Source organism: Nuphar pumila, chromosome 15 (assembly GCF_984573655.1).
Source record: "Nuphar pumila chromosome 15, dmNupPumi1.hap1.1, whole genome shotgun sequence".
NCBI classification, from domain to species: domain Eukaryota; kingdom Viridiplantae; phylum Streptophyta; class Magnoliopsida; order Nymphaeales; family Nymphaeaceae; genus Nuphar; species Nuphar pumila.
The window spans coordinates 5,845,803-5,917,891 of record NC_143263.1 but is presented as its reverse complement, the minus strand read 5'-3'; the positions used below and the strand labels follow the sequence as shown (position 1 = coordinate 5,917,891).

At 37.4% G+C, this 72,089-nt stretch overlaps 4 protein-coding genes across 9 annotated transcripts in view; 3 read left to right on the top strand and 1 right to left on the bottom strand.

Annotated features, from left to right (window-relative positions):
• Positions 1–9,616, top strand: part of LOC149814266 (uncharacterized) — a 15,431-nt gene extending 5,815 nt beyond the window's left edge. Inside the window, exons 3-9 of one of the 6 annotated variants that reach the window (XR_016427960.1) lie at positions 4,491–4,759; positions 4,976–5,177; positions 5,340–5,462; positions 5,667–5,769; positions 5,880–5,998; positions 8,351–8,512; positions 9,345–9,443. Coding sequence is in view for 4 of the 6 variants with exons in the window: in XM_089989387.1 (XP_089845513.1) it covers positions 4,491–4,759; positions 4,976–5,177; positions 5,337–5,462; positions 5,667–5,785; positions 5,880–5,998; positions 9,345–9,414 (905 nt within the window). In the remaining 2 variants the exon portion in view is untranslated. Of the gene's footprint in view, positions 1–4,490; positions 4,760–4,975; positions 5,178–5,336; positions 5,463–5,666; positions 5,786–5,879; positions 5,999–8,350; positions 8,513–9,344 lie in introns of those variants that run through there. The other 5 variants (XR_016427959.1, XM_089989388.1, XM_089989389.1 and 2 more) reach the window with 5 other exon arrangements.
• Positions 9,617–26,454: 16,838 nt separating this feature from the next.
• Positions 26,455–38,369, top strand: LOC149814265 (nucleobase-ascorbate transporter 2-like). The gene is made up of 14 exons (XM_089989223.1): positions 26,455–26,545; positions 27,048–27,145; positions 28,310–28,486; positions 28,597–28,697; positions 31,893–31,968; positions 32,450–32,509; positions 33,021–33,205; positions 33,375–33,471; positions 34,441–34,527; positions 35,484–35,542; positions 35,656–35,747; positions 35,925–36,002; positions 37,413–37,573; positions 37,945–38,369. The coding sequence occupies exons 1-14, from the start codon at positions 26,455–26,457 to the stop codon at positions 38,155–38,157; spliced, it is 1,575 nt and encodes a 524-aa protein (XP_089845349.1). The 3' UTR covers positions 38,158–38,369.
• Positions 38,370–41,630: 3,261 nt separating this feature from the next.
• LOC149814264 (O-fucosyltransferase 8-like) lies at positions 41,631–52,715 on the bottom strand. The gene is made up of 9 exons (XM_089989090.1): positions 52,629–52,715; positions 52,449–52,548; positions 52,246–52,316; positions 45,224–45,312; positions 43,953–44,073; positions 43,711–43,854; positions 43,178–43,509; positions 42,515–42,755; positions 41,631–42,121 (listed from the first exon to the last, which is right to left on the bottom strand). Exons 3-9 carry the CDS (start codon positions 52,285–52,287, stop codon positions 41,816–41,818), a joined length of 1,275 nt encoding a protein of 424 aa, XP_089845216.1. The 5' UTR covers positions 52,288–52,316; positions 52,449–52,548; positions 52,629–52,715; the 3' UTR covers positions 41,631–41,815.
• Positions 52,716–72,008: 19,293 nt separating this feature from the next.
• Positions 72,009–72,089, top strand: part of LOC149814263 (putative serine/threonine-protein kinase PBL21) — a 6,296-nt gene continuing 6,215 nt past the window's right edge. The window contains exon 1 of the mRNA XM_089989912.1: positions 72,009–72,089. This exon is cut by the window's right edge and continues 103 nt beyond it. Within this exon, the coding sequence (XP_089846038.1) occupies positions 72,009–72,089 (81 nt within the window).

Below are 72,089 nucleotides of genomic sequence, written 5' to 3'. Positions count from 1 at the left end.
ATAAGTAGGGTTCTAGCGGTTTTCATAGTATGTTATGTTTTTTTTCCACTAGCCTATTTTATAGAGGAGTTCTAGGGAATGACTTTTGATGGCAAATACCATTTTGTTTCAAATAATTTTGAAATTCATTTGATAAATATTCTTCACCTGAATTCGATCTAAGAATGAAAATGTTGCTTTGAAATTGATTTTTGATTTTTATGTGAAATTCGGTCTGGTTCATTGTGAGAAAGAATGACTTATTGTGCTTCCTTTATAGTAATACCGTTTATGGATATCTGAACTCAAGCAGCCATAAAAATTAGAAAGAAGAGGAAGCAACAAGAGAGGGAAGAACTATAAACTTCATTAGTTTGGAAAAGAAGACACAATCATCTAGAGGGGCGTCCCCACATCCTACACTAAAAGACAAAAATTGTTGACTCTAACGTAATATTACATAAACAAGGATACCCCTAATAAGAATGCAATATACAAGTAAATACTCAAAGAAAAGGGGCAACACACAATTAGTAATACAATATTGTACATAACTTTCAACACTCTCCCTCAAACTTAGGGTGATGTGATGGAGTCATCCCAAGTTCGCAAAGGAAAGTGTTAAAATGAGACAAAGCAAAACTCTTTGTAAACATATTTGCAATCTAATCATGTGAGCTCACATGCTCTAAAGCAACTCCATCCTCATAGGCTTTCCTGGTATAGTGATGATCTATCTCCATGTGCTTGGTTGTTTTGTGAAACTCTGGATTTTATGCTATATGAATAGCACTCATATTGTCACAATACAAAGAAGTCCTGACAACAATAAGAACACCCAACTCACCCAATAGTCACCTTAACTAAACAATCTCAGTTGTGACTTGAGGGATATTGAATTTTCTACCAGGATAAGAGCCAAAAGTAATAGAACCGACTTTTGAAACATACATAGATAAACCATTTGCAGTGCGAAAAACACCATTGCAGGGTTGACAATTGGTTAATATAGACTCATGGGCTATCATGTGGCAAGAAGCTCCCGAGTATATTAACCAACCAGAGGAGTAACTTAAGATACCTGTAAGGGCAGTACCAGATGAAGAAGCAAGAGTAGTTGAAGAAGCGACTATGATTGATTGAGCAAGAAGTTGCAATTGTTGAATGTATTATTGCATCTTCTCCAATAACTGAATTTGACTATCACTGGAGTGGTTTATGAACCTCTCTAAAGATGAGATAACACTCTGAGTACTACTGTCAGCAAGACTATCATTGGGCTTAGCACCCTTTCCATTTGATGCAACTATAAGGGACCTCTTTTCTTCCTTAGTGACGAGCATGAATTCTTCGTGCGGCCATGTTCCTTACAACAATGACATTGAAGAGAACTCATGTCACCTCTACCCCCAGTCTTGCCACCTTCTTTGCCACAAACTATTGAGGAACCGCCATAACACTGTCACTGGATGAATAGGTCCCAAGAGACTTTAACTTGTTCTCTTCTGCAATCAACTTAGCTAAAACATGAGTAATTGAGAGCAATAGAGGACAATGCAAGATGACACTCCTCACACCGTCAATCTCAAGTCTAAGTGCTATAAGAAACTCAATAAGTCTGATTGTCTCCTTATGTTGATCAAGTAGCCCCATACAAGTCTGACATATGGTACACTTTTCACATTTGGTTTGACCTTCCATGAGTGCAATTACAACCCAAACTCTTTGCATGACAGAGTAAAACTTTTCAACCGACTTGTTTCTTTAACATATAGCCTTCAATTCTTGCACGAGTTGGTATTGTCTAGCCCAATTTTCTTGCTTGTAGACTTGTTTAAGATACACCCACATTTCTTTAGCCTCCTGAAATTTGAGAGGTTCACAACTATCCTTTGTTTCACTGAACCTAATATACAAGTATTTACTCGTGCATTGTTCACTATCTATTCTTCTAACAATTTCTCATAATCGACGTCAACAAACTTTGGTTTGGCTTTGGTCCTGTTCAAATAGCCACCAAGCCTCTTTCTAACAATTACAATTGTTATGAAATCAACCTAATATGCATAATTTGTCCCATTCAACTTCATTAGGACAATTTAAATTCCTTCTTTCTCTATACCAAGGTTACCAAAAACGTTATAGTACGCTTCCCCGAAACATGTTTCGAAAGCTCGAAATGCATTGCTTCCAAAACAAGCGGGGAAGCGACTATTTTAAATGGGAAGCACACTTTCCATTATTGTTAATGTGTGCTTCCCATTTCTCTTTCCACTCACTTTTCACTTGCTTCCCAATATCAGGAAGTGAATTTTCTTTTTTGGGGGGGTTTAGAGCCTTTAACAATTTTTTTCTCAATATCGCGGAAACTCGATTCTTATTCGCTTCCCACTTGAATCCTAGGCCGTTTCCTCTTTGCTTTTGGTTTGCTTCTTAGGTCTCTTTCGAGACAATTCCCGGTTCACTTCTAAGTCAGCCTGCGCTTTTCACTTCTTAAAATTTTAGAAGTGCCTTGCTTCCCACTTTCGCTTCTCGAATCGCTTTCTGCTCCTGCTTCGTCGATTGGCAACTCTGCTCCATACCTCACACAACCCCAAACTATAATATAGGTTGCACACATAACACCAATACAGCAAAACAACAGCAAATATGCTGAATGAAGACAACTATACAACCCAAAAGATCAAGCCAATATGAACCGACGAGTCAAGTATAAACTGTCTACACACAAAAGAGACTGCAATGTGAAAGGGATGCAATCTCACAAACTGAAACATAGTCAAGACCCTTAATCAGATTACCACAACTGGCAGCCAAGTGTAATCTCCAAACAAGATTAACTAAATACATGATCAGCAAGGCCAAACACATCACTGATACACACTCAAAACCAGTTATGAATATCAAACTTCATAAATATTGGCACCCAATATCAATGTTGAACTCAAATTCACAAGCAACTGATTATCCCATGCAAGCCATACTTGCAAGAATCAATATAACCACCAAAATACCATCAAACTTTCCAAAAGATTCAAGATTATAAAAGTGTATCGTAACCCATATCGGCTGGACACAAAATAAGATATGTATTGTATCACATCGTAAAAAATCATATTTTTAATAGAAAACCTCCAAAAATTCCAAAACAATAGGAAAAATCTAAAAAATTCATAACACAAGAAACAATGATAAATAAAACCATAATATCACATATCAAGCAATTATTAGCTGCATAAGACATTGGACATTCAATAATCAAGATAATATGCTATGAAGGGTATGCATATCTTATAAGAAAAATGTAAATCGTGAAATAATAAACAACAAAACTAAGCTAACAAGTCATAAGATTCATAATAGTGCATGTTTACATAAACAAAAACAAAATTCCAAAGTGTTTCTCAGTACCTAAAAATTTTAAGTAACCAATTTTGTTTTTAGTTCAAACAAAAATGAAGACTTCTTCTTGCAAAAAATCAATCTCAAGTTCTTTAGGAGTGAACACAAATTCACCCTAAGGAGTCTTATATGTTAAAAAAAAAGAGTTAGTGTAACATAAACTGCACGAATTGTGTATCGTAAGATACACATTGTATTGGGGTGTATCGTATGTTGTAGGGTGTATCATACGATCCACCTGATACAGGTACGTTACACACCCGTATCGAGATGCAGGTGTATATCGTATTAATTTACCCAAAGTAACGATACCTATCACGGTATGATACTTCAAACACTGAAAAGATTAGTGTCCACAACTTTCTAACATCAAAACGATAGCAAGGCAATCGACCAACACCTCAAGGCTCAAACTACCATCAATCTGATCAGGTTTTCAAGATTTCTGAAATCTGGTCAGATTCCTTCTCACGGCAGAAAATATACAGAAAAATCCTTTAAAATCCAGAACCGCACCAAATTGACTAGGGTTTGATTCCAAAGACTTCTAAAATCAAACCCTAGTGAACCCCCAAATCAGATCGAAGAACAGATCACCTGACCATATGGTCGTTCTTCCTCTGATGACATCAACACAGATGAGAATCCCACAACCAGAATGAAGCAACAGTCCCTCTGAGATGATCGAATGCCTCTTCTCTTCAGTTATGGCTCTGATACCATATCCGAACTCAAACAGCCGTGGAAATTAGGGAGAACAAGAGCCAACAAAAGAGGGAAGAACTAGAAACTTCAATAGCTTGAAAAAGAAGAAATATACAACCATATAGAGGGGCGTCACCTCATCCTACACTACACGACAAAAACCGTTGGCTCTAACATAATATTACATGGATAAGAATACCCCTAATAAGAATGTAATATACAAGTAAATCCACAAAGAAAGGGGCAGCACACAATTAGTAATACAGTATTGTACATAACTCTAAACAAGGGACACCTCTGACATGAGCTCGTCTCTTAAGAGTACTAATTTATGTTTTGTTTATTTTATGTTTATGGCTTTTAATGAAGGGATTTCTTTTTTTCCCTGCCTCATGGTTTGGTAGAGGCATACCAGTACAGGACACCTCCTGGGTCTGTTAGGATCATGACCCCAAGCAAGACGGAAACTGCACAGCTGGTCCCACAAGCTGAAGAACTGAAGTCTGATGTTGATTCACATGTGGACTCCAGTACTGCTAGAGAACTTGAAGCAGATCAAAACACTGAAGCCACCGGAAGGCCTGGAGAAGAAGACGCATTAAAAGAGAATGTTGATCCATTGGAAATATTTCTTCCTACACCACCTACAGCCAAGTGCTCAGCAGAGCTGCAGGTAAGTGTAAGATTGGATGGATTTATGCCAGGATATGTGCTATTTGATTGCTTGGTTGCAATTCTCTTTCTTTCTTTTGTGATGTAAATGTTATCCTTTCCAGGAAAGTTCTTTGAATGGCATTTTCACTTGAATTTTTAGTTTCTTAACTTCAATCTTTGAAGGGGATCCAGTGTTTGTTACCATCTGACAAAGTAAAATGAATGTTTTCTGCAGGCCAAAATCATTAAGTTTCTTGGTCTTATGAGCAGTGGCAGAAGCTTCAATGAAGATTTGCGCAATTCAAAAGGTTATAGGAACCCCAACTTTTTGCAGCATGCAGTGCGGTACCAAGAAATAGATCCGCTTGGTACCTGCTTCAGCAAAGACGTGTTTGACCCTTATGGGTATGACAAAAGCGACTATTATGACGAAATAGGTCATTGACAGTTCCTCTAGCTGCCCACTGGAGAATGTCTGTAAACTTTATTTTGTAGAATCCATGTTTGTTATTGCTTTGTTTGTGTTGTGAGAGATGTAGGGACAGTTAGCTCTCATATCTGAAATTGGGTTTTCCCATGTTCTCTATGTCGAAAAGAAGCTGAAATGAAACGTGAGATGGAAAGGAAAGAACAGGAGAAAAGGAAGAACCAGAAAATTGAGTTTACTCAAGGTGGCATACTGCCTACACCAGTGGTTCCAGCACCAAAGCCACAAGTGACAGGTGATGGAAGGATGCCATGATAACTAGGATCATGTACTTTGGATACTTTTGGTGTCTTATTGTTGGCTATTGCACCTCTTCAGCTTGTATTGTGCCATTTCATACATTTTAATATTTGAGGATTTGGAGATCTTCTTTTTCATGTTAGGCAACATCTATCTTCAAGCTCCTATTGCTCATTATTTCCTTTCTTGTTGCCTTCAGCACCAATCCTAAGTGCTTCAGCTGTTGCTGTAAATTTGCCCTCACTGCATCCAGCTCCTACCACTGGTGATGCATTGCAAAAGGATGCTAGGCAGAACAAAAGGTCAAAATGGGACAAGGTTTTTATGTTCTGAAAACCTCCCAAAGTTTTTATTTGCTCAGGATATTATTCTATGACAGCTTGGTCAATGCATGTTGTCTTCTGTTTTTCAGGTGGACGGTGATAGGAAGGTTCCCATGCCTGCTGGTGGACAGGATCCTATATCAACAGTTGGTGCACATGCGGCATTGCTGTCTGCTGCAAATGCTGGTGCTGGATATACTGCTTTTGCGTAAGTTCTCTATTTTGTATGCATCTTACTTTTATCTACCAGAATTCTACTTAAATTAGACAACTCATAAAATAAGCCTCATATCATTCCAGGATGCAATTAGTAATCAGTACTTGTTGGCAGCACTAGCATAGTCAACAATGGCATTGGTTACTGGAAAACTAGGCTTCATATTTTTTACTTGTTGGCTATTAATTTTGGGACCTGAATGGAAGCATTTTAGTTTAGCATTCAGCACCTTAATATATATCACTGCGGGTTAATTCCCATTGAATCTTCCGTGGTGTCAACAACTTTTCTGGAAACATGAGAGTTCCTGTACAATTTAATATTAGGGATAATTATTTGAATTCAAAAGTTTATCTCTCTCTCTATCTGTGATGTCTGCATGATGAATCATTTCTGCTCACTGCCTGCCCTTACTGTTAAATTGCACATATACTATGTCACCTGGGTACGGGTACGGGTATGGGTACATGTATGGGTACGGGTGCGGGTACAGGTATGGAGTGTACAACATGACAATTCCAAAAAATATGGATACGGCAACACGGCTAAATATATACTGAAAAATATATATTATATATCTAAAATATACTGAAAATATATATTATATATCTAAAATATATATTATATATTGAAAATATAATACATAATATAATATAATATAATATAATATAGGACATGGAAAATGCTGTGTCCAGGTACCAGTACCCGTGTTGACACGGGTACGGCACTCAAAGTGCAATGTCGCAGTAACATCGTACATATATAGGTGTATAATATGATTGTATATGCATATATACATATAAATATGTATATATATTTTTCTTGTGCTTGTAATACATAAACCCATTAGGGGTAATTTTGTCATTTTTTGTGTAATAGGCTGTGCCCATTAGGGGCACTTTAGTATTTTTACATTTTACTTTCTTTGTTTTTCTATTTTTGTCTTCTTATTTCTTGCTAGGGACATAATGGTCCTTAGCCATTAGAGTCGTTGGGACCTCCCCAATGGCTATAAAACCTCCCCAACGGCTATATTTATAGCCGTTGGGGTGTTTCCCAATGGCTCTAAGTGGCCTCTCTTCTCTATATAAAGTGGAATAATCCTCTTCTTGTATTATGCTTGTTTCAAGCTCTCATTGGAATACAAATATATATTTTTTATGCTCTTTGTGTTGCCCATTAGTGGCATTGTGCTTGTGTTTGCATCTTGACTCATAAGTGGTTCTTGGTGGTGTTCCTACTTGTGTATTTTGTAAGCACCTAAGAGGCATTTCTTTGTATTTCCTGTATTACACTTACTACACACCTTCTTGCTTCACATTCTTTTTGTCATTCTGAACCAACTTTGACAATGATGCATCTAGTAAACTAGATAACTGATTTGTGGACTGGCGCCTTTTTTATAACAGTTCTGATAAATCATATGCCATTAACTACTCTTGAGGAATATACACATAAGTTTGCATTACTTGACAGCATCTCAACTATTTGTTACTGTGGATTTTTGGTTGCCTATTCTAAATTCACATCTTTCTCAATCTCGGATAAATAAGTTTGCTAGTAGGTCTTGGCCAAGTTGGATATGCAGATGAATTCAGAGGGACGTGTTTCTTTATTTAGTATTGAATTTCATATAAATGGCTTGTGACATTTGTTGAGTGAATTCCTGATATCTTGAAGGGCTAAAGGTCACACAGTTTGATAGTTGGTACGGATTTCTCTCTTTGAACAAGGACTGTGAGTCAAAGGGATATTTATGCAGTGTCCACCACACCAAGTCTCCGTGCTTAACTGAAATAAGTAGTGAATAGTTTCAATGTTTTTTTGATAGGCGAACAGTTGCATTGTTTAATGAACAAATCTCATCATCAAATGATGAGAATGTGAGTGTTGATGCAGAAACTCGTAATGAAGAAGCATCTTCATTAGTACAAAAACAGAGACTAGAGTTGAGCCTCTTGCAATCTGCACCTTAACTATAGTCAATGGCAGAGAGACGAAAACATTATACTAATTATCAAACTTGTATAATGTTTTTCTCACTTCATCGATTTATTTAGTCTTCAGCACAAGCGAATATTGTTTTCCCTTTGAACTTGTTTTGGAGAATTCTCTTAGATCTTGTATATTGTCTAATGCAAGATACTAAAGAACTAACCATTATAATAACCATGGCTGGGAAACATCTTTCTCTAGATTTTATCATTTCTTTTCTTATTGTCTGATTCAGTAATTCTTGAGCGTTGACCTTTATGTATGAAAATTGTGGATCAGCTTCCAACCATGCGAGTTGACATCCTTCACATTAATCTGACCATTTCAATCATTCATCTTCGTTTGCAGATACTGTGTTTGAAACTAGGGTCTGCTTTTGCCTAGGCCGACCGCCTCTTTTTTCTCTTGTGAAAAGAGAACTACCTAATTTTAAGTTTGAGCCAGGAACTGGGTTTTAATGCATTGGTTCAAGACTTTGTGCTACCATTGAGGATACTTGCGGTGTATATGGTAAGGTAGTTTCAGCTAGGGCTGCACAACGAGCCAAGCTAGCTCGAGCTCGGCTTGGGCTCGACTCGTTTAAGCCCAGCTCAGATTCGTCCAAGTAAATAAACAAGCGGAGCTTGAACACAAGCTTAAGCTCGTTAAATATAAACGAGCCGAGCTTGGATATGTTTGCATTTTTTTGGACAAAAAACAAAAGCCAAGGTTTCATCCAAGTGGTTTGTATGTTAGACGTTTGTGTGAGAGGTGGTGTTTCGAATCCCGCTTTTCCCATTTTCATTGAAAATATTTTTTTTCAAAAAATCAACTCGGCTCCAACCAAGCCTGGCCAGACTCTAGCTAAACTCAGAGCCGAGTTTGTACTCATTCTGTTCAAGCTCGGCTCAGCTCAACCCGAGCTTGAACATGCCTTTTTCTGAACGAGTCGAGCTTCTTGAGCTTAAGCTGGGCTTGAGCTCTGCTCGAGCCCGGCTCTTGTGCACCCCTAGTTTCAGCTACCCATCAACCTGTTATAGAGACACACCATTTAGGGTCCGGTTCTTAAGGGGCACGACACAGTTTGTGGACATGCCCACAACACTTCATGACATCTTCAACAATATTTTAATAGTGTTAATATTACTTTAATATGTTTAATATTAAATGGATTTTTATATAGTAAAATATCAAAAATGTATTATTTTATCAATTAAAAAACGCAAAATCTTTCATGTCTAATTTTCAAAAAAATTGTTTATTTGTGTCTCAAACTCATACAAGTTCGCATCAGTGTCCTTGTGACATAGTTGCCAACTTGGTTATTACCAACCTTCTCATTTGTTATCGTTCCTGTTTGCAGGCAACAGAAAAGAAAAGAAGCCGCAGAGAAAAGATCAAGCGAGAAAGTTGGAAAAGATATTGGGAAGTAGGTGTAACTTTTGAAAGATTTTTTTTTAGCTGGGGAGGGAGGGAGGTTGTATAATTTCAGTTCAGAAGGTACCTTTTGTACTTGCTCATGGTCTTGAAAGAGTGTTAAAATCCCCTCCACCTTTTTCCATTCTGATCTTTATTTGTAACGTATATTTATCCAGAATATAAAATGCTTATAAATCTTCAAACGTTTTGCTCCCACAGGCACTGGTGTTTATGAGTGGAGACTCGTACAATCTAAGAAGTCTCACTCTTTTTAGATTTTGTGCTCTTTGATTTGTTCCTCTCTCCGTACTGCATTCTAATGAGACCCATTTTAAGTCTGTGATTTATGCTTGGTTGTTGCACAGTTACCAGAAGCTTTTTGCTACATGGGGAAATTCATTTCTCCAGACTCTCTCTTCTCGGAAGTGGGAAACTCTTCACTTCCCCGAAAGGAAGGGAAGCTGTGGGAAACTGGTTTCCAAAATATGAGAAAATCAATTCCCTTTAGTGAGAGTCTGCTTCCTTTTTTATTCCCAAGTGGATTCTCTTATGTTTCCTTAATGTTTCCCTCTCTCTTCTTGTTACTTTTTCACTAGCGTCTCCTTCATTTCATACATTTTTCATATTAAAAACTTATAATTCTTTTATAGCAGGCTTGAATGTTGGTTTTATATCTATTTATATTTGTATTTTTGTCATTTCTTATTTGCTTTTGCCTGCGCTTCATATTGCTTTCTATTTATTTCTTTTCCATTTTTCAGTTGCTTGCATAAATGCACAACCATATCTTGCTTCCCGCTTTATAACACTTCCGGTTTCCGCTTAATGTGTTGCTTCTTGTATTCATATAGTTTCCTGGTAACTACGGGCTTTGTTAAAGTTGACCTGCTCCAGTTGTTCGATGAATTCTATCGTAATGCCAGGCTGCCTAAATCATACCATGTGGCAGTCATTTCTTTGATTCCTAAAAGGCAAGGGGTGTCAGACATATCCAATTTCAGGCCGATTTCGGTGATGGGCGCTTTGTATCGCATTATATCTAAGGTGTTGGCTAACCGGTTGCATGCTGTCATTGATCAACTTGTCTCTCCGCATCAAGGGGCTTTTATTTCAGGTCGAAGTGTGCAAGGGTCATTTATTTGTGCAACTGAGCTTCTTCACTCTTTACAGTCGACTGAAACACCGTACTTCTTATTAAAATTGGATTTTCACAAGGCTTATGATAGTCTGACATGAGATTTCTGTTTGAATCTCTAACAAATATGGGGTTCGACAACTGGTTTATTGCATGGGTTAAGGAGCTGGTCACGAAATCAGTGTCGTCGGTGTGCATCAACGGACTGAGAGGGGAAAAATTCAAGTTGGCTAGAGGCGTGCGACAGGGTTGTCCCCTAGCCCCCATCCTCTTTAATATCGCGACAGAGGGTTTACCTATTCTCATGAAAAGGGCAGAACAAACAGGCTTCTTGAATTCGTTGGGCATTCCTGGTTTTGTTGGTCACACAATTCAATATACAGATGATACTATAATATTTGGTCATGCGAATGTTAATCAAATGTCTAGGTTGTGCTTCATTATTAAAATATTCGCTGCAATTTCTGGCCTTCGCCTGAACGAGAGTAAGTGCGCTCTGGTCTTATTCAATGCTGACCCCCCCTCCAATCAGCTGTTGCAAGGATCTTTAACTGCCCGATATCCGACCTTCATGTTAATTTCTTGGGTTTATCATTGCACTCACTGCAACCGTCGAGAACTTCGTCTTGGACGTCTACTATAGAGCGGGTGCAAGAGAGATTGCAGTCTTGGAAGACCCGATATTTATCTTTTGCGGGATGATTGACGCTCATTCGTCATGTTTTGGCCAGATTACCAGATTTTCGTATAAGCATGTCCATTATTTCGATGACAGTAGAACGAACGATTAACCGTTTGCTTTCGCACTTTCTTTGGTCTGGGAATGCGTCTCACAAAAAGTACACGCTTGTTTCTTGACAGCAGATAGTTCTCTCGAGGCAGCGAGGCGGCTTGGAGATTCCGACTCTGAGAAAGAGGAGCATCGTTTTAGTCTTGAAGTGGGCATGGGTCGCTTCCACATCTCCGTCTTCTTGGGCTACGTTTGTTAGGAAAAAATATGGTAGTTTACCTGACTCCCTTCTTTCGACGCCCAGTTCAGTGTGTCATTCATCCCTCTAGTTGGAGTGGCGGAAAATACTTCGCTCCTTCAGGGACAGGGATCTTAGTCCTGGCCATGGCCGCTCGTGGTTTCACTGGGCCATGGCGAGCGGAGATAGGTTCTCCATTAAGCAAGTTTATTATTCCTTGTTGCCATCCAGAATGGATTGGTTTTCCATTGATTGTGTATGGGGTAAGGGGCCCGCTCTAAGGGCAAAAGCGTTGGCGTGGTTAGTGGCTCTGGATCATGTTCAAACCCAGATTAATGTCAGGAAATGGAGGCTTCAATTTTCAAGCATGTGTGTTCTTTGCGAGAAGGCGGTAGAGGACACAACTCACCTATTTTGGTTTTGCCCGATAGTTTTAGACCTATTCTTTCAAACTTGGGGTGCACCGCCTGTTCAAACCTGTTCGAGTTCTGTTATTCGGGACCTCTTGTTTGGTCCCATGAGTTTACGAAACAAAAAAAAAGGGAGATTATTGTGGCGGGTATGGTTGTTTTCAGCATGGTGGGTGATATGGACCGAAAGAAACGATATCTTTTTCAGGGGCATCAAATTCAATTTTGGAAGGCTACGTCAGCGGGTTATGTTTGACGTGTATCTGACTCTTAAATTACATAGTAGAGATGGGGTTTGGATCTACTTGTGCTCTGAACTGTGCACAGTCACCATCTAGATGGTAGCTGTCTTACTCTTATGATGTTCCTCTCTCATCCAATATTAGGTTGGATGTATTTTGGTAATGTTTGAATGATAAATGCTCTCTCTCTCTCTATATATATATATATGGTTGTAAGTGCCATGTGAGGCCTGACATATCTGATCTACATCTATCCGGAACCTTGCCTTTTAAGAGGATACCCAGTCACCCCACAAGACACCAGGATATCATATCCTTTGCATATAATTATAAAGGTTTACTAACTTTTTGTATTTGAAGCGTCAATCAATGCAAGCAAACCCTAGAATCTCTTGAAGTCAGACCCCACCTCTCACTCACCCACTGACATTCCGTCGCTTGCTTCATTACTCATTCCTTTCAAGTAGACCTGATATGAGAGAGAGAGAGAGAGAGAGCTTGTTATCGAGTGTTGACGTTTGCTTTTTTGGTGCATCAAACTAGAAGCCTTTTTGCTTCTATGAAATCTTTCATTTTACTGGTCAAAAGCGCTCCATAGTTGCCTTTTAAAAAAAGATTAATTTACAAAAAAAAAAACACTTAAACTTATTTCAGTTATTGCATCTAGCCCTATGCTTTTGTAAGTTCTAATTTATAAAGGCAATATTTCAAAGACACTTGGTCCTAAAATCAATCGGTTGAACTTTGTGCTGTAAAAAAGAACTTAAAATGTGTCCTCATTGTCGATTGTTTAACAACAAACTAAAAGATGACATAAGATTAGTTGTTAAAAAATTTGTCATCTTATACTCGGCCAATTATTTGGAATGTATTGACATAAAGTAGTCGGTTAAATGTAATAACTTAAAATTTGGGTGTCTTTCTGTAAATTATTCAAACAAAAAAAGTCACTGAATAGGATAAGAAATAAGCTACGCGGATTGCATTTTGTTATTTTTATATTGTTTTAGAAAAAGCAAAATATCTTTGCACCATGCTACTGGATCAGCTTTAATAAGTGATAAGATTTTACCCTTTCAATGCTGAATTTTCTGGATCAGCTTTAATAAGTGATAAGATTTTAGCCTTTCAATGCTGAATTTTCTGGATCAGCTTTAATAAGTGATAAGATTTTAGCCTTTCAATGCTGAATTTTCTGGACCGCTTCATTTAGGGGAGGGTAGGTAAAAAAAATCAATAATCTATGGGATGTATAAAAAAGGATTACATATGAGCTTGGCGCATGAGGAACAAGCCTATGCATTAAGCATGCTTCTGCGTGTAATTGGATAAATGTATTCCCCCACCCTCTGTTTTTTTTTTTTTGTGGATTTGCATTTGTTCTTAGGTTGATACCAAGATGGTAATGCTGAGCTTGTAGCCAAATAGCATATTCGACCAATCGGATGTTGGCTAAACAGTTTTGAATTTGGATTCAGAGTCGGGACGGTGAAAACTCAATACTAAATCTGCTTTTTTTTACACGTACATGGATTTGGATCTCTCTCAAATCCATAAATTTGTAGGGTTCGGTACCAAAAAATAGAAATCATATTAGCATCCCATTATAATTGGATATAGTTTTGGCTTACCAAAAATTCAACTAAAAAGAGTTTGGATTCGGTAGGATATCGGATAAGACAGGCATCCAGCTTGTAAAACCCTTGAGACCCTTATTGTTCCATTGAGTATACCAAGGGATGCCCCCAAAGTCATAACGTTCCCGTAAGTGTAATTACTCCACAAGAAAATGGACATTTACCATTCCACATTATTTCAATTCGAGTTGTCCGGGGCAATAAGTAAACCATGAAATGCAATCATTTTTTTTTAATATGACTAGGAACTCTCACCAAGGACTGGGACACTTAATGGGCCCAAGCCCTTACTTAGCCCACCAGAGTCTGTGAATGAGATGAGCTTCACGTGAAAAGTGAAAAAAATGAATTCTGATATGTTGTATTAAGAAAAAAACACAAGGGCTTATATCTACACATTTTAGAGAGATCCCATATTTGGTGGGATTTAGAGATGACAAAAAAAAAAGATAATTTAGTTACAACAAACAAAATGTCGACTTCTTTCAATCTGATCCATCTGACCTTATCCCCTTTCTTTGATAAGTTTCCAGACTTAGCCATCTAACTGACCATTTGGTTGTTATCCACCATTTTACTGTTACCATTTTACCTTTATCCTCTTATCAGGGTAAGTCATGATACACCAAACTCCTCAAACAGCTTCCGTGATTGTCGACATTTATTGTTAATATCCCCCATCAAGTTGGAGCATGGGATTCACCATGCCTAACTTGCTGACCAAATATTTGAATTGATCATTTCCAACGGCTTTGGTCAAGATGTCTGCTCTATGATGTTTGCTTAAAACTAATTTGGTGTATAAAAACACCATTTTGAATTTTTTTTCTCTAATAAAATGACAGTCAAGCTCGATATGTTTGGTCCACGCTCTAAAAAAAAACTGGGTTAACTGCAATGTGTAAGGTTGACTGATTATCATAATATAAATGAGTTGGTTGTGGATGAAGGAAACTAAGGTCAATAAGCAAATATTTTAACCATGTGATTTCACTGGTTGCAACTATCATTGATCGATATTATGTTTTTGCTGAAGAACGGGATATGGTGGTTCTGGTGAATGGGCAACTGGCCCAATATGAATCTAAATAACAGGAAATTTGAAGGGTACTTTTTTAACTTAATAAGATACCTTGCTCGGGGGTCTTTTTAGATATCTCAAGAGTCTCACGGCTGTCTCCCAATGGAGCTATCGAGGTTCGTGCATGAATTGACTCAAAATATTTACTTAGCAAGTAATACCAGGTCAATTTATGGTAAGATACATGAGTCATCCCATTAGCCTTTTATAGGAAATGGGATCTTTGATAACCACTCCACTGTGATCCAACTTTCAGTCTCTGCTCCATAAAAACTTCACTAGGACGTGATCCTTCATTTAACTGGACCACTGCAATCTCGAAGAAATATTTGAGTTTTTCTAAGTTTTTGATACGAAAGCGTTGGTGGAGAAATTTTTTCAGTTTTTCAACCATCATGTCATCATACCTGGTGACATTGATATCATCAACGTAGACCAAAACAAAGGTACACTTGTCTCCATTTATCCGAGAGAATAGAGAGTAGTATTGACATCAAGTTGATGTAAGGGCATATCAAGGATGGCTGCAAGAGCAAGAAGGCATCACATGGTAACCAATACTTAATCTTGTATACCCATTTCGAACCGATCAACCTTTTTCCTTCAGGTGATTGGGTAAGTGTCCATGTGTTGTTCTTCTCTAAGGCTTTAATCTTAGTTTTTTTCCACTTGTCATCTCCCATGGCCATATGAAAATCTTGTGGCTCATCGTTGGATGAGTTGGAGACAAGCACTACAAGAAAATTGTTAATTAGCGACGGAAAAAATCTGTCGCTAATTAGCGACAGATTAGCTAGAGATAGAATCTGTCGCTAATTCGCGACGGATTAGCGAGGAAACAAATTTTATCGCTAATCTGTCGCTACTTAGCGACGGATTAGCGACTAAATTTTTTGTCGCTACTTTTTATTACAAGAACACCATTTTAGCGATGGATTTAGAGAGGGAACTCTATCGTCGCTAATTAGCAACGGCGTAGCGACAGAATATAGTCCGTCGCGTTTTTTGTATTTTGATTTAGCGACGGCGTAGCGACGGAATGTTTCTGTCGCTAAGCCGTCGCTAAATGTCGCGTAAATCCCTAATCCCATCCCTCTTTCTCTTTTTCCCGTTTTGCTGTATTGCTCCCGCCCGCCGCCCTCTCCCGCCCGCCGCCCTCTCCCTCCCGCCGCCCGACGATCCTCGCTGCCGACCTCCCTGCTTGGCTAGCGAATGCGCCAGGGACCCCGAGCACCGGCGACCCGCCGCCGATCTCTTCCTCCTCTCTGCTGTTCCTCCCTGTGGCTGCTGCCGGGAGGTGTTGTCTCCCCTTCGCCGGCGACTCGCAACCGGCGTCCTCAGCCGCCGACGACCGACGATCCTCCCTGCAGCCACCTCTTCGCCTCCGCTCTGAGTTCCGGCGACCCAGTGGCCCCCGAGCTTCGCTCCAGGTCTCCCCCTCTCTGCTGTCGACTGCGCCGGCCACCGGCGACCTCGCCAGCCGCCGCTCCCCGTGCTTTCCGGCATGGGGGGTCGACCCCCTGCGTTTCCAGCAGGGGGGGTCGACCCCCTGCCGGAAAGGCATGGGGGGTCGACCCCCTGCCGGAAACGCAGGGGGTCGACCCCCCCTGCCGTAAAGGCATGGCAGGGGGTCAACCCCCCATGCCGGAACTGCCTTTCCGGCAGGGGGTTTAACCCCCTTCCCTGCCGGAAAGGCAGGGGCTTTAACCCCCTGCCGTGCTTTCAAACTAACAAATTGAAAACAAACTAACAAATTGAAAACAAATTGTTGTATTTGAAAATCATGTTGATTTGAATAAAAAAAATTAATACTTTTATGTTGTGCTAAAATCAGATCGTAATTATTAGAAATAATTACTGCTGTTGAAATAAAAAGAATAACAACGGTACTACAATTCAAGCTGCTGAAATTTGAAACGACTGTAGTTATGAAGAACCACACTGCTAAAATATAATAGACTATTGTGATTGAACCCAACAGTTGTAAAATTAATAAAATCGTAGCAAAAGATTTATTGTTTTGAGTTTAATCAACAACTATAATGACTAAATTATAAAAAAAAAATTTGTTAAATTAGCATCTTCTAGTTAGATTTGACTTAACATATATACTATTTTTCTTTTCTCTTCTTTCAATTAGTTAGAGTTGTTTTAATTTGTTTTAATTTTTTTAGTTAGTGTTTCATCTTGTTTCATGATTAGTTAGTTTGTTACTTAATTTGTTTTGTTTTTGTGCAGATTTTTCAACGGAACCAACTCGTGCTCGGCCACCTGTGGTAAGTAAATGACAAAAACAATGCAAATCGGGTAAATACCCGTGGTGAGTAAGTGATGCAAACGTATCACATGTTATTTAATTTATTGAATGCAGCACTTTATTGTTCACACACTCACTTAGTTGTTGATATCTAGGACTGCTTTGTTGGAGTTCGGAGATCATGCTGAGCATGATTTTAATGTAGAAATATGGAAGTGTTCTTATTTTTGGAGTACGGAGTCCATGCTAAGCATGGTAGTAGTTAGTGAGATATTGAAGTGTGTTTGCTGCAGGTACATGTTTGCCATTTACTTGATATGAATGATTATGATGTATTGCAATGTTTGATGTAATTGTATCCATGCTTGCATGTAGTTAATTTCAATTTGATTTTGACTTCCATGTAAAATTTTATAATAAAAGCATGCTTCAAATGATTGTATCGTGTCATTAATAGTTTGCACATGAAAATATTAAGTTATCAATGCATGCATCAAAATTCTTGTTATTGTTTGACATAGTATATTGCATGATAAATTTGATATTTTCTTCATCGTAGCATTCTGATTATTTTTTTCTTAATTCGTTAGGATACTATTCGTAACATCATACGACAGAATGACTGCAAACCGTGAATGGATGTACCGTAGGATAGTGGACAATGAGTTATCACATGAATATATGGATGGTGTCGATAGTTTTATTGAATTTGCAACAGCGAGTGTCAGTACAGTAGATCCCACAGGTCGGATTAGGTGTCCCTGCAAGATTTGTAAGAATAATCGATTTGTAGAACCTCATGGCGTTAGACATCACCTATACATGAAGGGTTTTGTGAGTGATTATCAGAACTGGATGTTTCATGGAGAAGAATTTAGAAACGATTTTGATGCACGGGTGAATGTGGTGCACGATAATCCATATACGAATTTGATATTTGATGCTGCAGGAACAGAACTGGGTTCTGCTATGAGTTCTAGTGATGTAAGAACTGCCGTAGATGAAGAATCACCAAACGATGCAGCTAGTAGATTTTATGATTTACTTAAAGATGCTGATGAGCCACTTTGGAACGGTTGTGAGAGTCACACTATCTTGTCTGCAGTTCTTCAACTAATGAATTTGAAGTCCGAGTATAATTTGAGTCAATCATGTTTTGACCGTTTGTGCATGATTGTGAAGAGTATGTTGCCTAAAGATGAGAAATTGCCACAAAATTTCTATCGTGATTTGAATTAGTGCAATACTTGATGTCAATGATTTGAATTATTTGAATGCATTGCAATGCTTGATGTGAATGACTTGAATGCATTGTAATACTTGATGTGAATTATTTGAATGTATTGTATGACATATGTTATTTGTTAGAATATGGTTCATGGAGGTTATAGTGGTCGCTCATCCAGTAGTAGCCAGACTCAACCTTCATCTTCACGGGCTCCTGTGATAGGTATATCATATAACTAATTAGATGCTTGATTAGTTCAAATGCACATTCTGAGAATTTCTAATGTATTTTTTTTACAGATGATGTTGCGCCTGTACACGACCCACCTACACCAGTTGATCGCACAAGTCAACAACCAACACAGGAAACAGGGTCTTCTCAGGCTGGCACAAGAAGACTCATTCGAATAGTGTATATCGATAATCGACCGTAAGTATTTTGTTTTCAATTATTGCATATCTTTTAAATATTTTATATTGATATTTACTGTGTAACAATTCATGTGCAGCACGAGGTTTGAGCCACAAGAAGTAGTACGGGAGATTAGGAATTCACTTCTTCAACATCTACCAGGACCAGTTGCTCAATGGAAAGAGTACCCAAAGGAGGTGTTAGACAGATTGTGGTCCTCATTCATAGTATACAGTTGTTCCTCATAGTTAATGTGTTTCATATTTAATTTATTTAAGCAATGTCTACTAACTTTCTGAAAATATTTATAGGCTTCGAATCGCTTTGCAACTACGGTGGAAGAAAATGATGCAAGGAAGGTGTGGCAGAAGGTGGCTGCCAATCGATTTGCAGACATGCTGCACACTATGAAGACTGCAGCAAAAAAACATCTGGCGTAGTAGATGATCCATTACTGTGGAAGGGCCATGGTCCTATTACTATCAAGAAAGATTACTGGGATGAAATGTGCGATATGTGGGCGGGAGATGCATTTAAAAATCGCTCTGCGAAGGCTTCACAAAATCGATCGAAGATGCCCGAAGCCCATCTACACACAGGTGGATCTAAGACATTTGGGAGCCACCTAAAGAAAATGGTAACTCATTAATATATAATATTAATTTTATAAGTATTGTTGCAATTTTTTGTACTAAATCTTTTGTCATTTAACTTCGCAGGAAGCAGAAAAAGGAGGCAGTGTACCATATAAGGATGTGTTTGTAGAAACACATAAACGGAAGACCACATCTGAGCATGGTAGAATCACATATAGAGTTTTTCTAAATGCCTTAGAACACATATGAACATGCTATAATCACATATTCATTTTTTTTACTGCCTTAGCACACATATGAGCATGATAGAATCACATATAAAGTTGTTTTGCCTGCCTTAGAGCACATATGAGCATGCTATATTCACATATTCAATTTTTTTACTGCCTTAGCACACATACGAGCATGATCGAATCACATATATAGTTTTTTGCCTGCCTTAAAGCACATCTGAGCATGGTAGAATCACATATAGAGTTTTTTTATATGCCTTAGAACACATATGAACATGCTATAATCACATATTCAATTTTTTGACTGCCTTAGCACACATATGAGCATGATAGAATCACACATATATATATATATATATATATATATATATATATATATATATATATATAAAACTTTTTGTCTGCCTTAGAGCACATATGAGCATGATAGAATCACATATAAAGTTTTTTTGATTGCATTAGAACACATATGAGCATGCTATAATCACATATTCAGTTTTTTGACTGCCTAAGAACACATATGAGCATATTATAATCACATATTCTGTTTTTTGACTGCCTTAGCACACATATGAGCATGCTATAATAACATATAGAGTTTTTTAACTGCCTTAGAACACATATGAACATGTTATATATCATTTATGATAGAATCACATATAAAATTTTTGGTTTTGCCTGCCTTAGAGCACATATGAGCATGCTATATTCACATATTCAATTTTTTTACTGCCTTAACACACATACGAGCATGATCGAATCACATATATAGTTTTTTGCCTTCCTTAAAGCACATCTGAGCATGGTAGAATCACATATAGAGTTTTTTTAGATGCCTTAGAACACATATGAACATGCTATAATCACATATTCAATTTTTTGACTGCCTTAGCACACATATGAGCATGATAGAATCACATATAGAGTTTTTTTATTGCCTTAGATCACACATGAGCACATGATAGAATCACATATAGTGTGTAATTTATTTCATTATATTTTGTTTATCAATACTGACTGTTCTTTTCTTGTGTAGGCTGCTAGCGATAATCAGAGTAGTGGAGCTGAAGGGACAGATAAAGACAATGAACAAGAAGACGCACAAAATCTTGGCGATGATTAGAGGACTGTGTTGAAGAAGTTCTATTTTTTTTATTTTTCCTAATTGTAATTGTTGAATTGTAAATAATTAAACTTCTTAATTTTAAGGTGGAACGATTAATTATTATAGATACTTGTTATATGAATTTTGTTGTGTGGTTTGTTTTTTATTTACAGGAAATATAAATTGTACAGGAAATAGAAATTGTACAGTTCTCGGTAATTAATTTTTAAATAAATTTTTTTTTATTTTTTTTCGTGTTTGCGACGGATTAGCGACGGATGATTCCGTCGCTAATCATATTAATCTAGCGACGGCTTAGCGACGGAACCATCCGTCGCTATTCATATTAATCTAGCGACGGAATTAAATCCGTCGCCAAGCCGTGGTCGCCGTTTAGTACCGGCGGATTGACGACGGAATATAGCGCTCGTTATTCCGTCGCAATTAGCGACGGACCTGGCGACGGAATTATTCCGTCGCTAGTTAGCGTCGAAATATTCGCGACGTAAGCATACTGTCGCCGCGTTGTCGCTAATCCGTCGCTAACATGGTTAGCGATGGATTAGCGACGGATTAGCGACGGATTAGCGACGAAATGTGGTCGTCGCTAATCTACTGCTTTGTTGTAGTGAAGGAAAGCAAGACGTTCTTTCAAAATCTTAGAGAATAAGAGGTGGTGACACAAGGGATAACTAGTTTTATTTGTCTTGGATGATGTGGCGTAGGCATAGAGGTAAGTATAGGAACATTGATAATCTTCAAGATATGTGAGTTTGGTTCTATTTCAGGTGGATCTTTGAATTTGGTTTTTGTCTTGAGAAGTGAAAGGATTTGGTTCACTATTTTGGATGACTTCGCTCTCAGATGGATTTTGACTAGGTAAACCGGGGAGTCCCTTGGGTTTGATTCTTTCTTATTTGGGTTATCTTGAACTTTTAACTCATTGTTTTTTAGAATATGTTTTGGTGCAACATGTTATTGAGGAGACCGATTCAAGCATGATTGAAAGAAAAAAAAATATCTTTGTGAAAAATCACATCACAACTAACAAAAATAGAATTGTTTTTAAGATAAAAAACTTGGTATCCCTTTTGTCCAAAAGGATATCCAACAAAACACACTTACGAGAACGATAATTAAATTTATGTTTGTAATGAATATTATGAGCATAACATAAGCACCCAAAAACTCTTAGATGCTTATAGTTAGGCTTTGAATTATAAAGCATGTCATGAAAATTCTTATTGTTCAAAATTTTGGAAGGAAAGCCTCTTTATTAAGGCAGCACTGAGAACACATTCTCCCCAAAACTTTATAGGCAAATTTGCTTGAAATCGCAAGCCGCTTGCAATTTCTAGCAAATGTATATGTTTTCTCTCAACTACATAATTTTTATTGTGGTATAGCCACACAACTATAATGGTGGTTAATGACATTTTCATGCAAATAAATTTGGACCTCATAAGAAAAAAATTTGGTCACATTGTTAGGTCTAATAATTTTAACAACTCCTTGAAAATGGGTTTTAATCATGGTAATAAAACTTTATAAAAAACCTTTAGCTTGAGACTTAAACATCATCAAGTATCGTCCACAACGGTTAAAAAATAATGAGCTCCACATATAGACAACATGGAATATCCTCTCTAAATGTCTATATGAATCAAGTCAAAGGGGGCATGAGGTAATCTTTTCCAGAAAATGGCAACCGTGCTTGACAAGCACTCAAACAAATATCACAATGGCAATCATCAAAGGAAATAAAATTAAATGTTTGAGGCAAAAGTTTCAATCTACAGAAATTGGCCTGAATGCCAACACCAAAGATTAAAAGGAAGAGCAAGAATGGTGGTCATGGCTGAAACTTTATTTTCTTCTACTTTATTTAACTTCATATCAAGAAAATATATGCCAACATGCACTCTACCCACTCCAATAGTCTTCCTGTATCGAAAGTCTTAAATTTCACAATAAGAAAGAAATAAAACATTATATTTTCAATGATTTAATGAGTTTATTGACTAAGATCAAATTAAACTTGAATGAGGAAACAACCAATATGTGATCACGATGAATTTTTAAAGTGATATGATCCCATGTGGGTTATTGGAGAAAATGACCTGTCAAGAAGCTTGACAGGTTTGAGATATTCACACAGTTTGAATGTGGTAAGTAAATCAATAGAAGAGCACATGTGGTCTTGTAACTCTAGTGTCTAATATAAAAAAATTTGAAAGAGAAGGCCTAGGAATTTTACATGTCATATTGGCCATTGATTGAGATTTACTTGCAGAGATCAACGCAATCAATTCATGATGCTGGTCATACTGAATGATGGTACCGCATTACCTGAAGTGCTTCCACCTTCTGATTGGATTTGGGCAACATTGACAGATCTTTTGAGAAATTCATGAATGAAATAACAATGATCCTTGGTATGTCCCACTTTATTGCAATGATCACACTGGCCTCTCTCGCTGATTTTTTTCCTTTGGCACGTCCATCTCGGAATTGATATCGAGGTAGACGATTTTTAGTGTCCACTGTAGCGGTCATGTTGTGCTCCAAGTTTGGTGAATGCAAATTTCTTTGTCTTTCTTCTTGAAGGAGCAAATTATAAGCTTTGTTCACCATAGGCATGGGTTAATTTCATGATCAATATTTGACTACGGACAACAAACAACATATGTTTCAGCGTTATTGATGATGCATTTTAGACAAAGTCGTTGTTGCTCCATAGTCATATGTAGGCAGGCAGTGTGATCTGAGTAAAGAATTCGTCCCAAAGGGTTTTCATTTTTTGTGTAATATGCCGAAATTGACATGTTTTCTTGATGTATAGTGACTATGGACCTCTGGATCTCAAATATTAGAAGTCCATTTTTTTGAGAGAATCGTTCTCTCAGGTCACTCTAAACGATGGCAGCTGTTTCAATGTATATCACACTCTCGAAAAAATCCAATTGCACTGCCTCTAAGTATGTGTTTTTCTTGTTAAAATTTTCAGTCTCTAATGTATTCAATTGTGTATATGGCTGTCAAATAGTTGTCAAGCTATGCACTGTCTCTTCTATACTCTCTTAGTCTTTGATCAAGTTTCCCGGTATGGTGTCCCAAGTTATCCTTTTTTCTTGCTATGCTACTTTTTTCCAAATCAACCTTAACATGCATTCATTGTTTAATGTGGAAGAATGGCAGGGTTCCTTAATTGGGAAGCAAACAATCTAACTTTTTTTTTCATGAAGGAAGGGAAACCACCCTTGGGACCTAGTCGCGCTGGCTCTTACTTATGATCGCCTTTCTAATGGTGTAAACCCGTGACGCGCCCCTTGCCCAACTTTGGTTGAGCAAGAGCTTATCCCTTGCCCTCATTAATGCAAAGGGTTTGACACACATAAGAGTGAAGCCCTAACTACCAGTCTAGTGACCGAGCCCCCCTCCACTACACCAAACCACTTGGGGCACAAACAATTTAACTTTTTACCATGAATATCACCATCTTTTGCATTGCCAAGTTGAAACTGTTGGATATTTCACATTCAATTTAGAAAAAAAAAAATCTCAAGGGGTCAGTCTAAGTTGTTGGAGCTTATAGATAGAAAGGTGTCTCTCTATCTCAAGTTCTAATTCGAGTTTGTTCCCATGTGGGTGTCCTCTTTTGCAAGGTGAAGCAAGAGCCCTAGGGTGAGCGGGTGCCTAAAGAAGGTAGGTAAGCAGGTTAACAACAATGCAGTCAAACCTCCGATCTAAATTTTTAAGTGTGGGTTCTCTGTGTAATAAAGAAAAAACTGAAAACGAAAAACATATGACCTGCATTAAAGATTAAGAAACATATTTAGAAATTATTTCAGAGTGTTTTTTTATTTTAAAAAGCTATCGAAATTATGAAATTGTAATGTACCCATGAAGGTCCTACTGTTTTTATTTTATTTTTATCCCTCGTCCCTATCCTTTCAACAGCACAAGGGGAAAATGGTTTTTACAGCATGAGGGGAGGATGGCAGGTTGGTTATTTTATGTAAAACGATGACCAAATTACTCCCATATTACGAAGTGCCCTGGTAAAAAAGAGACGTTGGAGACTCTGCTCTTTAACCTTTTCAGGTGCAGCTGAGTCAGCGGAGTTAAACACACGGTGAATGAGCAATGCACAATTTTCACCAAAATGACGAAAATGCCCCATCAAACAAACTGCCTTTTTTTGTATATTTTTTGCCTTCTAAAACCAAACCAAAGAAAACATCCTTCATCTTCCATTCCAAGGACTTTCTAAAACTAATGACTCCAAATAGTCTCCCAAGATGAGATGATCTCTTCTTTTTCATCTTCTCATAAAAATTAAAGTTACATTGGCTACCTTGTTTTCAATCATAAATTTCATGGGACTTGGATGATGGGCACCAATAGGTTGATCCAAGTCCACTCTTAGGCTCTGTGACCCTACCAACTTGGTTTGAACCGACTAAGTTGACTGGGTCTAATGCCACATTTAGTTCTGCAGAGAGATCACAAAGAGTGAAACAAAGCAATTGGAAAGCATATGGTATTTTGGTCATTGAAAATACAAGCCCGTTAAAGAACACTCTGCACATATGTTTTTAATTGAAAAATAGGTTCCTGTTTCTTATAGAAACCATTGAACATTGCATTTAGTTTTATTCACTCAATTCCTGGTTTCAATTCACCTGCTCCTTTCCCCAAATAAAAAAATGGGACAGAATTCAATTTTTTGCTTCTTGGAGTGGCAAGCTAGCAAAAAAATGGCTGTACATCTTCACTCCTGAAGAACGTTGCCACTCACTACTATCCTTCACCAACTGTTTCCAAAACAAAAAAAAATCCCCACTAGTAGATAAGATCAATATTGCCGTCTAAATCTATTGGACGCAATTCCTTATCAAAACTTTCTTTTCCCCAAGGAAAAACTCAAATGACTTATAAGACTACTACCCAACTTGCCCAGAAAAGGCATAATCAGTGTTGGCTGCAAGGCCATTGTATCTCCTAAGAAATCTACCAATATGCATCGATGGTGATATTTCACTGTTACAGAGCCAGTTCTTTGTAGATTCAATGAGTTGGATGATCGTTGGATATTATCATAAACACCATTATCTATAATCAAATTATAACTGATGCTTTACTAGTAACTTAAACAAATGAAACTAAGATGTAACTATGATCTTCTTAATATGATCAGGTCAATTAATCCGGTTCACCATTATGGCAAGTTAGGATGTAAAGGATTTGTAGGTCATTTTGGGAAAGATGCAGGTCACAGCACACTATTTCTCTCACTATTAAATAACATGTGTGATGATATTTTAATAGTCCGGAGCCGCAACGGTCAATTTAAGGGGTATTTCTGTCCTTAAAAAAAGAAATGAAACATTGGTAATTCCCCATTCAAAATAAGATAGGTGAAATTGATAAATAGGCAAGCTGAAGTTGTGAGTGGGCGTCAAATGCATTTCTCTTTCGTAGTCATCCCATGTGAATCCACGACCTTTTGCTTCCTTTTCCACCACCATCTCCTTTTCCTTGCTATGCCATCTTTTACCTACGTTCAATAATTCTTTGCTGCTTTTCCTTTTGTTCCCTATTTGCGTTGCTTTGTGTTTTGTTTTGGTGTGATTCTGATGCTGGTTTCCTTCTAGCTGATGCAAATTCTGTGTATTCCTGCTTCTAGCACCAATCTTCCTGGTTAGCTACTTCTGTACAACAGACTTTTGAGTTGCAGGTGCTCTTTTCATGGCTGCTCCAAAACCTGAAGACATAATTCATCCTCCCATGGAGCAACTGCAAGGCCTTGAATATTGTATAGACTCGAATCCAAGTTGGGGTATGCCACTTTTCTTTGGTTTGGCTTTTTAATCACCAGCACCACCATCATAATGTCCTGAACTCCAAAAGCTTTTAATATGCCACTTTTCTTTGGTTTGGGTTTTTAATCACCAGCACCACCATCATAATGTTCTGAACTCCAAAAGCTTTGAATATTGCACAAAGGGAAACTTTTCTAACTTTTACCACTACAATCATCAACCATAATAGTGATACTCTGCAATGTTCATAGTTTGGTTCTTCATACATTCATCACAGGTTGTTGCTGTAAATTTATATTATTCAGGTTACTCCCAACTCAAGTTGGGTATTTGCGTTGACAGTAAATTGGACTGTTTCCATTTTTTTTTTCACAATGTTCACCACCATCATCCTCATACATACATCATAGATTTTAACTATAATGTTATATCATTAAGAATTATCACCACCACCATCATTATCAAGAAGACCAGCATCAAATCAGAAAAAGCTAACATGGGTAATGGTGTTTGTGACAGGGGAGGCTATTGCCTTGGGTTTCCAACACTATATTTTGGCGTTGGGGACAGCAGTTATGATCCCATCATTTTTGGTGCCTTTGATGGGCGGAACTGATGTAAATCATCTCCCTTAGCTATTCCATTCTGCAACTCTTTCGGTAGTTTCTATATCTGCAAAATAATAGCAGCCGTCTTATCTTTATTACAAATGTTTGATTTCCTTGGATGGTTCCATGTACCACAAAACCCAGTTTCTGATGGAAATATGAAATTAGTAACTTCTGTTTCAGTGGGCTATCTTGGGAAACGTGAAAATCAGCTGAAATATTGATAAACTTTACACTGGAACTTCTTAGGAAGTGAACAAATACTATTTTTCCCATTTCTGGTTTTGGTGGTCCTGAATATCTCTTTCCATATTTAGCATGCTATGTATGTATGTGAATGCGGACTTGTTCATATGTTTTTTTGAAGCTACAAGCATTTTTATGTATTCTGGTGTTGTTCCTCTTTTCTCTTTTACATCCCTACCTAGTTTTTTGCCCAAAAGGATGCTCCAATTACTCTCTTGGATTGCTTAATACGCCGCGGATCTTCTTTTTGTTCCCAATGCAATCATACAGCAAGAAAATGAATGTGCTTGATTTTTTATTTTAAACTCCCTTTCCTTATTCTGTTGTTGTAATCAGAGGCCCGATAAAATCGCATACTTTTGCCGCCAAAACTTAGCATTCACAGAAAATCCGCCAACAGGTTACTATCTCAAGTTTCATGGAGTCTTTATTTTTGCAAGTATTGTAGGTGCTTTTGTAAATGTGATTTTTGCAAGTAGTTTGACAATGCCGGAGAACTTTATGAAATTTTTGGAGAAACAATAATATTGATTTTGATTGCCTGAGTGAAGGTAGTAGAGCTTGACAGAAACAACAGATAGCTGCAAGTTTTTTAGCAAATGCGCTAGTTTTCTCAAAAATTACATTGTCAATATTACATGAATTGGTTCCATGAGTTTCTCTGAATAATGAAAATTTATGTTTCACTGTCGTGAAATTGATCACATACCTTTGGAACTCCAATACCTACAGTTCGAAAAAAGAAATCACCAGCAATTTCCATAATTTCTTTTGTATTCTTTACATACACAGGAGCTTCAATTTGCTTGAAATTTGTATGATCCATACACTTAAATTCTGCATGAACAGGTTTTTATTGCAAATTTCTTCAACAACTTATGTTTCACCATGGTTCTGATATTGGTCTGTGTTACATGAAAAAATTAGGATGACAAAGTGAGGGTGGTACAGACATTGCTATTTGTGACTGGCATCAACACACTACTTCAGACATTGTTTGGCACTCGTTTGCCCACTGTGGTTGGGGGCTCCCATGCTTTCATAGTCCCAATTATCTCCATAATTCATGACCCTTCCTTGATGCAAATCTCGGACGGACATGAGGTTGGTGGTCTCCTCACATCATTGCCACTATTCAAAGATGGAAATGCTATGTTGAGCCCATAATTCCATAGAATCTAAATTTATGATGTGGTTGGTTTCTCTTTTTGTAGAGATTTCTGCAAACCATGAGAGCAACTCAAGGAGCTCTTATCGTTTCATCAAGCATACAGATAATTCTGGGCTACAGCCAACTGTGGGGAATTTGTTCCAGGTGAGAAAAAGCATTACTGAGTTTAGTTTGGTAATTTTTATTGGATGGTTTGATGGGATATCAAAGGATTGGCTAGCCTACCCCCAGTGAAGATGACAATCCTACCCCAGCCTTCGTTGTTTTAGCGATATCCCACTTATGCAGAAAACTGAAAATTTGGGATTTTGCAATGTGCTCATAGTGCAATATCTCGAGTTATCCCAGTAAAGAACAAAAACTATCTTTTTTATGTTATATGGAAGAAAGTAGCCATATTTTATGACCAAGGCTAAAACGGTCGGCCTTTTAAAAAAAAAAATGGGTGTGTCTGATTGTTGAGATCCAAGGATTAATAGAGACAATCACAAAAAAATACCTCTGACAACCCCCTCTCCCCACCCACCCACACACACACACTTTTGATCTGGTTAGAGATATGTTCAACTGAAATATGAATCTCAGATTTGGGTTTTTGGGGAGGATTTGAGATTCAGGTTGGCTTTGAATGCTACCCATCTATTGAATGCTACCCATCTATTGAATGCTACCCAAGCCTTCTTCGTTTTAGCCATATCCCACTTATGCGGAAAACTGGAAATTTTGGGATTTTGCACTGTGCTCAAAGTGCAATATCTGGAGTTATCCCAGTAAAGAACAAAAACTGTCTTTTTTTATGTTATATGGAAGAAAGTAGCCATCTTTTATGACCAGGTGCAATCACATTTTATACTTTAGTGTGCTGCTGCATCTTATCCCCTTTCATCTTCTGTTGGGCGCCACAGCTGACAGGCCATATCCCAGATATGAAGCGCAGTCAGGTGCAGCTCAAAATGTGCAATGTGATTGTACATGATTGTGAGGGAGGGGGTTGGGTTAGGGCATAGATACGTTGGACACGATGGCAGATCAGGTGCAACCTCATTACATACTTTAGTGTGCTACTGCACCTGATCTGCCTTTCATCTTCGGTTGGGCCCCACAGCTGACAGGCCGTATCCCAGAGATGTAAGGCAGTCAGGTGCAGCTCAAAATGTGCAATGTGATTGTGCCTGATCTGCCCTCAAAATGTCCTAGATGCTGCACCAGCTCAATACCTGTTGGCAGGACTCCTATGTCATGCCAATCAAATGCAATCACATTGTATACTTAGTGTTTTGCTGCATCTGATCTGCCTTTCATCTTCTGTTGAGCCCCACAGCTGACAGGCCGTATCCCAGAGAGGTGTAAGGCAGTCAGGTGCAGCTCAAAATGTGCAATGTGATTGTGCTTGATCAGTCTTCAAAATGTCCTAGATGCTGCACCAGCCAAGACCTGTTTGGCAGGACTTCCATGTCATGCCAATCAAATGCAATCACATTGTATACTTAGTGTTTTGCTGCATCTGATCTGCCTTTCATCTTCTGTTGAGCCCCACAGCTGAAATGCAATCACATTGTATACTTAGTGTTTTGCTGCATCTGATCTGCCTTTCATCTTCTGTTGAGCTCCACAGCTGACAAGGCCGTATCCCAGAGGTGTAAGGCAGTCAGGTGCAGCTCAAAATGTGCAATGTGATTGTGCCTGATCAGTCTTCAAAATGTCCTAGATGCTGCACCAGCCAAGACCTGTTTGGCAGGACTTCCATGTCATGCCAATCAAATGCAATCACATTGTATACTTAGTGTTTTGCTGCATCTGATCTGCCTTTCATCTTCTGTTGAGCCCCACAGCTGAAATGCAATCACATTGTATACTTAGTGTTTTGCTGCATCTGATCTGATTGTATACTTAGTGTTTTGCTGCATCTGATCTGCCTTTCATCTTCTGTTGAGCCCCACAGCTGAAATGCAATCACATTGTATACTTAGTGTTTTGCTGCATCTGGTCTGCCTTTCATCTTCTGTTGAGCTCCACAGCTGACAAGGCCGTATCCCAGAGGTGTAAGGCAGTCAGGTGCAGCACAAAATGTGCAATGTGATTGTGCCTGATCAGTCTTCAAAATGTCCTAGATGCTGCACCAGCCAAGACCTGTTTGGCAGGACTTCCATGTCATGCCAATCAAATGCAATCACATTGTATACTTAGTGTTTTGCTGCATCTGATCTGCCTTTCATCTTCTGTTGAGCCCCACAGCTGAAATGCAATCACATTGTATACTTAGTGTTTTGCTGCATCTGATCTGCCTTTCATCTTCTGTTGAGCTCCACAGCTGACAAGGCCGTATCCCAGAGGTGTAATGCAGTCAGGTGCAGCTCAAAATGTACAATGTGATTGTGCCTGATCAGTCTTCAAAATGTCCTAGATGCTGCACCAGCCAAGACCTGTTTGGCAGGACTTCCATGTCATGCCAATCAAATGCAATCACATTGTGTACTTAGTGTTTTGCTGCATCTGATCTGCCTTTCATCTTCTCTTGAGCCCCACAGCTGACAGGCCGTATCCCAGAGATGTAAGGCAGTCAGGTGCAGCTCAAAATGTGCAATGTGATTATGCCTGATCAGTCTTCAAAATGTCCTAGATGCTGCACCAGCCAAGACCTGTTGGCAGGACTCCCATGTCATGCCAATATGGTGCAATCACATAGTGTGTTGCTGCATCTGATCCATCTTCTGTTGGGCCCCAAAACTGACAGGCTGTATCCCAGAGATGGAGGATAGTCAGGTGCAGCTCAAAATGTGCAAATTTGATTGCGCCTGATCCGCCCTCAAAATGTCCTAGATGCTGCACCAGCCAAGACCTGTTGGCAGGATGTGAGTACACCTAACTTTCCACCTTGTGGCAAGACCTGTTGGCAGGATGTGAGTACACCTAACTTTCGACCTTGTGGCAAGAGACATTGGGTTTCAAACTCGTGATGTCCTGTCAACTTTGGCAACTTTAAGAGGTTGGCCTTGCCGGATGAGTAGAGGGGGGGGGGGGGGAAGCATTCAAACACACTCTGGATGTTTACCTTCATTTTTGGCTTAGACTCTGCCAAATTTGTTATTTAGACATTTCATTTAAAGCTTGGAGAAGAATTATAATTCAACAGATGGGATTTTATCTGATATCTGGCTGAATCCGACTACATTTAGTTGGATTCAGTAAACCAAAATCATATCTGAATATAATTGGATTTGGGGTATGGTTTTTGAACTTTGCTGCCAAATGCATGTAAAAAATCAGAATAATATCTCTTAATAACCCTTCCATAAGTAGTAATCTGAGAGTGTTTCCATCATTTATTTTCTGAAACAGGTTCTTTAGCCCGCTTGGCATGGTTCCAGTGATCGCTCTTACAGGCTTTGGCCTCTTTAATAGAGGCTTCCCTCTGGTACGTTTCATGCTATTGAAGCCATAGAATTGCTTGTTTCAAATATAGGGAACACATCTGTTATTTTGGGATGCAGAAAAAATCCATTTCAAAGTCGATATCAAGGTTATTTATATCGTTCTATGGCTAAGCTATGCTTATTGTGCATTAAGTAGGGGATGCCAATGAATCGGATTTTGTCCCATGTCCCACCGAATTTGATTCGGCTTAGTTGCATTTGGTAAGCCAAAACCATATCCGATTACAATCCGATTCTGATATGGTTTTGAATTGTGACTGAATCCAACAAATATTAGTATTTGATGGATATCTGAATCCAAATCCGTTTAGCCAACATCCAATTAGTCGAATATGATATTGGGCACATCTTATCCTAATCCTTAACCGTTTACATCCCTACTATAAAGTGACAATAGTATCACGGTTATTTCTATCATTCTATGGCTAAGCTATGCTTATTGTCCTTTCACTTGTTTTTCAGGTGGGAAAATGTGTGGAAATCGGCGTTCCTATGCTCATTGTATACATAGCCTTTTCTCAGGTAAATAATTTAAATTTTTTTCTTTTTTCACGTCAATATTATCATTATAAATATTAAAATTTATGTTCAGTAAATCACAAGTTTTACCCCTAAAGAAATGTCCTTCATGCAAGGGATGTGATCATCATCCTTGAAAATGATAATTATACCCCTACAATTTATGTAACATGGACTCTTCTAACAGGGCACCACACCCGCACCCAGTGCCACACTTGAACGCAGCTTCCTTTGTGGTTAGGTGAAGTTAACCACATTAATGTCCATTTCTATTTAAAAGTAGATTCAGGTTTATTTTTTATTAATATTATATATACAATTACATAAATGCACACATGCTAGAAACTGTTAAAAATTATATATATATATATATACCCTCCCTGCACTCCTGCACCCAAGTTTTTTTAAAGCACCACACCCGCACCTATGTGACATAGCCTACAATTAAGCCATCTATAAAACATAAACGATCGTGAAGTGCCTTGTAATTCCCATTTCCTCCTTGAATCTACAGTACCTGAAGCACATCCAGGCAAGGAGGTTTCCGGTTTTTGAACGGTTTGCGCTTCTGATATCGGTGACAATCATTTGGGCCTACGCGCACGTGCTGACAGCGGGTGGTGCCTACAGTCACCGGCCGGACAGGACCCAAGTGAATTGCCGGACGGACCGAGCCAACCTCGTTTCCTCTGCACCCTGGTAAATATAATATCTCATAAGAAGTGGATATTTCTGTCATTTAAACTTCACAACTTAGGGATGCAATTGTCATTTTATAAATTGAGATGGACAAGAGCCTTTCACTACAAGGATATTTTTGTCATTTGGCATCAGTTTTTTGTTCCTAATTTGCCCTCACTTTTTTCAGGATAAAGATCCCATATCCGCTTCAGTGGGGCCCACCGACCTTTGATGCTGGACATTGCTTTGGGATGATGGCTGCCGTATTGGCATCCCTTGTGGAGGTAACCCACAACCCCTCTTTGCCCTAATAATCCCCACCGTCCACGCCTCAATCGAACGGTGCAGATTAGATCTGGATTCGGGTCATAACAGGCTCCTACTAACTCCACCCTTAGAGATGAAAACAGGGTCGGATATTTTTTGGGGTCAGCATAATTTTGTATACCCGTACATAGAAACTCAGAATCTGGTTATATGTTGGATACCTGATACAAATCCAAACTTTTGACAGCCCTATGTGAATCCAACTCAGATTTCACAGTGTATTCTCGGACCTGGTTATGATCCAAGCCTCTGTGGTACTAGATCCACTGAAAATTGGTAAAATCTATTGATTTTATGTGGAAAAGGGTTTAGAAGGTCAGTACATCTTATTCTGACCCTGGATGCAACACCTGATTCTGACTTGGATCTGACTAGATCCGACTGTATTTGTTCAGAAACTGACCCAGATTCAGGTATGCACTACCCAGATACGGCAATATGTTGTGTTGCCTTCCAAATCCTGGATGCAACACCTGATTCTGACTTGGATCTGACTAGATCCGACTGTATTTGTTCAGAAACTGACCCAGATTCAGGTATGCACTACCCAGATACGGCAATATGTTGTGTTGCCTTCCAAATCCAATCAAATTCCTGACAGTGTTGACGTGCCATGCTCATGCTCTTTTAAATTTCAAATTTTCAATGCAGTAAACAATCTGGAACCTTTTGTGACTTCAAATTTTCTACCATTGTAGGAACACTGAAAATCCATATTGTATTTCACTAAAGCAAAATCCAGTAGTTCCATGGATTTTTATAGATATTGGCTACTGATAGCTTGAAATCCAAAAGTTCAGGAACTCTAGGATTTGGTGTCACCAAAACAGGCACTTTAGATACATACCTGAATTCCACGGATAAGATCGTGAACAATGCCCAAGTTCTTGTTTGGTCTGTTATGTAATGTTACTATTGATTTGCAGTCAACTGGTGCTTACAAAGCAGCATCTAGGTTTGCAAGTGCCACACCACCTCCTGCATATGTCCTGAGTCGCGGCATAGGCTGGCAGGTAATCCAATGATTTACTTGTGCTCACTGTATGAAAATAACCAGCATGATGATATTCATACTAAATCATGCTCATAAATATAGTGATATTTCCAAAAGCAGATAAAATCTTTTACATGTGCTTACTAAACCAACATTGTTGTTCATACTAAACCGTAGTCACAAATATAGTGATATTTTCAAAAGCTGATAAAATCCCAAAAATCATGATTCTTTCAAAATAATACCTATTTTGAGAATATCATCAAATTATTATGATATAACAATCTTTTTTAATATTTTCTATTTGTTTAACACACCATACATGTTAGTATCTTCCTGAGATTTCCCTTGGAAAAACGGGCTTCTTAAGCTTGAGATTTATGACAGGGTACCAAACATGCATGTAATACTTAACAAGCCAAACAGGCATAGATCAGTAGGTAATAAAGTTATTTACACGGTATATATGAAGATAACCAACACTGCTGCTCATATTAAACGTATGCTAAGCAGGTAAGACTAGGAGGCAATAAAATGATTTGCTAAACATGCATGTAATACTTAACAAGCCAAACAGGCATAGATCAGTAGGTAATAAAGTTATTTACACGGTATATATGAAGATAACCAACACTGCTGCTCATATTAAACGTATGCTAAGCAGGTAAGACTAGGAGGCAATAAAATGATTTGCTAAACATGCAACTTAACAAGCCAAACAGGCATTGGCTTGTGAAACCAACACCGCTCTTCATAGTAACCAACACTGCTCTTCATACTAAACATGCATGTGAAACAGGTAAATCTGATTTTTCATGTCCTTACTATATGAAAATAACTGACATGTTCATACATAATGTGGCTTTTATAGTTAACAAAACTGGAATGAGCTCATACTTTGCTGCAATATTTTGTGGTTAATGATGCATGCACATGCCAACTTGATCTGAACATTTTTAAAATTGTGGAAAACAGGGTATTGGAATTCTGCTTGATGGCCTCTTTGGAGCAGGGACTGGTTCCACTGTCTCTGTGTAAGAATTTCTTTCTGCTTTTCCACATTTTTTCATCGGAGTACTTTTTAAAAACTACCCCAGTTTAATGGACACTTCTCCACTGCCTCATTTGTCTTTCTTTCTTTTTGCAGTGAAAATGTGGGTCTCCTTGGAATGACACGAGTTGGCAGTCGTCGAATTATCCAAATTTCAGCTGGTTTTATGATATTTTTCTCAATTTTAGGTGAGAAAATGAATTTCTATAACACCAGTTTAAGCTTTTCCAAATATATGCAATAAGTTACATAACTGAAAATATATAGAAAACAGAAAAATATGGTATGATGAAAAAACAAAATAGGAACACTTGGAATTTAATGTTTTAAGCACTAACTTGACTTTATCCTCCTATTTTGAACAGGAAAATTTGGTGCAGTTTTTGCCTCCATACCATTTACGATCTTTGCTGCTGTCTACTGTGTTTTATTTGGACTTGTTGGTACGTTAATCTTTCAAGCATGATGTCTTACTGCACTTGTGGATGTATAGTATCATTGACACAAACATGCTGGATATTGTCGCGAATGCATGACCCATATGCACAGATATGTTCATAATGTATTGGCAAAAAATTGTCATGTAGACATTCCTGATATGCACAGATATGTTTATATCTGATGTCTACTGTGTTTTATTTGGAGTTGTTGGTACGTTAATCTTTCAAGCATGTCTTACTGCACTTGTGGTCGCGAATGCATGACCCATATTGGCAAAAAATTGTCATGTAGACATTCCTGACATGTACAGATGTTTATGTCTGCTGATCAAGACTTATTCTCTATTGCCAATAAGGAAAAAAAAAGAAACCTTCTGAGAAGATATGTTTAACTCATCCTATATGTACACATGAATGCTTTTAGCCATTGTTTCTACAGGAGAAGAATATTCAAGTGGCAACCCAAGCAGACTGAGAAATCTCAATTTTGAACTCATAGATGCTTTCATGTAAATATATTGTAGATGACACTAGGTATAGGCTGATATTTATATTAGCAAGAAAGAAAATGAAAAAGGAATTTTCTGGAGGAAGCACGGTTTGACTCTCCCTAGATATGTAACTAGATATAGGCTGATATTTATACGCGTTTTAGGCACTCATCCTCCTGTGGTTTTGTTCAAACCGCAGGCTGTGAGAGGTCTTTCTCTCAAAAAAGAACCATGGTGTTCAAACCGCAGGCTGAGAGTATTCCATTTTGTGAACTATGGTAGATGCCTCCATGCCCATTATATTGCAGGCATAACTAGATATGTACTTGACCCAGTAGGATATAAAACACACCATTTGCATCTTCATGCATACCGTGGTATAGACTGGCCAATACTAAACATATGGAGCATTTACTAACTCACAGGCCTGCTTGTGGTATCTTCATGCATATCAAACCGCAGGCTGAGAGGTCTTTCTCTCAAAAAAGAACCATGGTGTTCAAACCGCAGGCTGAGAGTATTCCATTTTGTGAATTATATGGTAGATGCCTCCATGCCCATTATATTGCAGGCATAACTAGATATGTACTTGACCAGTAGGATATAAAACACACCATTTACACTTCATGCATACCGTGGTATAGACTGGCCAATACTAAACATATGGAGCATTTACTCACAGGCCTGTTATCTTCATGCATACCGTGGTATAGACTGGCCAGTAGGATATAAAACACACCATTTGCATCTTCATGCATACCGTGGTATAGACTGGCCAATACTAAACATATGGAGCATACCGTGGTATAGACTGGCCAATCTAAACATATGGAGCATTTACTAACTTTTCTCATTCTTTTCATTTTTCAAGTTCATTTGTATTTTCTGCACTCATCCTTCTGTGGTTTTGTTGATCATTCAGCATCAGTGGGCCTCTCGTTTCTGCAATTCACAAATATGAATTCAATGAGGAATCTCTTCATCACTGGTGTTTCTTTATTCCTCGGGCTCTCTGTTCCTCAGTATTTTTTCGAGTACACAACTACAGCCCAGTATGGCCCTGCTCACACCAAGGCTGGATGGGTAAGTACGAAAGTTTCACCTAAAATAGAAGAACCATTGGAATGTGACTTTCACCTGCACATATGTGGAGTTTTCTAGGGACTTAACCACTTAACCCAATATCCATGGTGACCTTGACTAAGCAGACCTACAATGCGCCACCAATTTCTCAAAATGACCATAGTGTGACACCAAGGCTGGATGGGCAAGTATAGAACCATTGGAATGGTTTCGTGACTTTCACCTGCACATGTGGAGTTTTCTAGGGACTTAACCACTTAACCCAAAATCCATGGTGACCTTGAACTAAGCGGACCTACAATGTGCCACCAATTTCTCAACATGACCATAGTGTGACCCCAGTTATTTATTTGTTTGGTTTATTGGTGCAGTTCAATGACTTCATCAACACAACATTTTCATCACCACCAACAGTTGCAATGATCGTTGCTGTATTTCTTGATAATACACTAGAGTACAAAGATACAGCCAAAGATAGAGGGATGCCTTGGTGGGTCAAGTTCCGAACATTTAAAGGAGACAGCAGAAATGAGGAATTTTACACATTGCCTTTCAACCTCAATCGGTTTTTCCCTCCATCATAGATTTTCTATTCTCGCCAAAGAAGAAGAACAAGGAGAGGGGGACAAGAACACCATTCAATGACGTCAGTTATGTATCTTGTAACGTGTGAGGATGGGTTCTTGTATTGTATATTCGAGTTTGTTTCAAGTTGTTTGCTAATTCTTGGTAGATTGATATTAGCTTCTAGTACATTTTGATTTTTATCCCATTTTTCATTCATTTTTGTAAGTATTCAAACACTGTTTAAGTGTAGCTTTTTACCTCCATGATGCCGTGTCAAATGGTGTCCATTCCTTTTTCATTGCTAAGAAACAATTATGTCCAATTTTGAAGACAGTATTGAGTTTCCTTGCATGGAACACTGCTGATCACAAAGAGAGAGAGAGAGAGAGAGAGAGAGAGAGAGAGAGAGAGAGATTCATCATTCAACATTACCAAAATACATCCAACATAATATTGGATGAGAGAGGAACATAAGAGTAAGACAGCCACCATCTAGATGGTGACTGTGCACAGTTCAGAGTACAAGTAGATCCAACACCCCCCCGGGTCTCTACTATGTAATTTAAGAGCCAGATACACATCAGATATTAGCTTCTAGTACATTTTGATTTTTATCCCATTTTTCATTCATTTTTGTAAGTATTCAAACACTGTTTAAGTGTAGCTTTTTACCTCCATGATGCCGTGTCAAATGGTGTCCATTCCTTTTTCATTGCTAAGAAACAATTATGTCCAATTTTGAAGACAGTATTTAGAGTTTCCTTGCATGGAACAGAGGTAGCTGATCACAAAGAGAGAGAGAGAGAGAGAGATTCATCATTCAACATTACCAAAATACATCCAACATAATATTGGATGAGAGAGGAACATAAGAGTAAGACAGCCACCATCTAGATGGTGACTGTGCACAGTTCAGAGCACAAGTAGATCCAACACCCCCCGGGTCTCTACTATGTAATTTAAGAGCCAGATACACATCAGACATAGTAGCCTTCCAAAATTGAATTTGATGCCCCTGAAAAAGATATCGTTTCTTTCAGTCCAGATCACCCACCATGCTGAAAACAATCATTACCCGCCACAATAATCTCCAGTTTTTTTTGTTTCGTAAAATCATGGGACCAAGCAAGAGGTCCCGAATAACCGAACTCAAACGAGTTTGAACAGTCGGTGCACCCCAAGTTTGAAAAAATAGGTATAGAACTACCTGGCAGAGAGAGAGATGGCTTTAAAGGAAAACTCAGACCATCATGACACCAGAAAATGTTGTGTAAGGTACATATTTTTTATGGCACCATTGACCTTTTATATGTAAGTTTCCTTGCATGGAACCAGAGCCGTACCTGTGTTTTATGGGGCCTGAGGCGGAGGGGAAAAATTAGGCCCCTGTTAATAGTAGGAGGGGGGCAGCGCCACCGAATTTTTTTTTAAAGAATCAAAATAACAATAAAATTTGCATTCACATTAAACAAATATAATATTACAAATATTTATATTATATTAAATAAAAATATGGGAGCTCGGGCCTTAAAAATGGGCCCCTAATTTTTTTTGGGCCCAGGGGCCCTGAGGCCCAAGCCTCATTGGCCTCTTTACAAGTCCGGCTCTGCATGGAACAGAGGTAGCTGCTGATCACAAAGAGAGAGAGAGGAGAGAGAGACCATCATGACAACAGAAAATGTTGTGTAAGGTGAATATTTTTTATGGCACCATTGACCTTTATATTAAGTATCCAATTAAACAGTGATGCTCCACTTTGACGTGTCTACGTTGAAAATGAATTAGGCTAATGATAGCTTAACACGTTTATTATCTCATTGCATTGTATAAAAGAACCTGAGCACCAAAAGCATACTTCTAACATAGCTTTTCTTTTTTTCCTTTTTTTATTTGGGATTCCTAATGATAACTATGATGCTTCTATACCATGTCAAACATTGGTTCTCCAGAAATAGAAAGGAAAAGGAAACTATTATCAAAATTGTGCGTTGCACAAAGAGTGAATGACTACCCAAACCACATAGAGCAGTTACAAATGGAAATGGACAAATGTTGATTAAGGTAAAAATGGATATGGTCATGCTGGGCAAAGTCATATTGACAGTTCATATGGTACCGAGACACGCCATTTGATGACCCTCTGTACATACAAGTTTGTATTCAATTTATAATTTATAATTATATTTTCAGTTTATAACTTTATATTTTTAATATATAATATATATTTTAGATATAGCATATATATTTAGATTATATTCAGTTTATTTTGAATTTATTTTTTTATTTATGTGATATATATATATATATATATATATATACATATATATGGCCGTGTCCTTGTACCCATATTTTTTGGAATTGCTTGGTCGTACCCATACCCAGGTGACATAGGATAGTTCTGTCCTTGATTCTTTCTGAAACTCACACACACATATATATATCTGTGTTCTCGTACCCATATATTTTGGAATTGTTGTATTGTACCCTCACCCATACCCAGGTGACATAGGATAGTTCTGTCCTTGATTCTTTCTGAAACTCACACACACATATATATCTGTGTTCTCGTACCCATATATTTTGGAATTGTTGTATTGTACCCTCACCCATACCCAGGTGACATAGGATAGTTCTGTTCTTGATTCTTTCTGAAAACACAGTTTATAGTGTACATAGAAGTGAATGATTAAATTCTTATGAATTTTACCAATAGGGGTAAATTCTCACAATGCCTAAATTCTCAGTTGTATTTCCCGATATGGGGTAAATTTATACCCTGAGATGATACAGGTAACTTAAAAGATTGGTTAGATATAGAAATGGTCAAACACTTGGTTGTTAAACATACCGATCAGCCACCATTAGCATAGATAAGGGCTAGCAAGTAAAGAATTTTCACACGTTTTTTGTTTTTTTGAAGGCAAGGAAAAAAAGTTTCTTAATTAGTAGTAGAATAGGCAGCGGCACAGAAAAGAAATTAGACTACATTGTTGGTCGAAGAGAATTCGGCCAATAGAGATGTGTTTTCACATATGTTATGCTGCACAATAGTATTCAAAAGACATCCTTGATTTGATGAAAATAGCCTCTGTAATAAATACTAAAATCTTTCAACAAGTAAAATGCTTAACCTCAAAAGATCATTTTGATTTCTGTCTATTGTTTGATGAAAATAGCCTCTGTAATAAATACTAAAATCTTTCAACAAATAAAATGCTTAACCTCAAAAGATCATTTTGATTTCTGTCTATTGTTTGTTGGCTTTGGGATACATTTTCACTGCTAAATGTCAGGCGCACTGGCTATTTTACACGAGTACGTGTTCCCAAACAGCACTTTGTTGGTTTATCATTAAATAAATCTCTGAGAGTTTTGACAACGTGCACCTGTACAAACATGCCAATACATCAATATGTATCAATATAGTACAAAATAACTATATAAAATTTGATAAAGTTTAACGTGAAACAATTTACCCCTTGTTTTACATCTTATAAGAACAAATTTAAGAAGAATTAGGCCTTGCACATACATTCAGGAGACCTCGGTTGCCTATATATGCTTCTACCAAATGGTCTCACCCTCACTCTTTAGTTTTCCTGAATCATCTGCCTCACCCTTTCCTCAAACTCTGACCATCCTATGCTGCCATTTTTTGATGATGACAACCTTGTATTAGGCCTTGCACATACATTCAGGAGACCTCGGTTGCCTATATATGCTTCTACCAAATGGTCTCACCCTCACTCTTTGGTTTTCCTGAATCATCTTCCTCACCCTTTCCTCAAACTCTGACCATCCTATGCTGCCATTTTTGGACAAAATTCTTGCATATCTCCTCTTGTTAGGGCGCAATGTTGGCATCTTTCCACTGCCATAGTAAGTCCTGTAGCCAGATACAAGAGAGGAAAGCTGACTTCCAGAGTCGGTTATGGCAAATACATCAGCAGCTGCAGAAGCAATGAAATCCAGTGCTGCCAACTGCATCGACCACATCAAAAACATCAATAATCTATCTTGAACTCGCTAAAAATCAATTAAGAAAAAAAAGATGTCATGTGTCCAGTTCATTGAGCATGCACCCAGCAGACAGCAAAAAATGCATTAATTTTTAGATATATTATTTTTTGGACACATAAAAGTAAAGTTTGATGGATTTTCCAAGTTGAAGTCAGATGATGTGGGCCTGTAGAGAGATCAGTCTATCTCCAAACAATGGTCACAAGGTTATAAGTTGGTATCCTCTACTGTTGAAGCGCCTTGAGCAAAACCTATAAAAGTTGGAACAGGAGCATACAAGACTGACCTAAATCTTATATCTCACAAAAGACAAATATGATCAAACTCAGCAGTGCAGAGTACAGAAAAAGTTACCTGAGACGAGAAATTCCTGAAAGGTGCAAGTTCAGCTGGCGTCAGGAGGTCTTCCTTGGTGACTATGTTGGAATATAGTCCAGTCAAGGCAGCCATTCTAGATTTTGCACCATATATATGAGAGCCAGCAAGGTAGATATAGGTGTTGCGTTTAAAACCAAGAGCTGAAAGCATAAGAGCTGCTTCCTCTGGTGTCAATGGACACTGGCCCAGTTTCCTCAGAGCTGCAGGAGAAATGAACCTGTAACCATAATCAGTGAACTAAAGAATTATAGTGAAATTCACATAAATGGGACATGATCAGACAATAAGTTGCAACTCTTATTGATTAGTTAACATATAGTCCAACGCCAACTTGGTGAAACTAAGACCAATTTGGATAAATTGGCAAAGTTATTAGAGTTCATCAGTGGATCTAACTTTCTGCAACTTCAAAGGGTAATTTTCCCAACTAACCTGAATGGATCAGGAAGCTTAAGACCCTAAATTAACATGGGCAGATCTGGGCCAAGTTGCACCAGAACACCAGAGCACCAAGATAGACCCATGACTTTTAAATGCTACGCTGTATACACTAGTTATGGCATTCAAATACTTGGCTGTAAAGGTTGATGCATCGATGATATAAGAAAAACTTTTAGCTCAGTGAAAAAAGAAACATACTTAGCATTCTTTGTCCGCATGACAAGAGCAGGAAAATGGATCTCTCTGTAAGCTTGAAGTTGTTTTCTCTCATGTTCTCCTCCTCCAAATTCACATAGAGAGTATGCTATCATATCCACTTCAAACCTCAGGTGCAAAGCAAGATATTTGGATGGTTTTTTCAAAGAATCCTTTTCAGAATAAACACCAGGGAGGAATCTCCCAAGCAACTGCACATCCAAGGGGCTCCACCTTGCATCATATTGCCGAATCCTTCTAACCAATAAGGAACCAGTTATCTGAATCTTGGGAACAAACTTCAATGCATGGAAGTTACATTTGCATCTTAATCTCTGCATGGTGTTGCAATTGTTTCACATGGCATCATAAAGTCAACACAAATTCCTCATAACATAATTCCACACATCAAAATGCTATTCATACATAAAACATACATATATATATGTGTGTGCATGTACCTTGCAGTCCAGTTACTTTAGGCTTCTTTACAGTTCTAGTCTAGTTTCATAAATCAACAAGTGAAGTGTGCAAACCTGGAGGTTGGGATGCAATGGATCAAATGCAAGTCGGTTGCCAAATCCAAGAAAATGGACCACTTCATTCTTTAGGAGGAGAGGAAGTATTTTTTTGACAAAATAAAAAGGTTTCGACTCCTTTTCAATATCCATGTCGGTAATCTGACTCAATGAAAAAGACAAAAAAATTTACATTTCATGAAATCACTCCAGGTTGTAAGAATGAAAACATCATAGTTACAAAAAGAGAAGAAACAGACAAGGCTACCAACTGCTTCAATATCTAACTGTTGAAGACGGGGAGGCAATTCCTTTACAATGCTCACGTCCTTCTTCAGAAAGTTAACGAAATACTCTTCTTGATAAATATCTCCAAATTGGCTGCATACCACCAATAAGATCTTTTTAATTTTCCAATCTATATCTATATCTATATCTATATCTATATCTATACCACTTATAAAAAAGCGATAAGGGCCATTTGGGGCCCAAAGTTGAGTTGTATTGTAACATTTAAAAATGATAAAGGGGAGTGGTTGAGGTGAGAGTTGTGAATTTTATTGTCATTTACTAATTTGGTTGCAGTATAAATGTATTTTAATAGAAAGAGAAATTAGGAAAACTACTTACATGGGATTCTATGGGGACGTTAGAGAGAGATTAAGCTTTATTCATCATGGTCGATTAGTGTGTGTGTGTGTGTGTTTATTAATCATGTTTGATATGTGTGTGGGTCTGTGCATGTACATGACCCGTCTATGTGATGTTTGTAAGGATGGGCCATTTTCTAGTAACAATAAGAGGAGAAAGGATCCAGATTGTAAATTGCAACAGTGGACTTATACCAGAGTTGCTAGTCGGGAAAGTGATTCGGGAAGCAGAAGCAGGAAGCGAGGCACTTCCAAAATTTTAGGAAGAGGGAAACGCGGGACGACTTAGAAGCAAACCAGGAATCGTTTCGGAAGCGACCTAGGAAGCGAGGTGGAAGCAAAAAAGAGAAAAAAAGAAAGAAAAATAAAAATGAAAACACAAAAAAAAAATGAAAAAAGAAGAAGCGAGGGGGAAATACACTTTCCCTAAATTGAGAAGTGCGCTTCCCAGCACATTTTGGAAGCACCATGTTTCGCGTTTTCGAAACGTGCTTCAGTGAAGCGCACTTCCGCATGTCCTATGGTGCTTTTGGTAACCTTGACTTATACACAAATAGCCAACCTACTAATAACATTTATCTTCTTTTCTTGAGTGAGAAGGGCTCTTAATTTTGCATTTATTTGTAATTTATACTGTTTGTCTTATGAAATTAAAATGAAAAAAATAGACATAAAAACTCAGAAACACCAAATATAAATAAACCTTTTACAAGCATTTTATCATGCTGAAGAAAAAGTAGCACTATTGCAAAAGAATGCCTCATCAAAGAAAAGCAACGAAAAACAAACTGAAGTATGCATCAAAAACATGTACAAAGCATAACCAACTGAAACAGGAAATAACATTACATACGTAAAACAAAATGATAGAGGTACTGTACCTTTCATCCTTCCAGACTGTGCTATAAAGAAATTTGGGTAGTACTAGAGTTGCATTAAGCAAAGAAGCTACTGCAACAGCATTGCAAACCTGCAATTTTGTACATGAAAGAAGCTTCAACATTCGAAATCCCTCCAGGAAACACGGCGTCACTTTTATGACAGATTATGGTGCATAACAAGGAGCTCTTAAGTGTCAAACAACTTATTAAATTTTAACCCACAAAAAAAGTTTGTTTCCTCCTTTTTCCTTGTTCTAAAAGGACGTGTATATTATTGGTAAAGCAAGTGAATGAACTTAACCTAATCATTCTGCCAGACTATAGGATTGTCACCCAGGTCTTATTACAATGTCTTACTCAAGTTCTAGGCATTAATAATCTAAGAATGGGTACATCTACTAATAAACCAATATGTGATAAGAGACCCAATGCAATCATATAGATCAATGATATATCAGAATGAATGACCAAGCCACAGTTTCAAAAGAACACTTTTGTATAGGAAGGGGACCAATGAAACCCAACATAAATCCACTTGGAAGGACTAATACGTCAAGTATGAAATCCCAACAGGATCGTGAAAAATATTGTTAGACCATTGCCACATACACACATACATGTACGTATGTATGTATGCATGGTGAAATGGGATGGGCAAGGAACTAACAAGGATCCAACTCAAATATAATACATAGACATATATCAACCATGCTTCCCCCATCTCCACCAACCAAGGGAAAATTTCTGGCACTGTCAGAACTTGTAGATCCTTCCAACTTTCATACCAAGGCTTGCAACTGCATGGAGCTGTTAAGACCTTAAAGTGATTCCTGTAGGGCATCATTTGCATCTTTGCATTAAATACCTAAAGTAGCTCTATACTTGTATCTAGGAAGTAGAACACTTTTATTTAGGAAGGGGGCCTAAGACCTAACATAAATCCACCTGGAAGGACTAGCACATGTCAAGTATGAAATGTCAACAGGATCGTGAAAATTATTGTTAGACCATTGCCTGACATATATAGCGAAATTGGATGGGCAAAGCACCGACAAGGATTGTGCAAAATATTGTTAGACCATTGCTTCATATACATACATGCATACATATATACAGGGGCGGAGCCAAGATTCTAACCTAGGGTGGGCACAAATGCAAAGTAAAAAAAATAATTAATTACTAATAAATTATACTGTTGCAAGCCTTGGTATGAAAGTTGCGGTATAACTGTTTAGTTATACACTGCCGGTCCCAAGCCCGGATAAAGGAGGAGGGTTGCGGTAGGCCTGTGACAGCCAACATAAAAACTTAGTCATACCCTATGAATATGAACCAATATGAGAATTTCGTTGGGGCGTTCCCTACTGAGCGACACATTGTACTCTATAGGCCCGGAGGCAGTGATAAATGGGCAAGGGTTGCTAGGTCGTCGCCCGGAAGCGATGCGTCACACTGGCGCCCGGGTGTGGTGTCAAATAGGCAAGGGTTCCCTCACTTTGTTGGACGAGTGGGGGTAAAAAAGTTAGTCCAAGACCATAAAATTAGGTTAGCCACTTGGAACATAGGGTCTTTAACTGGTAAGTTGGTAGAGTTAGTAGATGTTATGTGTAGGAGAAAGATTGATATTTTATGTCTACAAGAGACCAAATGGGTAGGTGAGAAAGCAAAAGTGATAGAACCTTGGGGATATAAGATTTGGTATACAGGAATAAATAGGAATAGGAATGGAGTAGGGATTGTTATGAGTCGTGAGTTTATAGATAATGTAGTTGAGGTCCGTAGGAAGGGTGATAGGATTTTACTTATTAAATTAGTATTAGGTACGGATATTATTAATATTATTAGTGTTTATGCACCTCAAGTAGGTTTAGATGATTCCACTAAGCGTCAATTTTGGGAAGATTTAGATGGAGTAGTACAAGGGATATCTTATGGAGAAAGGCTTTTCATCGGCGGTGACCTTAATGGGCATGTAGGCATTAGTAGGGATGGATTTGAGAGTATCCATGGAGGCTATGGTATAGGAGAAAGAAACGATAGTGGAGAAAGGATTTTAGATTTTGGTTTGTCCTATGATATGATCTTAGCAAACACTTGGTTTAGGAAGAGGAAGTCTCACCTAGTAACATTTAAAAGTGGGGTTAATACGAGTCAGATAGATTTTTTCCTACTTAGAAAGAGAGATAGGGGTTGTTGCATCGATTGTAAGGTTATACCGGAATAAAGTGTAGCTACACAACATAGAGTCTTAATTTTAGATCTTAGAATTAGACAATGCCGCAAAAGGGATAGACATAGGATAGATCCTAGAATTAAGTGGTGGGCACTGAAAGGAGCTAAACAAGGTATGTTTGTAGAGCGGGTAGTTAAGGAAGTTGATTGGTGTCTCGAGGAGGATTCAGAATCTATGTGGAATAAGATAGCGGGTGGCATGAGAAAGGTGGCTAAGGAGGTATTGGGTGAGTCTAAAGGTGGTGCACCGCTAGGTAAGGATACATCGTGGTGGAACGAGGATGTCAAATTAGCTATTAAGGTTAAAAGAGAGTGTTATAGAAATCTAAGTAAAAGTCGTGATAATGAGAATTTGGAGAAGTGTATGATAGCAAAGAAGGAAGCTAAAAAAGTAGTTCGGAACGCGAGGGATAAGGTATATAAGAAGGTTTATGACAAGTTGGATACCAAAGAGGGTGAGAAGGATATTTATAGGATTGCAAAAATGAGAGATAGGAAATCGAGGGATCTGGGTATGGTTAGATGTATCAAAGATGAAACACAAAGGGTTTTAGTCAAAGATGAGGAGATTAAGGAGAGATGGAAAGATTATTTTGATAAGCTATTTAATGAAAGTCATGCTCAGGATCTTGGAGACTTTTCCATTCCTTTTCATGAGATGAATCATGACTTCATGCGCAAGATTCAAAAGAAAGAAATTGCAGAGGCTTTGAAGAAAATGAAATCAAGAAGGGCAGTTGGCCCAGATGGTATACCTATCGAGGCTTGGAAATGCTTGGGAGAGAAAGGTTTAGAATGGTTGACAAATCTTTTTAACAAGATTTGGCGAACAAATAAGATGCCTTATGAGTGGAGGAAGAGTACTTTGGTGCCTCTATATAAGAATAAGGGTGATATACAAGATTGCACAAACTATCGTGGTATAAAACTCATGAGTCATACTATGAAACTTTGGGAGAAGGTGATTGAGTCTAGGTTAAGGAAGGTTGTCATGATATCGGAGAATCAATTTGGTTTTATGCCTAGAAGATCTACTATGGAAGCTATACATCTTCTTAGACAACTTATTGAGAGAAATAGAGAGAGGAACAAAGATTTGCATATGGTTTTTATTGATTTGGAGAAGGCTTACGATAGAGTACCTAGGGACGTTCTCTGGTGGACAATGATGAAGAAAGGTGTTTCTCTCAAGTACATTAGTATAATTAAAGATATGTATGAAGGAGTAGTAACCAATGTCCGCACTTGTGAAGGGGTGACAACCAATTTTCCTATAACGGTTGGGTTACATCAAGGATCTGCTTTAAGCCCTTTCCTATTTGCTATAGTGATGGATGAGCTTACGAGATCAATTCAAGAAAATGTGTCATGGTGTATGTTGTTTGTTGATGATATTGTTTTGATTGATGAGTCTAGAGCTGGGGTTAATGCTAAGTTAGAATTATGGAGACAGACATTGGAAGCAAGAGGTTTTGAGTTGAGTAAGAGTAAGATAGAATATATGGAATGTCGATTTAGTAAGCAACGAAATAGAGATGGGAGTGTAGTGAAGCTTGGTGAGCAAGAAATACCGGTGGATGATTCTTTCAAATATTTGGAATCTATCATTCAAAAGTATTGAGAAATTGATGAAGATGTAAATCATAGGATAAAGGTTGGGTGGATGAAATGGAAGAGTGCAACTGGAGTGTTGTGCGATCGTAGAATGCCATTGCGGTTGAAGGGAAAGTTTTATAGGACAACTATTAGGCCCGCTTTACTATATGGTACAGAATGTTGGGCTGCCAAGAGACATCATATTCAAAAAATGAGTGTAGCTGAGATGCGTATGCTGAGATGGATGTGTGGAAATACAATAAAAGATAAGATTCAGAACGAGATACGTAAGAAGGTAGACGTTGCACCCATTGAAAATAAGATGAGAGAGAATCGTTTACGGTGGTTTGGACATATTCGACGAAGGCCTAATGATGCTCCAGTTAGAAGGATGGAGAAATGGGAAAATATATTAGTTAAAAGAGGTCGGGGTAGGCCTAGGAAGACATGGATGGAGGTGATAGGAAAGGATATGAATGCTTTGAACCATGGTTGCCAGTTGAGAAAGCGGGAGCGGGAAGCGATACGGGAAGCGGGAGCGGGAAGCGAGGCACTTTCAAAATTTTAGGAAGCGGGGAAGCGTGGGACCACTTAGGAGCGATTCGGGAAGTGTCTCGGAAGCGACCTAGGAAGCGTCTCGGAAGCGACCTAGGAAGCGTCTCGGAAGCGAGGGGGAAGCGAAAAAAATAAAAATAAAAAATAAAAAATACAAAAAATTTAAAAAAAACAGGGGAAGCGAGGGGGAAGCGAGGGTGAAGCGTGGGGGAAGCGTGATGGGAAGCGTGCTTCCCATTAAAGGGAAGCGCGTCCCCCATTAAAGGGAAACGCGTCCCCCATTAAAGGGAAACGCGCTTCCCAAAAAAGGGGGACGCTTCCCCCCACGCTTCGGAAGCGCGACGTTCCGCGCTTCCGAAGCGCGCTTCGGGGAAGCGCGCTTCCCCTTTTAGCTAGGCGCTTCCGGTAACCCTGCTTTGAACCTCACCGAGGACATGACATTGGATAGAAATGAATGGAGGAGAAGGATTTATGTGGAAGACCCAGAATGATTTTCTTTGTTGGTTCATATTGCCGACCCCAATTGTTTTGGGATGAAGGCGCAGTTGTTGTTGTTGTTGTACTAATAAATTATACTAATTCACGATATTTAAAAAAAACAAATCAAAACTCTAATCCTACAAGCTTCATAAATTAAACCATAACCAAATATTATGTCATTTTAAAAAAACCAAATCAAAACCTCAATTCCAAAAAACAGCAAAAATTATGATTTATGTTAATTAATAAAAAAGCCTAACATTCTAACCAAAATCAAATCACACAATATTCATCGATTCATGCCTAATGGTAATTAAAAAACATACAAAAACCTTTGAACCATAAACTATTGTTTATGTCAATATAAAAACACCAAATCAAAACCTTAAATCCTAACAAACATCATTCATAAATATGCTAATTAAAAAATGCAAAACTCCAAATCAAATATTTATGTCATTTGACAAACCGAAATAAAAAAAATAAATTCTTAAAAAAATCAAAGATTTAGGGCTATGATAACCAAAATTAAGCCTTCATTAATAGAATCATGCTTAGAGATAATTGAAAAGAAAATGGCACAAAAATACCCTAAATCCTAATTACATACATATTCAAGTCATTTGGAAAAACCCTAATCAATACCCAAAGTTTAAAAAAATCATAGATTTAAGCTAATTGAAAAAAATCCCTAATATTCTAACAAAAATCAAGTGTTCATTACTCATGCCTAATGCTAATTAAAAAGTAAAACACAAGAAACCTTAACTAAACATTCATAGCATTTCCAAAAAAAAAATGAACTACATCAAAAACCTAAACCCTAACAATATATTAGTCTATTTGAAATAAAAACTCTATCAATCCTTTTGAAAAAAAAGTTTGGAAAGAAGGAGACAATGTCTCAGCCATCAGGGCCAGGGTTGCACACCAGAAAGGCCGCCGAATGGCAGACAACCGAACCTAATCCGGAAAAATTGAGAGAGAGAGAGAGAGAGAACCTCAAGGGGTGTTGCACTGCTGTTGGTGCCGCCAAACGGGGGACGGGCTGCCGGAATGGAAGACAAAGCATGAGAGAGAGTCGGGGTCGGGGATGTGAGAGGGGGAGGGGCGTGGGTAGGATCTAGGTGTGCCCACCCTGACCCGACCATACATAGAGTCAGGGTGGGCACGGTGCCCACCGTGATCAGAACCCCCTACTAGGGAAAATTTGGGGTCAGGGTGGGCACATTCCCCACCCTGGCCCCAATGTGGCTCCACATATATATATATATATATATATATATATATATATGTGTGTGTGTGTGTGTGTGTGTGTGTGTGTGTGTGTGTGTGTGTGTGTTTGTATGTATTTGTGTATGTACAAATGTATGTATGTATGGTGAAATTGGATGGGCAAAGCACTGACAAGGATCCAACTCAAATATAATCACATACATATATCAAGTTATCAACCATGCTCCCTCCAGCCCCACCAACCAAGGGAATTTTTTTGGCTCTTTTACCAGCTTTAGATCCTTCCAACTTTCATACCCAGTTGGTAAGACAAGGCTTGCAACTACATGGAGCTAAAGCTGGTAAGACTTACGAGTGAAGTCAGTAGGGCATCCTTTGCATCTTTATAATAAATGCCTGAAGTAGTTCTATACTTATATTCTAGCAAGACTATCACTTGTATAAATTTCATCCACTTACAAATGAAACAACTATTTACAAGGATATCAATTTTCCACCATCCCTATGTAGAATGGCAATCTTTTAACACAACTGAAGTTTACAATCTTTCTTCTACTTCGCATGATTTTGGAGGTGCACTACATCTTGAGACCAAACTGGGTGCCTTGAGATACACTAGTGATTCTTTTGTCATCGAATCTGAATCTGAAAGCCAGTAAACCTTGATTTCATCGAGTACAGCACATTTCCCAGCAGATCAAAGTAAAAAGAGAACAAAGGTGACTATAATCAAACAATAATTTTGGAATAAAATAGCTAATATTTCAATAAAAAATTTGTTGTCTATGGGCATGAAATACATTTCATGGCATTAGGCTCATGTATAAGAAATTAGTTCACAGGTCAAGGTTAAAGTCTTTCAAATGTTCCTCCGCATCTCTTACAAGATTGATTGGAATCCAAGTTTGATGTAGAAACATTACCGCGACACGCTGTTGGTTGAGACCCCCATTTGCACTAACCATTATATATCTTGTTCTTGCAATGCTTGTCCCTATTGAAACAGAAGCATTAGAAAGACTGATGATACTAAATTCCCAGATTAACATTTGGGAATTTAATTCCCTACTACAGAGAATGTTCTCATAAAAAACCATAGATCTGCTAATGTAAAGTTAAATCAAACCTAAACTTGAAGGTTTTTTCTGATTAGCACAAGGTTTCCATGCTGCAGCCTCAACAAAAGGCTCCTTCCATAGCTTCAGTCGTTCATGTTTATGCTCATTCTGTAGAAAATTGAGGTACAAATATTGAGAAATTGTGACATACAAGAGCAAAATGGTGCTTGGATCATAGAGAAACAAACCTCAACAAGAGCATAGGATGCCAGATTCAGAAGTCTTTCATACAAAACGATTGATGTATTGTACTCGTTCCTAGGGCCAACCTGTTCATCCTTCATGAATATGGCAACAGATGCAACTCACAAAAGTCAGCACCAGAATTTTGCTATGCACATTATTAATTTTCTCTACACAAGAATTATTACCATTACTCTGAAACGAAAACAAGCAACCTATTCTTCATTATACAGCACACATTACCAAGAAAATTCTTAAGAAAAAGAAGAAGAAACTGAACAACAAATAACCTGTCCATCATGTACGAGAGCACTTTAATAGTTTTTGTCATAATAATCATAATAAAAATATGGCATCAAGAGACCCTTTCTAGAACTGGTTTCTCCATAGTTTATATTATGCTTTAGAATATGAAACAATTAAACAGAAATACAGAGTATGTTCTAAGACTGTGAAACAGATAAGGGAATTTTTCTGAGAACAAGTCCAGACTACAATTGAAACTTCTTCCAAGTAAAGTCCGAAAATAAAATGAATATTTTCAGTGTTTTTTTAACATGGAATTTAAACAAACATACAACAGTATGCATGAAAAATCTGCTAAACTTTCAGGGGCATGCATTTGCCACAACTTGCAGCCCAAATTTTCATCCAAAAAGAAGAAAGAAAAAAAGAGAAAGCGAAAAGGAAAACCATGGTTCAAAGGTAGTGTTACATGTTGATATAATTATAATTCAGTAGCCAACAAGCAGAATTTGATGGACGGGACAACAGCATCCTGGTAGGTTCTGTGTGATGGAGAAACTGATCATCTTATTTTCATTATCATATGCGGCTCACTCACCCAAGAGAAAAATGATCCAACTAGTATCAGAAGATAAAATTAAATTGAGTACCCATTAAAATGGAAACCTAAAATTTGGATATAGGACAGCTTTAAAATGGATCTGGAACAGATACATCGCAAACGTAAAAACTCCGGTCATCCCCTTTCTAACTTTAGTAAAGATATGACATCTTATGGTCATACCATTATGGATATCTATCATCTCAGTTGATATTGTTGCTCTTTAGTTTTCTTATTTTCTTTGTGGCATGGCTGCTTGTCATGTTTAGCTTCCATTCTAATTTTAATAAAACATTTTCCTTTTCTTCGAAAATAATAGTATAGACATCTATAGGTCCAGGTTCAGTATTAAATTATGAGAAAGAGGCATGAGTAACTGGAAACGTATATGTTCCACAACAAATTACAAAATTGCCAATTGCTAAGAACATGTTTTGTTTTAGGATAACTGTCCAAACATAATTCACTTATGACTATTCAAGCTACAATCCTTTGAAGTTATTTACCAACCGAATGAACTAATATTAAAAGTATGCCACCACTAACTTATCGCTTGGTGTATATAATATATGAGAAATGAATTTCCCCAAAACCCCTTGACCAACTTAAATGAGGGTCCTAATACAAGAACTCGTATTTAGGTGCATAATGTTAGAACTTCCACTAGTGTGCCATTTTCCTTATACACAACTAAACTTAAGACCTCCAAGCCGAGAAAAGCTCCAATTCCAAGGCCCCACTACCTAATACTTATAGATGAATTTCTCATGCGCAAGGTTCTGTTCTATAACGTAAACGCCCGAGTGGAGTGAATGTCAACTGTCAACAACGGATTTAGCTATGACATTGAGATAAATGATCAATCGAACCAATGCTAATAAAAAAAGGTTTCCATGATGCAATCACTCACAAAAGCAAACCATACCCTGCAAAGAGAAGACTAATTCTGTGAAGCAACACCTTGCCATAATAGGAAACTCCAATTGAACATCACATGCAGATGAAAATGGCAAAGAAAATACCTGCAACTCATTTGATTTCCCAGAGAAACTTCTTCGATGGTTCTCATGATGAATTACAGAAAAAAGAACGGAATCGATCACTAGAAGCAAACTCAACAAAGCTGCTAAATAAGCCATATGTTTCACATGTCTACGAAGTAGTGTCTGCTTCTTTCCACCACTTAAACCCTTTGATATGCTAATATGCGTGCTACCATTCTTCACTCCATAGATTAACAAAGTTCTCATCCAAGACAGAACACTCCACCAAAATTCTTTCCTCCAAGAGGAACTATAACCAGAAGGAGCATCCAAGATTCTACTTTCATTTCTTGTCTTTACAAAATCATTATTGCACTTTGTCGAACCACCAGAAAAGTTCAAAGATTGGGAGTTTCTAAAAGACCCTTCCTTCCCCATTATGGGGAAAAAATGCCAGTACCAACAAACAAATTCGAAATGGTACCGATCTTCCAATTACGTATCTCCCGATCGATTTACCAACCAAAACAACAAATACCCATAACAAAATCAACCAGATAAATGATCAGAACAATATGATTCCACCATCTAAAGGACAACCCTAATAGTTTCGAGGGAACTGCTCACCCAAACTTCCTACCATGTACCACTCAATTGTCTCAAAGAAACCAACTCATTGAACAAAATTCACACACACCCAGATCAAAATTAAGCAAGAAAACCATAAGAACAACATGATTTCGCCATCCCAAACAACAGTACCCCTTATAATTTGGAGACCAAACATGCCACCAACTATTATACTGAATGAAGCCCAAAATTCAGACAGTTGTTAAATCGAAAGGAGGAAAGAAGGATGAAGAACTATAATTCTAAGAACTGGCTTTGTTTCTAAGTTACCTCTTGACGAATTCATCGAGAAGCTGCTAAAGGCGTGAAAACAAAGGAAAACTATTCTCACCTTGAAAAAACAATTCGTTGGAATATACATCTCATCTACTTCCACCAACCGAGTCGATGATTTGGTTACCAATCCGTTGTATGGTGCAATCAGAAAGGTGAAGAATGTAGGAGAAAGGGACGCTACACCTTCTATCAGAGTAACGGTCACATAGTTTGAGATGGAGAGAATTTAAATGGCTGTTGAATTTGCTAGTCTGTTTCTAAACTGCACATATGCTTTGTCAAAGACTCAAGTGATGGGACCAACCAAATATGTTTGCTGGTATAAATAGAGATTTTCATATGTTTTTTGTAAATACAACCCTGTATATGCATTTGCTAGGAATAAACTGTTGGATTAATCTGATTAAGAAATATAATTTTTTATGTTTGAATATTTATAAAAATTTTAAATCATTGATTTTCAACCCTGATCCAAGAGTCTGATTTTATATAACCGAGAGTCTAGATAACATATTTCAGTTACCCCTCAAGTTATAAATCCCATTTTCTTAACAAATAAAAAAAATAGCATAATGGTGTTTGTCATCGTTTTTTTTTAAGAAAAATTTTCATTTTGAGGCCCAATCTTTTACCCTTAATTTTAAATATGGGTCTTATGTTTCTGAAATCTCAATTAATGACCACTATTTACCTGAAAACTGCCAAACAAGAGCCTACATTTATTATTGTTTTTTTAATAACTTAATTAAAAGATCCTTCTTATACATCTTAATTGGATAATCCAAGGGGCTGTTTCTATACAACCAAGAGTCTAAATCACAGATTTCAGTTACCCCTCAGGTTATAAATCCCATTTTCCTAACAAATAAAAAAAATGAAAATAAAAAATTTAGTATAATGATGTTTGTCATCGTTTTTTTTAAGGAAAATTTTCATTTAAGGCCAAACCTTTTACCCTTAATTTCAAATATGGGTCTTATGATTCTGAAATCTCAATTATTGGCCAGTGTTTTTCTGAAAACTGCCAAACAAGGGCCTACATTTATTATTGTTTTTTAATAACTTAGTTAAATCACAAGTCAAATTACAATATCAACCTTCATCATCAAAGAGTTTTTTTTTTCATAAGAAAAGAACTTTGGGGCTACCTTTATTGCATTCATCAATAAGAGTTCAAACAGTTTACTTTTTCTTTTTTGATGAGGATGAATAAGTATTTTTTAATTTTCAAGGGACAATACAGGACACAAGAAAAGAATCACGTTTTCGAAGTTGATAAACCTTGACCTAACTATTCTCAGTAAAAGTTTGGCCTACATATAAAATTTCATTTTTAAAATTATAAGCAAAAGGTTAGCCCCTAAATGGATTTTTTCATTTTTTTTATCCAGGGTAGTACGCCTTCATGAAAAACGTTGGAGTTCATGAACCTGGACTCAGTTTCCCTCAATACCAAACACACCCTAAACAAATCAAGATAATTTTATAAGAATAGAGCCAGCAACTACGGATGTGGAAGGTTCATGCTCTGTGGATCTCGGACCCAACTAGATCTTGGTCCGGATGGCAGGCTTCATGTAAGTTGCGTGCTACTGCAAGATCCAAATATGAAATCAGTTGGATCTGGTAAGAGGTCTGCAAACACTAATCGATAAATATCGTAATCAACGTCAAAAATATCGTTATTGAGATTTCATCAGTAGGGATCTCGAGCCAAAACTATTTTTTTTTCTTTCTTTTTTTTTAGAATGGCAATCTGGGAATGACTGTATACCGTCAGAGCTGCCTTTGACCTGATGTGCTCTCTAAAATTTTTTGTCTCATATAAGTAGGGCTGCACAAAGAAACGAGCTAGCTCGAGCTTGACTTGTTTAAACCCGACTTGGACTCGTCCGAGTAAGTAAACAAGCCGAGCTTGATCAGACATTCAAGCTTCATTAAGCTCGATTAGCCCGGTTAAGTTTGTATAATAAAGTCATATGGAAACTAGTTTTAGGATATGTAATAGTTTTGTTGACTAACAAACATAAAATGTGCCTTTAGCCAAGTGGGTAATGTGTTTACCTTGAATGCGTGGGGGGGTTGGTAAATTTTGGTTTATCAAATGAAATGAATGTTTATTTCTGTATTTTTTTCTTTTCAATCACCATTAAACATGATTATGCATGCTTGATTTTAGTTGAAAAACTTGTAAATTTGCTTGGACCTTGTCAAGAAGAATTTAACCAAGTGGGCCAAATCGTCTATGGGCCACATCTCAAACCATATCAAGGCTATTTTCTCAGCACTTGAAGAGCTAGTGTCATGAAGATATAGCAAAGGAGGACCAAGATGTTATTTCGAAAGAACACCTTAAGGAGGAGCTCCAAATCTTGGTGGATATAGAAGAATCGATGTGGAAGTAGAAATCTAGATGCAAATGGCTGAAGAAGATCACAATACTAAATACTTTCACTGTGAGTACAACCACAACATTTAATAGATTGGTTTTCTCATCAGGGAGGATGGGACCTCCATTATCTCATCTAAGGAAATCAAAGCTGAAGATATTAACTTCTCCAAATTGTCCCATAAATCTGCTATCCTTCATGTCCTCCAAGGCTCTGGGCATTGCTTCCCTCTTGTTGGCACTAATTCCTCCATAGCCACCAGTGGGCCTCGCATCCCACCCCCACCCCTTCAGCCCTCAATTCTAATTAGTTTTCGACTTTTCTGTAGTTTTATGTTCATTTTCATTAAGCCTTTAATTAAGTTTACTTTTCATATATTTGTTTGGATTCAAGGAGAGAGCTTAAAGTGGGTTGGTTAAAGTAGAAGACAAAGGTAGAAGCCCCTTCATGGAGTGATAAGGATGATGGACAGCCAATTTTACTGTTATGTCTCTGCTAGACATGAGAATTAATTAGTGATCATGAGCTCTTGTAGTTGACGAACTTGGAGATATGCATAGAGTTTAATGCAATTTTTGGCGTGGCAAAGTCATGATGTGTTCCATGCTTTCGTTTGCGGGTGCATATTTCTTTTTTATTTCTTTGAAAGGCAAGCTGGGGTTAGTCAGACCCTATCAGTTATACAACTATACCATTGGGTTTTGAACCTGCAACGTCCCAACACAAAGTAACGTGCACTAGCTGCTTCTACCAGACAAGGGGAGCCCCCCACCATATTTCTCATTCCTAGCCTATAACAGCAATAAAGTGGTAGTTTAAAATACACCAAAAGTTGTTATAAGTTGGACTCTTTTGCTATTACATATCAGATCATGGCACTTTGGTCTCTCTCTCTTTTGGTGAAAAAAAAAGGAGGGCACCATCACATTACTAGTCAATACAGAATAGATGGGAAGTACCTTAGAGATCCATTCTTCATTGAATTGAGTTGGCGTGAAATAATCCATATTGCAAAATAACTAGAACTTCACTTGAGGCCTGAAATGGCTGAGACTGCATTGATAGTATACCTGAAGTTTGATCCTTCTCTTCATTTAAAAAGAAAATTGGTCCTTAGAATTTTTTATATTTACATGGAGAAACCGCCCCCAGGATCAGAGATCTAGTCCTGCTGGCTCTGCCTGCGGTACTTATGATCACTGTCCTGGCAACGTAAAACTCTGTGGGCTTAATACCCTTGCCCTCAGAGAGACACCATTCTTCGGCTGGCTTGCGCAAGGGATGACAGTCATGGGTTTTTAACCTACACAGCCTGCCTAATGGCCTAGGCCCTATCCCACTAGGCCAAACCCCTTTGGAGCAGTTTGGTCCTTCGCTGGCTCAGCCATTTCCTGTGGTTATTGATTGATTTCCTCTAACTGCGAAAACCGCAACAAGCGTGAGGTTCTTACTAAGATATTACCAAGTGGAAATTTCTTCACTACCTTTTGGACACAAAAAGCCATAAACCATAGCGATACAAATGTATTATATAACTGCCACGATAAATATCTGCCCACTTCATCTAGCAGCAGGTTGAAACAGTAGGTGCAATTTGGAGCCTTTTGAACCTTTTGTGTTTGAGGAGAGGTCACCTGCATCTTGGGTTGCTTGGATTCTCCTGATTTGAGGCATCTGACTAGGGGTATCAATGGGTCGGTTCATTTCAAACAAACGGCCCCTTAGAATCAGAGCATCTTAGACCACTTTCATCTACTCATTTGAATTTCCATTGTGATTGTTATTGCCCTTGACCAGCGGCTGTGGGCATGGGTGGGCCGTGGGCGGTTGCCCACCCCAGAATTAGAAACCGAGTCGACTTGGGACTCGGTCGAGTCAACTCGACTCGGTGCTGCTGGTGTTTTTTGTCTGCAGAACCCTAGTTTTGGAGTTTTGGTTTTAGGGTTTTGCTGTTTGCTGGATTTGTAGGGATGGTTTGGAAGGGTTCTGAGAGGGGATTGAAGAGTGGAAAGCGAGCAGCCTCCATGGACGCCAGGAAGGGTGGGCGGGCGGTCATCGATCCGAAGGTGTGGGAAGTTGGTTTTGTGACGGCCTCCGATCATGTACACTCCGCTCCTGATGCCGCCGCGGCGGAGGAAGTCATGCCGCCGATCTCTGTTATGTCTCCGACCGGGAACACGCTCTCCTCGGTGATGATCCTACCTCCCCGACATTCCGTAGAGGCGGCGACGCGGGGGGTCCCTGTCCCGGTGCCGTTGTCGCCTCGCCGGAGGCCGAGCAACAACCTACCTCTCGAGAGCTACAAAGTGTCAGCCTATCTGTTAAGCACGTCGCCAATGGCTTTGCCTTCGAGCAGGATCGAGAGTGTTCCGTCGATTGAGTTTTCGGAGGAGCCCTCGCCTCGTTGGGTAGCTAAAACGATGTCCGCAGACATCGGCAGGGACAGAAAGATGGATGATTTTGTGCAGCATTCTGCCTCCCTGTCGAACGCTGGTTTTCTCAACACCGGCAATTTGACTGTTGTTTCGATGGTGAAACCGCCTCCGGGAGTTCAAGGTAAACCCTTCTCACTTTTTTTCACTCCATTTGTCTCTATAGTTCATTTTGGGGTAACAATTTCAGAGATTTCAATGTGAATATTGTTGTGACATATATGAGAATAGTTTTTTGTTTTTGGATATTGAAAATCCAAAAATTGTGGTTGAATTCTATATCATGTTTGGACTTTGATAAGTGAACAAGACTCGTATATGGATTGTGGTTTCTTTATCTTTATCTGTGAGAGAAAACACATAATTGAAGAGGTTCACTTTTAGTGGGTGTAAACGAGTAAATGTTAGTTTTAAACATTTTGGTTATTAGGAGGCATATTGTTGTTTATTGTATTGCCATAGGACTCCGTATCCTTTGTTCTTGTATTTCAGTTACATAGCTAATAAATCTAGTTAATGGGGAATGCTACTAAATTCGAATTGAAAAATTGAACACATTCAATCAGTTCTTTATTGATCCCTTCCCAGCAAGATCGCCCTTCAAGACCGTAGCATTGTCTGCGAGACCCGAAGTCTGCCCACCCAACGAAAAACTTCTAGCTCCGCCACTGCCCTTGACATAGTTGCAGGGCCAGCCAACTTCATTGCAAATTGAGGCCGCCGCCTAGGGCCTCCAAATTTTGGAGGGGCCGGACCCACAAAATTCCCATATGGATCGGGGACCCACATAAAAACTTAAAATGGGGGCACGATGTTTCGCCTCCCCAACACTACTCTCTCTCTCTCTCTCTCTCTCTCTCTCTCTCTCTCTCTCTCTCTCTCTCTCTCTCTCTCTCTCTCTCTCTCTCTCTCTCCACATCATTGCCTCTTCTGATTATCCCTTGATCACCCATATGGATTTTTTTTGCGTCCATAGCTCCTCCAAAATTTGAAGGGCCTAGGCAGGTCCTTGTCAATGTTCTGCCTTGATCTGTACAATTTTGTACAGATGATTTTTTTAACACACACATGTAGGCTTAAGAAGGCATTTTGTTTTCTTTGTTTCAAATCAAAATAATTTGAATTTTTAACATCTCAAACCGTTTTGATTTCTATCTTATATGTTTATTCCAAATGGACATGATATCAACTGAATGAACTATTTATTCTTTTGTGTAAGAAACATTAAAAAGAAAATATAGAAGCATCACATTTGACAGCTAAAAATTCATTTTGACTTCTGATATTAACAATGAACAGACATATGCAAATACATGTAGAAAAACATGAGAAAATTAAATGTTATTAAAAGACCAGCAACTAAATGACAAATCTGACAATATAGAGAAAAATACATGATTCTCACATTTTTTGGTATAAAAGGATGAGCTCATGCACCATATCCTTTTCAAGAAAGCTCTATTGCAATAGATATCAGAATTTGGCAAACCGTCATCAACCTGATACTTGTTCTTCAAGTCATCAACTTGATACTTGTTACTCGTAGATGAGGCTTATGTTCTGAATTCTGAACCTTAGGCCTAACAATTTTCTTTTTTAATTTTACCTGATTAGTTTTCATGAGTTCTACAGGTTTAGTAGAGATAGTAATTGAATAATGATTATCACAATACGTGTATAACAAAGTGTGGTGATATTCTAGGCATTAAGTAGGAATTCATGAACAATGAATATTTGATTTTGTTTAGAATACAACAACAACAACTACGCTTACATCCCAAAACAATTGGGGTCGGCGATATGAGACAAAAAAGAAAATCATTCTGGGTCTTCCACATGAATCATTCTCCTCTAATCATTTCTATCCAATGCCATGTCCTCGATGAGGTTCAAAGCATTCATATCCTTTCCTATCACCTTCATCCATGTCTTCCTAGGCCTACCCCGACCTCTTTTAACTAATATATTTTCCCATTTCTCCATTCTTCTAACTGGAGCATCATTAGGCCTTCGTCGAATATGTCCAAACCACCGTAAACAATTCTCTCTCATCTTATTTTCAATGGGTGCAATGCCTACCTTCTTACGTATCTCCTCGTTCCGAATCTTATCTTTTATTGTATTTCCACACATTCATCTCAGCATACGCATCTCAGTTACACTCATTTTTTGAATATGATGTCTCTTGGCAGCCAAACATTCTGTACCATATAGTAAAGCGGGCCTAATAGTCATCCTATAAAACTTTTCCTTCAACCGCAATGGCATTCTACAATCGCACAACACTCCAGTTGCACTTTTTCATTTCATCCACCCAACCTTTATCCTATGATTTACATCTCCATCAATTTCTCCGTACTTTTGAATGATAGATCCAAAATATTTGAAACAATCATCCACCGGTATTTCTTGCTCACCAAGCTTCACTACACTCCCATTACTACTTTGTTGCTTACTAAACCGACATTCCATATATTTTTTCTTACTCTTACTCAACTTAAAACCTCTTACTTTCAATGTCTATCTCCATAATTCTAACTTAGCATTAACCCCAACTCTAGACTCATCAATCAAAACAATATCATCAACAAACAACATACCCCACGACACATTTTCTTGAATTGATCTCGTAAGCTCATCCATCACTATAGCAAATAGGAAAGGGCTTAAAGCACTTCCTTGATGTAACCCAACCGTTATAGGAAAATTGGTTGTCACCCCTCTACAAGTGCGGACATTGGTTACTACTCCTTCATACATATCTTTAATGATACTAATGTACTTGAGAGAAATACCTTTCTTCATCATTGTCCACCAAAGAACGTCCCTAGGTACTCTATCGTATGCCTTCTCCAAATCAATAAAAACCATATGCAAATATTTGTTCCTCTCTCTAATTAATTAGAATATTAATATTTTTTTGTTTAATTAATTAGCATAAATGATCTCTCTATCATGTTAAAAATAAAATTTTTAACCTTATGTGCTTTATGTCCCGGTTTACTAGGTCTCTCACGTGTGTGGTGTGCTTGACAACTATTGAATTCATTCTCAGGAAATTATCAGGTTTCATTATTCTTTTATGTATATTTTTATTTTTTATCTTGTTAAAATTATTATGTCTTCTATAAAATTTGGATATGGACATAAAAATATGAAAAAAAAGAAAAATAAAAATTTTAGATGATTCTCAAAAATGTGTTCTTGATAAGTTTGTTATTAATAGAAAAAATATAAATTAATTGAATGATGATACTATTACCCACATTGAAAAAAAATAGAAAATGTTTGAAAGTGAAGAAATTGTCAATAATTTGGAAAAACTAAGAATAGTACTTGAAAAAAATCATGAAAATATAAATGAAGAAGTTCCAGAATATTTAGAAGGGGAACAACAAATAATAGTTGATGATTTTATCAATATTTATAACCCAGGACATTGTCCAACAATAGATATAAAATTATGAGATTTATTAGTTGAAAGATGACCAATTAGAAAAAATAAAAGAAAATTTCCTCTTGATAACGACTCTAGACATTTTTCTATGTTCTATTATTACCGAGAATTACCAAATGAAGAAAAACATTATAGAAAATGGTTAATTTATTTGAAAGATGTTGATAAAGTGTTTTTTTGTTGTAATTTATTCATATTGAAACCTAATAAAATTCAATTAGCTAATGAAGTAAAGATTGGAAGAACCTTAGTAGAATATTAAAAAGTCATGAAACATCAATTGAACATATTACTAAGATGAATGTTTAGGTTGAGTTAGATAAAAAGATTATTAAAAAAAAAAGATAATTGACAAAAGTATTCAAAAAGAAATTGATAGAAAAAAAGAATATTAAAAAAAAAATTGGTAAGAATTATTGCCATTGTTAAGACTCTTGCAACAAATCACCTAGCATTTTGTGGACATAATGAGAAGATATATCTAGAAAACAATAAAAAAAAATTAAGTTTAATTGAAATGATAGCAGATTTTGATCCAACAGTTAAAGAACATATGATGCATATTTAAAATAATGAAATACAAAATCATTATCTTGGACATAAGATACAAAATGAATTGATATTATTGTTAGCTAATAGTGTTAAAAATATTATTATTTCAAAAATTAAAGAAGCAAAATATTTTTCAATAATACTTGATTATACACCTGATGCTAGTCATTAAGAACGAATGATACTTATTTTAAGATGTGTTGATGTTTTCACTATTCCAATACAAATAGAAGAGTTCTTTTTAGATTCTTTAGATGTTGATGACACATCTGGATAAGGTCTTTTTAATGAAGTAGTAAATATAATAAACGGACTTGAATATTAATAATGTAAGAGGACAAGGTTACGACAATGGATCTAATATGAATGAAAAACATCAAAGTGTGCAAAAAAGAATACTAGATTTAAATCCTAGAGCATTTTACACATTGTTAAAGCAATAATATACTAAACACTATACATAAAATATGCATTATTTAAATTATCAAAAATTAGTGAAGATGCTAAAATAAGAAGTGAAGCAAAAAGTTTAGCTACACATGACATGTAAGATTTTAAATTTTTATTAGGGATGGCTATTTAGTATGATGCGTTGTTTGTCGTTGATACAATTAGTAAAAATTTGTAATCTAAAGATATGCATATTGATGTTGCTATAAGTCAATTAGAAGGCCTTCTTAAATTTTTTTAAAATTTTAGAGAAAATGGATTTGAATCATCTTTAACTCGTGCTAAAGAGATTGCAAGTAACATGACGATATAGCCTATTTTTCGTGTAAAACCTAAATTTAAAAAAAAAAAAACATTTTGATGAGAATGTTAGTGATGAATCTATGCAATCAGTAGCAAAAGAATCTTTTAGAATTAATTATTTTATATTTACTGTTGATCAAGCCATCTCCTCCATTAACATTAGATTTAAATAATTATTTTTTGTTTTTTATTTGACTTAGAAAAACTAAGAACATTAGATGATGAAAGTTTAAAAGGTTGTGTTAAACTTGCATATTTTTAAAAAATTGATATATATTTAGATATAGATTACTCAAATTTATTTTTAGAGTTTAACAAGTCTTAAGAGAAATTTTAGAAAAAGAGATAAAGAATTCAATTGACATACTAACTTTCATAAAAATATCAAATTCTTTTTCAAATGCATATATTACTTATAGAATACTCTTGACCATACCTGTTTCCAATGCTTCTACCGAAAGAAGTTTTTCAAAATTAAAATTGATTAAGTCATATCTAAGAACAACTATGTCACAAAAAAAATTAAATGGATTAGCTATGCGATCTATTGAAAGAGACATAATGACAAAGCTCGACTATAAAGATTTAATCAATACATTTGCATCATTAAAAGCAAGAAATATGGATTTTAGATAATATTTTTAAAACTATTTTTTATGTTTTTTTGGTGTAATATATATATATATATATATATATATATATATATATATATATATATATATATATATATATATATATGAACCCAATTAATAAATATGAAGGATATTAATAATTTAAGAAAAAAAAAGGTGCAACCCCTTTAATAATTAATAAATAGTAAAAAATTTATGTACAGTCAAAAGAAAATTTAGGGTCTCATTTGAAAGTTTCTCTTAAGACCTCAAACTTCAGTTGGACTGCCCTGGTGCGCTGCCCTAAAATTTATTTTTAACATCACTTTCCAAGAATGCATTATGGATAACAGACGATTTTGGCGTCAGTCCTCTTTGAAAGCCACCACAAAATTGTCAGACTTTTATCAAATCTATTGCCATGTTAAATATAATAAGCTAAAAAGTATCCAATGGTGGTTGTCAGTTCCACTACATAGTGACCAAGTCTAGAGAAAAGCCAAGTGCAGTAAACCAAAGTAACTTTGGTTATTGTTGTGTACACAAATTCATGTTCAAAGAATGAAGGTGAAGTCTGTCCAAGAACTGTTGTGGGCTGTTTGCATATGTAAAGAAAAAAGACTTTTCTTGTGGAAGTTAAAGTCTGTCCTAACATGACAGACTGCAAAGGCTAGTGAATTCAGGTCCTGTTGGGGGTATGCAATCATGTACCACATTGGATCCAGAATGGGTCAGGAAAAGTCTAGATCACTATAATGCTTGGATAAATTATTTAAACAAGCAAAGCAGTGAGACTAAAGTAGAAACTATGACAAATTATTATGGGCAGGGTGTGCTTGGCTCTGGAGCAAGTGGACCAAATTCATGAATATGTTTATGAATTATAAGTGGCATGGGAGTTCATGAATTTGGCCATGTTTTAGGTAATGCAAAATATCCTCTAACCACAGTCAAATAATCAAAACAGCCTAAACTAAACTAGACTACTTCTAATGCACTATTTTTCATGGTTTTAAATATGACTTTTCTGTTCTTCTTCTCTAAAAAAAAGTGACAATATGATTTTTCTAATGCTTACAAGTTGGTTGATGAGAAGAAGCAATGGTAGGGTTACTTAAAAGTTTGTTATAAAAAAAAATAATAAAAATTTCAAGAATTGTCTAAAACAATGCAAATACATTAATGAAGTAAATGATGATTTATAGGGTTCAATCAAATTCTCAAATATGCATTCAATGCTTAAATAATATAATAGCAAATAAAGATCATATTTATAAAAAAAAAAACGATTTAGACCGATTGTCAATTGAATAAGTGGGGTGCGATTCAGGCCAATTCGGGCCGATTCTGATAGCATTGTTCCAAATCCCATTGCGTTACCGGGTCCAGTGTCCACCCCACATAACATTACTATGCTGCAATGAAATTGCAAGATAACAAAGTGAAATTCAAAGATGTGATCGCATGCATTTAATTTGATTAAACAGTGGAACAAATGCGTTAAAAAAAAGTAACTTTTTAATTTATCTACATCCAATTTCAATGGGTTTTTGGACAGGTTATTTAATATGGTGTCTGAAATAGAGATCACTTGTTATGGTACTTGAGAATGGCACTGACATTCATTAAAAAAAATGGCTATTTCCGGTCGCTGTATTCATCTATCTAAGTATTGGTCTCCTGCATTTTAGGTTGGATCAGAGCACCGGTGAGTTGATCGAGTCAGACCCAATATGGATGGTCCTTTCAGTAAGACCCCAAACAGATCGGATATGGTCGGATATCTGATCCAAGTCGGACATGTTATTTTTGGATTTGGATCCTTTAAATAAAACCCTAATGTGCATTCAGATCAGATTCGGATCTGTTTAATCAGATTACTTTCGGATTTGGGTTGGACTCTAAACAGTATTTCAAGTCGCATTTGAAATTGATCTGAATCAAAATCCGACTTTGTTACATTTTTTCACATGTAAATAACTTGTTTTTGTTCTATTTTTTTTCTGGATCCGGTATTACCATATGTATTTTGGATTCGGATTCAACCTTACTTCATTGGATCTTTTGGATCTAAATCTATATTTGGATCTACTGTCTGCATCTTTGATTCAGATTTAGATCTTTCAAAATCTGACCCGATCTGTCAACAACCTACTATCTATCAGGTGGTTTATCGAACATTGGATAGGGGTGGACATCGTGCCCAGCTGGGCTGGCCCAAATAGGGCCTGAGATAAGTGTAACCTAAATTATTATAGTGTTGAGGCCACGCTCGAGCTACCCAATTCTTGTTGGGCCTGGGCCTTCCCCGTTCAACTGTATTTGGGCCGGGACTGGTTAACGGCCCAATTAGTGGTCCAGCCGGGCTCGACTATTATTGGACTGGGTATCCGATGTCTATTCGTACGTTTCCTCTTCTACTGACCATGTACCTCTTGTAAAAGCATGGAATTTAAACCAGCCTGGCCTTAATTGATGAGGTTTGAAGTAAGGCCAGACCTAGGGCTGTGCCCATTTGAGTCAAATACCCAAGCTTCATAATTTTGAAATTTTATTTTTTTATATATATAATACTCAGGTCGGGTTCGGGTCAACCTGAACATTATTCAAGACAGCACTCTCCATGTCCATACTCTAGAATTTGGGTTTGGGTCAGGTCAGGTACCCGATACAAACCAGACCCATTGACAGCCCTACACTGGGCTGATGAGTCATCGATGTTCGACTCCCTCAAGTCAAGCAATTAACGCACGTTTGCTCTAAGCTCAACTACTTTGTCATTCATGAATATGTGGTTTAGTTGATTCGATGATATGGACTTATGCTCTTAAAACCTGTGTAGAAAGTTTATGTAAATAATTTTGCGGTTATCAGGTGCAATATGATTGCACACTTCTAGTGTGCTTCCATCTTTGGGATACAACCTGTCAGCAGTGGGGCCCAACAGTAGTTGGGCGATGAGGCGCAGCACACTTAGAGTGCACAATCACATTGCACCTGATCTCAATGCATTAAAATGTGGGTCCCAATATTAAGTTGGACTGTCATGACTCATGAACAGTCACTCTTTAAACCAAACCATTCATTCCCTGTCTGTCAGGGTTGCCCCAAGCTATGAGGCTCTCAGTGGGTCGGATCCTTGCTGGATACCCAACTGAATCCAAGTCGTACTGTCACTGGTTTGTAACCATAAGGTTGGATATTAGCAGAGGGCGTGACAAATCAAGTTGGTTCCCACAGTAGTCACAATTATGCAGAAATTTTAATTTTTACGTTTTGCAAATTAGACCTCATAGATGTGTTAACATATTTTATTTATTAGGTTGGATCGTGTTTTTTGATAAAAAAATATTTTTTTTTGTGAGCTTTAAAATTTTATAAAAATTTTGGGTCATTGATTTTTGAAACCTAATTAGATGATCCAAAAGTCGATCCCCACTAAAAAACCAAAAAAAATAAATAAGAAATTAAAATCGCCCATTCTGGTAAGAGGAACCAATCTCTCTCTCTCTCTCTCTCTCTCTCTCTCTCTCTCTATATATATATATATATATATATATATATATATATATATATATATATATATATATATATATATAGGTGGCAGCTGCCTACCACTTTTTTAACCTATCGTCAGAAATAGTTTTTTTCTATTTTTTCTAAAATCTGACCATGTATACATGATCTACATGCTTTAATTTATAGGAATTCACTATTGGATCATTCGATTTTGATACACAGGTAGGTTCTTATAAGATTTAAAAATTGATGATCTACAATTTTAAAAATTATTCAATGCTTAAAATTCATGTTTTTATCTAAAAAATATGATCCAAGTATCATTTTCTTGCAAATCAATTATGTAAATTTGCAAAAAAAAATGCAAAAATACATATTTACTGGTGGTAGGCAACTACCACTTTTCCTATACATATGTAAAGGGTAAATATTGATTACTAATGAAGGTAAGGAACTAAGGAGTAGAATTCACTTTTTTCTTCAAAAAAATTTATTTTTTTGTAAATCAAGTTATGGATGTGATCTACATGGTTTGTTCAGTAAGAAACTTCTTTTAAATCATGTGATTACGACAAGTAATTAGGTGTCTAAAGGGATAAAAAAATCAACGGCCTGCAATGTGCCAAAAAAAATTAACTCAAAAAATCACATTTTTACATTAGAAAAGCATGATCTAAGGTTTGATAGTCGGCAAACAAACAATGTTGAATACATTTATGTAGTTAGATTGAGAAGATACAACTTGAAGCTATGATTTCTAGGTCATTAGTTTCTTACCTTCATTAGTAGCAAATAATTTCTTATATATATATATATATATAATAATGAGAGGGTGCTCCGGAAGTACCTACTCTTACCTAATAAAAGCTTCAGTTTTTTTTAAAAATTTTGGGCTTTTTTTATTGATAAAACCTTATACTTATGATCTGCAATTATTATTTAGTGGAAAACACGTTTTGGATCATGTGATTATGGCATACATGTAGATTTTGTAAGATCTTTAAAATTGATGGCTTATAATGAATCAAAATTTTATGACTTAAAAATCATGATCCAAAACATGATTCTTGTCAAATAATTTATGTTGAATACATAGGTCTGATTGATAAGATGCAACATCTAACTATGATTTATAGTAGGTAAGAGTAGACCTACACTCGAAGAGTACCATAGCATTACTATATATATATATATATATATATATATATATATATAGAGAGAGAGAGAGAGAGAGAGAGAGAGAGAGAGAGAGAGAGAGAGAGGTGGCAGCTGCCTTCGGGCCTTTTGAAGGGTGTTTCATGTTTTTCTTAAATATGTCCATATAAATATTTTTTTTATCAAAAAACATGATTCAAAGTACCGTCTCATACCAAGTCAACCATGCCGAATACATCTGTATAGCCATATTTGTAAAAAATACTCTAAAATGCCCATTAATTCACTTACAATTGGCTGGTGGTAGACCAGTGATAGCCAGGTACGACCATATATATATATATATATATATATATATATATATATATATATATATAATAGGTGGTAGCTGCCTATCAACAGCCTACCACAAGCAAACGAATGTTTTCATTTCATAAATCTGACCTTGTAAATGTCCTTAGCAATAGTCAATTTGCTAAGAAATTTCACTTGGATAATGGTTTTTTGATAAAAAAATGATTTTTTAATCTTTAAATATTTATAAAAAATTTAGACTATTAATTTTTAAACCTTATAAAAACCTACTTGTGTATCTGAATCAGCGATCCAATAGTAGATTCCTATAAAATCAAACATGAAGAGCGCATGTGTATAGTCAGATTTAAGAAAAGCATGAAAAAACCCTTCAAAAGCTAGATAGACTAACAAATTTTTTTATGGTTGTCCACTGCATGTAAATCCATAACATCGACACCTTTTGGAACTGGATATGGTTTGGATGACCATCAGATCCATATCTTATAACAGAAAAAAAAAAGATAGGCACGTGCGGTGTCTAGAGTTTGAGGTTTTTGAACCCCCCTTAAATGGAGAGATTGTGGGCTTGAGCCCTGGAGCGGGCCCTACTTCTTTTTTTTGTTTCGGCTCCCTCTCTCTCTCTCTCTCGGCGTGCCGTGAAAATATCAGATTGCACAAATATTTATGCATTAAGCACCTGATCACCCTCCATCCTGAGAAGAGGCCTGTCGGTTGTGGGGCCCAAGGCCCGGATGGAAAGCAATCACGTGCTTAATGCACAAACTTTGTGCCATGTGATTGCACCTGAGCCGGACCCTGGAATTCCAGGGAACGGTGGTACGTGGGACCCACCTCTAACCTGAAGCCCGCGTCATGTCCAGATATAAATGCCTTCCACTCTCTCTCTCTCTTTCTCTGGTTCAGACTATCTGTGGGTTCACGGAGAAGCGTTTTAGTGGGTGATGCGGTGGAGGAATCGTGAGGGAGCGAGGCGGAGGGGAGCCTAAGTCTCTTGTGCAGTTCGCCTAAGTCTCCTCGAAGGAGAAAAGAAAAAGGTCTTACTTTGGTGCAGTTCTTGGGCGCCACCGTTGGTGGGCCGAGCTCCGGAACCGTACGGCGATGGCGGACGAGCTGCAGAGTCTCTATTCTCTCCCTTCTCTTGTGCTTTAGGTTCTCTTGGAGGAGGGTAAGTGGCGAAGAGTACGGGGCGGAAAGGATCGTCATAGCAAGCAACAACGGTGGTCGATCCTTCAACCCCCTTACTTCTCTAGTCTGGTGATCCTTTATCTGCACGGGAGCTTCTAGAAGCTTCAAGAAACTTCTAAATGGGTGCCTGAACCTTCTTCTCGCTTCTCGGAGCTTTGGAGGTTTCTTTAGTCTGAAAGGTTTTCGTGGGCATCAGATTTTTGAGCATTTGGTGGTCGAAGGGAATTTGATTTACTCCCTTCCTTCCTCCGGTACTTGAAGGAGATCCGGCGTTTTAATGGCTCGGAGTCTCCTTCAGAGCCTAGACTCGTCTTCGCCTGCTCTGCAGAATGTAGACAGCAAGAAGGAGAGCATCGGT

Bases quoted from the DNA above. Each gene is read 5' to 3' on its own strand.
- LOC149814264 (XM_089989090.1), bottom strand. From the start codon at position 52,287: ATGGTTAGTGCAAATGGGGGTCTCAACCAACAGCGTGTCGCG. The intron at 43,510-43,710 runs GTTTGCACACTT...AACACCATGCAG, and splicing joins CATTGCATCCCAACCTCCAG to AGATTAAGATGCAAATGTAA. The intron at 42,122-42,514 runs GTAACTTTTTCT...TGGTCGATGCAG, and splicing joins TCAGGAATTTCTCGTCTCAG to TTGGCAGCACTGGATTTCAT.
- LOC149814265 (XM_089989223.1), top strand. From the start codon at position 26,455: ATGGCTGCTCCAAAACCTGAAGACATAATTCATCCTCCCATGGAGCAA. The intron at 27,146-28,309 runs GTAAATCATCTC...TGAAAAAATTAG, and splicing joins CTTTGATGGGCGGAACTGAT to GATGACAAAGTGAGGGTGGT. The intron at 33,206-33,374 runs GTAAATATAATA...CACTTTTTTCAG, and splicing joins CTCGTTTCCTCTGCACCCTG to GATAAAGATCCCATATCCGC.